At 37.4% G+C, this 72,089-nt stretch overlaps 2 protein-coding genes and 1 pseudogene across 2 annotated transcripts; all 3 read left to right on the top strand.

Moving 5' to 3' along the window:
- The first annotated feature begins 22,121 nt into the window (after positions 1-22,121).
- LOC148790706 (BTB/POZ domain and ankyrin repeat-containing protein NPR1 pseudogene) lies at positions 22,122-26,098 on the top strand (annotated as a pseudogene).
- A 4,135-nt stretch (positions 26,099-30,233) lies between these two features.
- On the top strand, positions 30,234-33,875 carry LOC148790705 (beta-fructofuranosidase, soluble isoenzyme I-like). The gene is made up of 7 exons (XM_088890414.1): positions 30,234-30,708; positions 30,873-30,881; positions 31,510-32,366; positions 32,479-32,640; positions 32,722-32,960; positions 33,160-33,247; positions 33,501-33,875. The coding sequence occupies exons 1-7, from the start codon at positions 30,294-30,296 to the stop codon at positions 33,759-33,761; spliced, it is 2,031 nt and encodes a 676-aa protein (XP_088746540.1). The 5' UTR covers positions 30,234-30,293; the 3' UTR covers positions 33,762-33,875.
- A 31,136-nt stretch (positions 33,876-65,011) lies between these two features.
- LOC104598713 (beta-fructofuranosidase, soluble isoenzyme I-like) lies at positions 65,012-66,364 on the top strand. The gene is made up of 3 exons (XM_010260892.2): positions 65,012-65,868; positions 65,981-66,142; positions 66,224-66,364. Exons 1-3 carry the CDS (start codon positions 65,017-65,019, stop codon positions 66,332-66,334), a joined length of 1,125 nt encoding a protein of 374 aa, XP_010259194.2. The 5' UTR covers positions 65,012-65,016; the 3' UTR covers positions 66,335-66,364.
- The last annotated feature ends 5,725 nt before the right edge of the window (positions 66,365-72,089 follow it).

Raw genomic sequence — 72,089 nt, 5'->3', positions numbered from 1 at the left:
TCTCTTCTTCCTATTTTCGCCACCTTTTCTCTCTCCTAGAGAAATCGGTGTTATTCGCTAGGTGCTAGCGAACGCCCGGTGCTTGCATAGCCAGCTCCGGTTCTCATTGCGTCCACGCTGCGTCAGGTGGTATCAGAGCAGGGAATTCGCCCAGTCATGTCCAACCCAGACGGTAGCAGTTGCAACCCACCCCGTGACGAAGATCAGGGGTTCCCAGCTGTTTGGAGAGCAATCGAAGAGCAGCGTACAGCCACATGTAACATCAAACGGCAGTTGGCAGAGGTGACTGAACAACTGCAAACCTTGTTACGGGAGGTTGTCCCACGATTCCGGGAAAATCCACAGCAGATCGCAGGAGACGACCACGACAGACCACCCGTCGCTACTGCATCCCAACGTCCAGTTCTTGACGACGACAGTGATGATGATTTCGAAATTGGTGGTGCTCCAATTCTTCCCGGCAACGACAGAAACGGTAGAAATTGGCACAATCAAGGTAATTTCAACCCCCGTAGGAATAATGATGAATTTAAACTCAAGGTAGATATTCCTACTTTTAGTGGAGATCTTGGTATAGAGGGACTTCTGGATTGGATCACAGAAGTCGATAGGTTCTTTGATTACATGGAAATACCAGAGGAACGACGGGTAAAATTAGTAGCTTTCCGATTAAAGGGAGGCGCATCTGTTTGGTGGGAACGGATGAGAGAGACCCGGATGAGAGAAGGAAGGGGTCCTGCTCGAACCTGGAGGTGCATGAAACAATTAATCAGAGGTAGATTTTTACCTCCTGACTATGAACAATATATGTTTGAATCTTATCAGAGGTGTGCGCAGGGTTCTCGTAGTGTTAATGAATATACATCTGAATTTTTGAGATTAGCTGAAAGAAATCAATTATCTGAAAGTGATAACCAGCAGGCAGCCCGTTATCTAAGCGGTTTAAGACCGTCTATCAGAGATAAAATTGGGGTACAGATGGTTCTTAGTGTGCAGGAAGCAAGGAACCTAGCCTTGAAAGCAGAATTAATGTTCCAGGACAAGGTACGCAGTGATAATTATCGCCGGTACAGCGGGAGCGACAACAGGCCGGCAACTGTCGATAGGAACAAATCAGTTCCGGCAGCACAACCTTCTCACCCGGCAAGTACAAGTAACGTCGGTAAGCCTACTACAGGAGGACATACTCGAGGTAATCCTTCCAACCCTCCTAAACCCAGTAACCCTTATGCAAGGCCTGCTCCTATTAAATGTTTTAAATGTAATGAGGTTGGACATAGATCCAGTGACTGTCCCAGGAGGAAGGCAGTTAATATGGTAGAAAGGGAGGAGGAAGAAGATATTGAGGAGGAAGTATATTGTGGACCTGATGGGGAGGATGAAGAGGGTCCATATGAACATGAGGAGTATACTTGTGTGGTAAGAAAATTAATGTTGTCCCAGAAAAATAAGGATACTTCTCAAAGGCACAGATTATTCCGTACCAGATGTACTATCGAGGGAAAATTATTTAATTTAATCATTGACAGTGGTAGTCAGGAAAATATTATTTGCAGGGATGCCATCCAACAATTACAGCTGATTCCTGAAAAACATCCCAACCCATACACAATTGGGTGGATCAAGGAAGGAGGCAGCGTACGAGTGGAAGAACGCTCCAAGGTACCTTTTTCAATTAGTAAGTACCATGATGAAGCATATTGTGATATTGTAGATATGGATGCTTGCCATATTTTGTTAGGGAGGCCTTGGCAATTTGATACAGATGCAAGGCACATGGGTAGGATGAAGACCTACCAACTTGAAAAAGAGGGTATACGTTACACTTTGTTACCCATGGCTGATAGACCTGTTCATGGGCTGGGTCGGGCCGGGCTTTCACTTGTCACTAATGAAAATATACTAGACCCGAGCCCGAGCCCGGCCCGACCAACGGGCCTATAACTTGGGCCCGAGCCCGGCCCTGGTAAAAAGCCCGAAGCCCGAGCCCGAAGCCCGACCAAATTGAAAAAAAAAACAATTTTCCCTATTCAAATTAGAATTAAAATTTCAGATAAGTATTTTTTTTCTATTTAAATGAACAATGGGCCTACAAGATGGTATTTTTCCCTTTCTTTTATATTTTAAAACACAATTTTACATTCTTAAATAAAAAAAATTATTCAAATGGACATAATCACATAAATAATTTTAAGTTTAATATTAGGTTGGGTCGGGCCGGGCTATTTTGACAAAACCCGAGCCCGGCTCGAATTTATTGCGGGCCGGGCTTTTTGGCCGGAATTTAAGCCCGCGGGCCTATAAAAATGTCCAAGCCCGCCCGGGGGTCGGGCCGGGCCGAGCCGGCCCGTCGGGCCACCCGGCCCATGAACAGGTCTAATGGCTGAAGAGAATATTCCTAAGGCCCCAAAAGCCAATGAGAGAAATTTTCTTACTATTACCCATCATCATGCTGAATTTATGAAAGAATATAAGGATACCCACGAGGTACATTTGTTAAAGGGAAAAAATATGAATGAAACACTGGAGGAAAATAAAATTCCAGTGGAAGTGCAGGGACTACTTGATGAGCTCCATGATGCAGTTTCAGATGAGTTACCACATGAACTCCCACCCATGCGAGATATACAACATCACATTGATTTTGTTCTTGGTACTAGAATCATAATTCCCCTTGTAAATTCTTCAAAGGTTAAGGTTTGTGGTCGACGTGTAGCTACGCCAGAAGACCTTAGTTTGATGCAAGAAATCGTACTGTGTGTAAGCTTTCACATTCACAGTTCCATTTTCATTGAGGGTGATAAGTCTTCATGGAAGTTAGAAGTTCCTTCATACTTCGATTCTACTCTTTGTCCTCTTCCAGCTCTTTTCAAATTACTGAAAATTAAGCCATATCATAAGGTAGAAGTTATCCCGAAAGATCTTGACAAGCGAAAATGTTCCTTAAGCCTAGAGGGTGATTCAGATGAAACTGCAACACTCTTGCCTCTTTTGAAACGAAGAAAGGGGGGCCAACATCCTGAGCAAAGTAGCGATAAACAAGTTATCTCAAAGTCAGCTCTAAATAAGCTTGTCGGTACTGCAGATACATACAATCTAGAGGAAATGGATCCCCCAAAAACACTCATGTGTGGTCTAAAGCCGTATCAGAACCAAGCCCTTTATTGGATGACAGAATCGGGGAAGGGAATTGATGTTGAGCAAGCGGCCAAAACACTTCATCCATGTTGGTCTGCCGACCGTATATGTGATAAGAGAGCGTCTGCAATTTATGTTAACAATTTCTCAGGGGAAGCTACTACACAATTTCCTAGTGCTTTAATACTTGCTGACCTTCATCGCTACCAACCAGAGACGACCCTCGCATATCCTAGCCACGACTCGGGGTCGAGTCTTTTCCAAGTGGGGGAGAATGATGGAGGCCCATCTCATCAGGGAGGCCCATCTCATCATATGGGCGACAACTCATGGGAAGAATTCAAGATAAGCCAAAGAACTCAAAGAATCCAAGATAATTCAGGAATTCAAGATACATCAAGAATTCAAGAATCCAAGATAATACAAGAATTCAAGATTATCCCAAGATAATTCAAGAATTCAAGAATTATCAAAATTCAAGAATTCAAGATCCATCAAGAATTCAAGAATTCTAGATAATCCAAGATTCATGCATGGATAAGATCAAGGGAGATCGGACGGGGGAGATCAAGTCAAGAAGAGTTCGATCCTATCTACAAGTTTGAAAGGTTTAGATCAAATCTAATTTCTTTTCCTAGTTCTTTTATAATTTCTCAATGTATTATAAATATTGCTATTTCCCAGAATTATTAATCAATTCATACTTCGGATTTCAGAATTTCTTCAAGTTCTCTTCTTCCTATTTTCGCCACCTTTTCTCTCTCCTAGAGAAATCGGTGTTATTCGCTAGGTGCTAGCGAACGCCCGGTGCTTGCATAGCCAGTTCTGGTTCTCATTGCGTCCACGCTGCGTCAGGGCATTTGTAAACAAGTGAATTTTTAAGCCAAATAAATAGGTTTAATTTACATGACAGCCTATGAATTAATATGGGCCCCCATGGGCCCAAGGCCCAAGTTTACATAAATATGTCTTTGTGGCCTAAAGATCTAAATGTATTATGTCCAATCTAGCCCATCTCTTATTGTAATAGGGTGGTCCTATTGGCAAGACCACTAACTCCTACATAATAGTGCATGCATGGGAGTAAACCCTAACCCAACACCCCACTCACATGAGATTAGTTAGCTAAGTGGGCTTGCAATCACATTGCAAGAATCTCTCAGACACCAACACTGAAGATTGCAAGCAACCACATGCTCCTGCAACCTCCAGCAACTATAAGATCAGGAGAGAAGAAAGAAGGGAAAAAATTTTTCGTTCTCTACAACACACTTGGATTCAAGCTCTCCCAAGAAGATCAAGCCACCACAAAATGGTCATTCTTACAAAAGCATCATTCACAACCGATCAAGCACGAAGCCCGAAATGAAGAAATCTACATCAAATCTCTCAAAGCACCAAAATCAAGGAAATCTACATCAACACTTCAAGAACTATGAGATACACGCCAACGTCTTCGTCTTCACCAAATCCGACCGTCAATCAGAGGATGCTCACGTCATCGAGCAGAAATCAAAGAGAGTTCATTCCCTTGTTTGTTTCTTTATTACAAATTTATTTTTGTAATTTATCTTCATATTTTGTTTTAATCAAATACACAAAGTTTGTGTCGAAAGTCATTAACGCGATTTTGGTTGTCGTCATGTCTTGGTACTTTGTTGGAGACTTGAATCTAGTTGCGAACCCAAGGTGGAATTGGATTAACCTGGTTGACCTGGTTCAGGCCTGTGTTCTATAGAGGCACCTGCTGAAGGGGTACCTGTTGAAGGGGTATCTGTTGACTGTGTCAAGGTACTTGCTGGAGGGGTACTTATTGATGTCGTTGCCCCCTGTTACAAAGGTGAATTTGTTATCCCAGGATTTGAGTTGCTCGCTCATCCCTTGCACACACTGTACCAAATCGTAGAACTGGCGCGCATCAACCGCTGCAGGAGCTACTACGGGCTCGACCGCAGGGGGAGGCGCGTTCACATTCTCCAGTGTTTTGGCTGGGTGCAAGGGAACACCAATCTGGCCAATGGTGATAGTAGGGATTTGGCCATTGATGTTGGTAGGTAGATTGCTTGAGGATGCCATTACTGAACTTTGAAAGGAAGTAAAAAGAGCAGTTAGCTTTTTGTTGCATTTCCCACAATTGGCGCCAATTGATGTTGCGCAATCTGGATGTTGCCTCGTGTCAGATGACTCAGACTCTAATGTGGAGGTTCGCTAAGTTGAGCTGAGCTAAAGCTTGCCAAGCAAATGCTGATGTGTTCGAGCTGAAACGTACTGTAGACGACTAAGAGAGATGAGTGTGAGGACTGCAAGGCTTGTGAGGACTGCAAGTTTAATCAAGCTTATATTCTCTCTCTCTCTCTCTCTCATTGCAAAATCTGAATCTAATTACGTAAACATCTCATATTGGGCTGTAAAGTTTCACGTATTATTGATGGGCCTACTCAGTTGGACTCTTCTTTTTGTAATGTTTTATCTTCTTAGTGTATATTTTTTTGTTCATTTGTAAAAAAATGTAAGATTTAAAGAGAGTGAATTGAATGGAATAAAATTTGTAGTTCAAACTACATTTCAAACCTCATAATTAAATAGTGATTAAATTCAAAAATAGGTATTTTCGTCAAAAGAAAGTATTACAATCTTATTCATATTTTTAATAATAGTGTAAATATGGAGTTATAGATGTATTAAATTTTTTCTATATATATATATATTTTCTATTTCTATGTGTGTAAAAATAATATTGTTATGTATGCTTGTTTCTATTTAATATGATATACGATATAATACATGTACTCAAATGTTTTTTTTTGTAAAATTTATGTATTTTTATTTTTGTGTTTTTTATATTTTGTTAAGTTTTATTGTTTAATTATAACATTAAAGGTTGATAGATCTGACCCAACAATTGAACTATTAATCTTCGCTAAACAGGAAAATAATTTCATTTTCATCATCAATAAAAATAATTATTTTTTACTACACTTTTTATTTAATTTTATTAATTAAAAATATCACAATTGTATACCTTTTTTCTACACTTTTTAATTATATATATTTATTTCTATTTAAAAATTTTATTATATAACTATAATTTCATGGGTTGCCAATTTGATTTGGATAGTTGAATTGCTTAGTCATCACTTGGATAAAGAATGGTTTTGCTATTGGGTAAGTTTTAAAATATATGGGTTTATATTGTTACAAGTATTGGACATAGATCTAATTAGTGAAAAAATAACTTAAATATGAGATTTAATAAGAAGAATGGGATGTATGCATATCATATAAAATAAAAAGTAAATATACACAAAAAATTCCAACTTCATGTGGATTGCACATGGAAATTTTAAATACAATAACAATTATTATTATTATTATTGTTGTTGTTGTTGTTGTTGTTGTTGTTGTTGTTGTTAAATTTTAACCATGAGTTTATTTGAAAAGTTGGATCATTGACCCACCATCTATATAGGAAAATAACTTTGCTTTAAATCAATTTTAAATTATATATTTCATCTACATTATATAAATATTTTTTACTTATTACACTAAATTTTTGTTTGATATAATTAATATATAACATTAGAGATGTATATATATATTTTTTATTTTTGTATTCTTTTGATTATTTGTTCTTTTTTTTTACTTTTTGAAGTTTTATTATTTAACTATGATATCATTTGTTAATCCATTTGACCAAAACCAATAACCTAGCACCCAAACAAGATAATAGTTTTTTTTTTCTCAAGAAAAGAAAGGAAAATTGTTTGATTTTTAAGCTGACATTAAGTTTTGTATTACATTTACATCATTGATAAAATTAATTCTTATGTATAATACTTATTTTTGTTCAATATAATGAATGTATAATATTATAGATGTACCCAATATTTTATTTTTTATAAATATATAACACTAGATATGTGTCCAGTATTTTATCTATTTTTTCATTTTTGTGATTATTTTTATTTTCTATTTTTAAAAATTTTATTATTTGACTAAAACATCATTTCATTTTTATGTTGATTTTATATTTGACATTCCATTTTCATCATTAATAAAATTACTTCTTATATTTCATACTTATTTTTGTTTAGTATAATGAATATACAATGTTAGAGATATGCTTAATTCTTTGGGATAAGTGGACTGCAATCCACCTCAAAAATCTGAATTGCAGCCACCTCCTAGTCTACTAGTACCCCCCCATAAACCACATCTTTACCATGAATTTGGCATCAATCCATGGGCAGGATTCAGTCCACCCCTAGAAATCCTAGCTCCATCCTAGGGGTGGACTGAACTATAAAAACCCCTTATTCTTTTTGTTTTTTTATATTTTATATTTTATTTATTTAAAATTTTTAGTATTAAATTATGACATTGTTGATTAACCCATTTAACTCCAAATGGTTTAATTTCTTACCCATCACCAGAAAGGAAGGAAAATGGTTTTGTTTTCAAATAAATTTTTAAAATATTTATTTTTATAGTAATAAAATTAATGTTGTGGATTTAATTAGTGGAATTTAATGATGAGAAAAACATATCTTCAATATAGGACTTAATGAGAGAATATAACTTGGATATGAAATTTAATGAGAGAGAATAAGAAAATAGTTTTATTTCAAATTGGTTTTAAATTTTATATTCCATTTCCATCATTAATAAAAATATTTCTTATTTATCATACTTATTATTATTTATCAAATGTTTGATGTTAAAATTGTTCCAAAATTTTCTTTAATTTTTATATTTTTTGCATTTTATCTATTTTTGAATTTTTATTATTTAATTGTGGCAACATGAATTGGCCCACTTGACCCAAAATGGTTTAGTTTATTACCACCACCTTGATGAAAACACTTTTTTTTCCATGTAGATTTTAAAAGGTTAAGTTTGTATGTTATTGGATTTATTAATTTATTATGTATAGATTTAATTAGTGGAATTTAGTGATGAGAATAAATAAAATATTTTAAATATATGATTTAATGAGGGTGAATGAGAGTTAATACCTTAAATGTGTGATTTAATGAGAGGGAATTGAATGCAGTGAATAATAGCATTCAAATTACATTTTCTACCCTCACAATAGAGTGATCATATCTCAGAAAAGGGGGTATTTCAATCAAAAAAATTCCAGAAATTTTAGAGGCTATTCGTACTTTTTATAGTACTAGTAAACATGTCCGTGCAATTGCATGTGACATTATCTCCAAGATAAAACTATTTACTGTTCATGGACAGTTATAAGTGGGCAGTTTCTTAACTGTTATAAATGGACAATTTTTGAACAATTATAAGTTGACAGTTTCTTAACTGTTATAAGTGGGCAGTTTTTGGAGTGAGAGTAAATGACACATATGCCCTTTTTTATGCCCGTTGTATGTTGCTTAGATAAGGGGTAAACATGTCTAATGAAAAGTCCAAAAAATTGAGTTATTCTCTCTTTTATTAGGAGTGTATATATATATATACACACAGAGAGAGAGAGAGAGAGAGAGAGAGAGAGAGAGAAAGAGAGAGAGAGAGTTTAGTTCACAAATCACAGCTGAGCTTGAACATATGAGCTTTTGAATCAAGCTGAATTTGAATTCAAGTCTCTAAGTTGAATTGGCCTCGAACTTGAGCTCAAGCCTCATGTTCTTTTAGCAGATTGAGCTTGAATATCCAAATATTTGACTCAGTTCGACTTAAATCCACTCCTAAACTCATTCCATTCAAATTGACTTGGTGATTCAGCCCATTTCCAACCCATTAAGTGAATAGACAGTCTGTGCGGATTATAAATAGATAGATTGGTTGGGTTCAACGTGTTGGACATAAAATAGCCACTCCTAATGACAATTATGTCATATGATGGTAGATTGGTAGTGAGCGCCATGGATGACTTTTCTAACATAAGGATAAATGGTTAATTTATGATTTAAACGTCTGCATTGCATCACTCCTAATGGGGTGTATATTTAAAGTTAATTTAATTATAATAGATCTCCTATTCAATATCCAATGGATAGGTAAAACATATATTTAGGCTCCGTTCGCTTTTCGGTAAGTTACTTACCCAGGTAAATACAGTTACGTGGGTAAGTGCATTTATCCATGTTCTTTTATTTCTCATGTAAATAAGGCAATGACCATTTTAGCCATAAAAATCCATTATTAAAAAGGGCATTTTTGTCCCATTCAAGTGTTGGTAACTTCCCCCTAGGTGGGAAAGTTATTTACCCACCTAAGAGGTGGGTATCACTTACCCGGGTAAGCGATACCTAGGAAAATAAACTTTCTCTGCTCCTCACATAAATTTGAAAAAAGAACATGGGGTTCTTGGTCAATGAGAACCGAAATCCCATTGACCAACTTTCCCCCCTCTCAAAATCCGACAAAAGAACACCCCCTTAAGTTCAATTTTGTTTGTATATCCGGATATCCCAATTTGATGGGTTGGGATCTCTTGTCAACAAAAAACATTCCAATACCCTACCAATATGATCTAACATGGCATATCTCACCATGAGACTAGGATCCACTATAAAAGTGGGACCTGTCATGTATGAGATGTGCGGTGTCAGATTGTTTTGGAAATTATTTTGTTGGCGGGTGATTCAGACTCTAATTTGATTGGATATTTGGAATATTAGTAACTGCTCATTTGGCAGGGCTTTTACTCATCAGCATGCATTGGAAACATTTCTTGTATTTATCATTGGGAGATGCTCTCAATATTTGGTTGGGATGTGCTGTAGGTCACTTCTGTGGGGCACAAATGTGAGCTTCAGCTTTTGGTGCTATGTGAATTGAAACAGCCGGAAAACTGTTAAACGATGTTTGGTAAGAAAACTGAAAAGCCCAAAACAGTTTTAGATGAGCTGAAAAATTGACATTTCGGTGAAGCTATATTGGGAAGCTTCTCTAAAGCGGTTCAGTCAATGCAGCTCATTCAGTGTAAGTCCTCTCAAATGGATTTTAAATCTGTACAAAATTAACATTATTTTTATAAAGTCAAACATAAAGGCCCCGTTCATTTGCAGTTAAATATGCATGGGCAACTTTTTCCCATTGACCAACTTTCCCATGTTCTTTTTGCATTAAGCAGTGGGCCTCACGGTAAAGTTACCCTTACTTTTTTGGGTAATACTTACCCATCTAAGATGGATAAATAACTTTCCCACCTAAGAGAAACTTTAACAAAACATGATGGGACCATTTTGCCCATTTTAATAATTACTTTTTGTGAGTAAAAATGTCATTATACTATTTAGCTGAGAATCCTGAAAATCAAAACAACGTGAATAACTTACCCATGTACTGTTTCCCAGTAAATATTTACTTGGGTAAATGCACTTACCTAGGTAAGCTGCACTATTACAAATGAACAAGGCTAGAGTGGAAAGTATATAAATAGAAAAGGTTTATTTAAATACCAAATCTCACTTAATTTTAGAAAATTTTAAAAAATGGTTTTTCATATGTATAGGTATATTAATAAATGTATATGTGCATTGGACTGTGGCAATTTCAGATAGTAATAATAATAATAATATGAAATATGTGTGGAGATTTTTTATAAAATTTTTGTATTTTTTTATATTTATCTAATTTTAATTTTTTATTATTTAATTACTACATCATGAGCTAACCCATTTGACATAACAAAGAAAACAGTTTTATTTTTGTGTCAATTTTAAATTTTTTACTCTATTTCTATCATAAAAAAACTATTGTTTATGACATTTATAATATGATAAATGCATAGTATTAGGGATGCCTTCTTTTTTTTTTCTATAAACCTTGTGTGTGTTTTTTTTTTCTATAATTTTTTATGTTTCTATGTATTTTTATATTTTTATTGTTTAATTATGACATCATGGGTTAGCCTAGACCATTAAATTTCTGATCCATTTTCCAAATGGAAATAGAGACGAGTTTCATGTTGGGGGCCCAAAGCACAAAACTTTTTAATTAAAAGTTTTTAGGAAAATAGGTTTACTTAAAAATAAAGGAATTTTTTAAAATATAAATGACATTATGTATGTATATAATATATTACACATGGGTTCAACTATGATACTAGAAAGATATGATGTCCAAAAACTTCTAACTAACTGGTATTATGAACGTGGTAGCCGATCAAGTGTTATTTATCAAAATTCATGAGTGGGTTTTGATTGGTCAAAACTCTTTGATACCATATATATATAATGGGGTGGGGAATTCACTCCCCATCCCAACCATGGTCCAGGTCGGATATCACTATTAATCCCATCCCCACCAAAGCAATCTCCATCTCTAACCCGTTAGGGTTGGGGAGACTGAGTACCCAATGGGGATTGGGGGGGGGGGGGAATTGTCATCCTTAAATTGGTTGTATTTGAGACAAGGGATTGAATTCCACCTTCATTTGGGGGTTGGAGAGGGCTACCCTTGTTATATAGCTCATTACCAAAAGTTAAAAAGAAAATGAATAGAGTGGATTTGGTCCTCTAACTTCTGTGTTAAGTAGCTAATGGTCTTTCACAACCATGCATTGGGAATATTTCCATACTTACATCTAATATATATATATATATTTAAAGGAAGGCTTTCAGTCTACAACCCCCCCATTCAAACATGTGGCTTTTTCAAATTTAGACACATGGCATTTTCTAAGAAGTTGTTAAAACCTACAGGTCACTACTATCATTCAGACAAGTGCCATTCTCATTTTCTAGAAAGCTAAACACGTGGCAATTTCTGAGAAATTTCTACTAAAGCCCACAACCCACTACCAGGCTGCAACTCCCCACCATTCAAAAACATGGCATTCTCATTTTTCTGGAAAGCTAGACATGTGGCATTTTCTAAGAAGTTGATGCTAAAGCCCAAAACCCACTACCACCATTTTCAATCCATTCCTAAAAAAATGCAGAAAATGCAAAAGTGATTATCCACAACCACTTAACCCTCTACTTATCATAACAAAAGAAAACTATCCATATTCTATTAATTATTGAAAAACTATTTTTTGGAATAAATATTTCTTGAAATTTTATTAATTGTTAAAATATTAATAAATATAAATTTAATAGTATTGATTCCATAATGTAAATTTAACATTATTGATTCCCCGTACTTAATACGGGATCATTCACTAGTGTTTTTATTAATGGGAAGATGTTCTCAATGCACGACTGAAAAAGACTATAAGGATGGTTCTGTCATGAGGATGGGCACAAAGCTTCTATGGATCTTATCCGGATCTAGATTGTATGAGTTTATGTGAAAGCCATTGGCATCCCGATACCTTAATATATGAAATTTTGCATATTATACTTGCATACTCGAAATTTTAATATTTCTTGAAATTTTAATAATTGTTAAAATATTAATAAATATAAATTTAATAGTATTGATTCCATAATGTAAATTTAACATTATTGATTCCATAATGTAAATTTAACATTATTGATTCCCCGTACTTAATACGGGATCATTCACTAGTGTTTTTATTAATGAGAAGATGTTCTCAATGCACGACTGAAAAAGACTATAAGGATGGTTCTATCACGAGGATGGGCACAAAGCTTCTATGGATCTTATCCGGATCTAGATTGTATGAGTTTATGTGAAAACAACTTAAATAGATGTCTATATATTTTTGTATATTATACTTGTTCTACGTACTTATTAGAAATCTAATCACAGTTGAAGGCAACTTAAATAGATGTCTATATATTTTTTACATGCCTTAAGATCTGGTTAATTTTAAAAGCGGGTTACTTTTGCATGACGTCCGACCCAAATGGATTCATTTTGTAGGATCACATAGGGATTCTGTTTGCTGGATGTTGGATATGGATCCGAATCTCATAATGTCTAAAACTCTTGGAATCTGGATTTTGGTTTGACTCATTTGCTCGAGATTCGACGAGTTGCATGCCCTTTTTTTTTGGAAAATTCTGATTAGTACTTTGTACTTTGAGTCTAGTGCCACTTTGGTTCCTGAACTTTAAAATGTGATGATTCAGTATCTGAACTTTCAAAACATGACAATTCGGTACCTACTGTTAATTAGCTGTTAATCAATCATTAAGTGACATTTGAAAAAGACACAAATATCTTTCGAGTGTCACCTAATTTTCTTTACCAACCATCCACACATTGACAAAAAATTAACAATCTGAAATCCTTGCCTTTTCTATTCAATAAAGTTGGGATCACCAGAATGCTCACTTAAACATGACCCCACCTTTCTTGAACGGAAAAGGAAAAGATTTGGGACTGTTATTTTTGTCAACGTTTAGATGGTTGATAAAGAAAATTAAATAACACTTGAAGGGCATTTGTGTCTTTTTAAATGCCACTTAACGATTAGTTAACAACTAGTTAACGGTAGATACTGGATTGTCACGTTTTAAAAGTTTGGGTACTGAATTGTTGCATTTTAAAATTCTGGGATCAAAGTGACACTAGGCCCAAAGTACAAGGTACTAATCGAGAATTTTCCCTTTTTTTGATAAGCCAAAAAGAGGGGCTACACAAAATGGGGGCAACACGTCCCCAAATATCAGCACAAGACTGGGAAGAAATGGAAAAGATACAGCATTGGAATGAGCAAAATTCGAAAGCCAATCAGTTACATGATTACCTTCCCGATAGCTGTGGTACTAAGCAACCTCACCATCAATCCTTTCGATCAAAGACCTGCACCTTCGATGATCATTCTTAGTCTCCATGGAGAGCCCACACGGTTCTTCAAATTGTCAATAACCAACATAAAATCCTCTTCAATGATGATGAATTTGCCATTAAAGTTGAGGGCAAGACTGTGGGCTTTCCAAACAGCCCAAGCTTCATGCCCTAAACATGGACATGGGCCTCATCAAAGATGACACAAGTGGAACCTACATATGGATGTGTATATATAATATAATAAATATAATATAATATAAAGATATCTCATTTTCAAGCTTTCAGGTCAAACTTGAGCTTATCAAATATTTAAAAGAACCGAGCTCAAACCAGGAAGTAGAGTTCAACTTGAACTCGAACTCAAACCTAATACTATTTTAGTCAAATTGAGTCAAAATAAAGAAAATTTGGCTAGACTTAATTTACACCCATATTTTGGAAAGCCTTCAATACATACACATTTCTAAGGAAGGAAACGTGAGATATTGGGAAATTTCTCCACACCCTTTCCCATTCCCATTTCTCTTGGAGACGTATAATCTTCTAAACTAGTTCTTAGAATCTTGGTTTTTGTCTTTCAAAACTAGAGAGAGCCTCTTCAAATATGCAATTTCCATTGGAATTCTAATGATCAACATGTGGAACCCTAAGACTATAAATCTTAAGCTTTATACAGTTGATGATGATGCTAGAAGGTGATCTACACGAGATTGGATTTGCTCCTCACACAGGGCGCCTCACAATGATCTCACAAGCACATCCCACTGTGCATTGGGAACATCTTCCGCACTTATGTGTTATTATTTACGGGAGATGTTTCCAATGCATGGTGGGATGTGCCTATGAGGTCGTTGTGAGGCACCCTATGTGAGGAGCAGATCCCAATTTTTTTTGGTAGAAACTAGTAAGAGAATATATATTAAAACAAGTAGCAACATAACAAAACAACACAAGTTAAGGTCTAATTAAGTCTTGGTTGGCCATATCTTGGACCCACCCAGGTGGTCATGGACAAACAATGCAGGCTCTTTTAGACATTTTCTAGCTAGCATATTGCAACAATATTACACGATCTATTTACATGATTAAAAGAAATAGATAAGTCTTCAGTAAGTAATTTGATATTCATGCACAAAAAGTTTTCATCCAAAGCCATATCAAAGTTTCTTAACTTCAACGCCTGCACCGGAGTTTGGCAATCAGATTCCATTGATATATCTTCTTCCTTATACATACTCAAAACTTCTAAATTGTTGAGGATCACCATCGCTTCAGCTTGAATGGGAGATGAAGCTGTTGATTTGACAAAAACTGCTGCTATCATTGTTCCATCAACATTCCTTAGTACTGCACCAAAACCTGAATTCCCAGGACACAAAAAGCTCCCATCTACATTCATCTTAAGTTTCCCTGCTTTTGGTGCTTCCCAAAAAGTAATACGCTGATTTCTAAGGCTTGAATGTTTAAGAAAAGAATCTCGCAATTTTGCTTGGGAAATCATCACTCTCTCTCTACATCCTGTAAGATACAACTAGGGCGACTCTAGGTAATGAATCTGTATTTTAAAAAATTTTGCAATTCCTAGCCTTCCAGATATTCCGTAATAATAGAAAAGAATATGAAAGTAGTTCATCCTTTCTGTCTTTTGTCTTTTAAGCGCAAATCCAACCAAGCCGAGAGCCACTGATTGAAAGAAGTGATAGGTCCTCCCCTAAATCCCAAATAATTCATATGCGATTTGAACCAGGTTGCTTTGGCATGCTCACATTCAAATAAGTAGTGTATAATGGATTCAGTTTGTTGTAGATAGATTGGGCAATTGCTATCATTAGAACGCTTTCTTTTGTAGAGGTTTTCTTTCACAGCTAATGCATTTTGTGAACGTTTTCAAATGAAATTTCTTATTTTTGGATCAATTTTAGCTTTCCAGATTTCAGCCCACTGTTTCTTCCCCATACTTCCTACATTGTCAGATTTTGCATCCCCAATTGATGGTTTGCTACAGTTTGAGACTAAAGCATAGTACCCAGTTTTAACAGTGTATATCCCCTTTGGGTGATAGGTCCATTTAAGCTTGTCTTCCTAGTTTTCCCTAGCTAGGTTTACACTCAGAATGTTTTTAGCAATAGCCTCTCCAAAATTCTCTTCAACCAGTCTAGTTTTCCAACTTCTACTATTCTCATCCATCAGGTCTTTAACTGGGTTACTTGGTCTAGGGCCCATAATTCTAAAGGGTTCTATCTGATCTAACCATGGGTCATCCCAATTTCTAACTTTTGTTCTAGAATTTACTGCCCAACAAGCTCCTTTCTGAAGGACCTCTCTTGCTGCTACCATACTCTGCCAACCCCAAGAACCCTTGGTAGGCAGTTTATCAGTCAGGAAGTTTCTTCTTTATAGATATTTAGCCTTAATAATCTTTACCCAAAGGTTATTCTCATCATTGCATATCCTCCAAGCTTGCTTTGCTAGCAGCGCCAGGTTGAACCCTAACCCTCATGCACACTTATTTTTACTGAGAACTTCCCGGCATACCCAATGAGTTTTCTTATGTTCCTTTGATCCCCCCTCACCAAAATCTAGCTTGGATTCTTTTTAGCTCATTACACACCTCCTTCAGAAGAAGAAAGCAGGACATGGTATAATTTGGGATGGCACTGGCCCCTACTTTTTGCAATATTTCTTTTCCAGCTTGAGATAGTAGAGATTCATGCCACTTAGAAAGTAATCTTCCAACCCTTTCAATTGGAAAATTGAAGAGGGCTTTCTTTGATTTTCCAATTTTTGTGGGGAGTCCTAAGTAAATAGAGGGAGATTATACTTTTTCATTTTTAGAAATATTGCCAATAACCTTTGGAGTTTATGATGTAAATTTCTACTGAAAAAACCTCAAATTTTGAGAAATGTACCTGTTGTCCAGAGGCCTCCTCATAAGATTTGAGAGCATCCAACATACTTTGCCCATCCCCCATTTTTGCTTTAGAAAATATGTAACTGTCATCTGCAAAAAACAAATGAGAGACAATTGGACAATTTCTGATAATTGAAATGCCATTTATTTTCTTTTGGGAAGCTAGCTTTGTGAGCTTTGAAGACAGACTTTCATCTAGGGTTTCCATTTACCAAGACTCTGTAAGAAACTGTAGTTACACATTTCATGACCCAACTTACCCACTTTGCTTCAAACCCCATCTTTATCATAGTTTTCTCCAAAAAGCTCCACTCCACCCTATCATAGGCTTTGCTCATATCAAGTTTAAGAACCATCCAAGGAGTTATTCCTTTGGTGTTTTTCATAAAATGTATAACTTCATGAGTTACTAGAATATTGTCCTGTATGTATTTGCCTGGAGTGAAAGCACTTTGGTTTTCACTTATCAAACTTCCTAATAATGGTTTGATCCTATTAGCTAAAATCTTTGCTATGATTTTATAAATAGAAGTAGAAAGGCTAATAGGTTCTTTATAAATATGCTCACCTCCTCACATTTCCAAAAGGTGATCTTTCAAAGCCCTACATTTTGCTACCAACTCCAGTTGACTGGATCCCTTTCTGCTTATCCCCCAAGTTTTCTCTAGCAGCCTTTGAAAATCTTCATGATCTGTCTACATTTCCTTAAATCTAAAAAATTTCCTCCTTTTATGGTTCCCAGAAACAATTTCTAGTAATATTGGGAAGTGATCTAAGCCTAGGGTAACCATTGTTTTAACCCTGAAATTTGCAAACTAGTTTTGCCATTGAGAGTTACAGACCACCCTATCAAGTCTGGCCCTAATGAACCTATTCCCTTCCCTTTTATTTGACCAAGTGAAAGCTGGGCCCTCACTTTGAACTTCCTGTAAACACCACAATCCTCTACGAAACTCCAAAATTTCAGAAGTTGGGATTCATTGTAGATTCTTCCTCCTTCCTTTTCAGAATTGTGTAAAATGAAGTTGAGGTCCCCAATACAAGCCCAAGGGATTGTTACAAACTTAGCTAAGTTACTCCACTTGTTCAAGAAAATATTTCTTTGGCATCTTTTTGGCTCTCCATAAATGAAGGAGCAGTGCCAGAACAATCCCCCTGATTGGTAAATTTAACATGTATAATGTCTTTGTTAGCAAAAAGAACTTTACACCTTCCACCTCCTTTTTCCAGAAGGCCTACAGAATCTACCCCCTAGCCGTTCTAGTCCTTAACCCACTTAACATATATATTTTTTTTTTGCATTTTAAAAAGGTAGCTTTAGTTTCCATTAAAAAACTAACATCTGCTCCTGTGTTAATGCAGGTCTCTCTTAGAGCACAAATTGTCAGGGTAGATTCCAGCTTAAAATTCCTATTTTTTATCTGGGGTCTGTTGTGGGACAGAACCCCTAACCCACTTATTTTCCTTATTGACCATCACCGAAATCAAACCTGCTTCTATAATGTGGTGAGTTTCTACCTTTGGACTAAAGACAAGGGAATCAAAACTTACTACAAACAATCTATTTTTGAACCCCCTAGCTCTACCCCTACAGTTAAAATCAACTTATCCTTCATTTTTATTCCTTTTTTCCTAATGGCAGAATTTCTCACCCTGAGAGGAGCAGGCTTGATCCGCCGAGCATTAACTTTTGTTAATTTCAAATCATTAAATTGTAATTGGTTCCTATTAATTTCCTTTCTGTTATCAAAATTAGAGACAAGATTTTTCACACTTCTACTCCTTAGTCTGCCCCCTACTCTTTTGAGCTTGCCTTTAACTAAGATCAAATGAGAAGTAAGCAAAAAATAAGTCCTTGCCCAATTCGAATGTGCTATGATGTTAGTGCTATTTACTGAAGAATTCACAAAATGAGAGCAGAGCCTTACCTCTTCAAAGTGTTGATCACTATGCCCCATTCTCCTCATGACACAGCTCATGGCATCCAATTCCATATCCGCTGGAGCCACCTCCTTATCATCCTCCTCCTCTTCATTTAGTCCTTGATCCTCTACATTATCCACTAGCAAATCATCAATATCACAATCTTCTTCCTCCTCCCAGTCTTTAGATGCTTGTTGATTCTCCCAGTCCACTCCTGGTCTACACCAATCCCCTTTTCTTGCTAATTTCAGCTTCTTCGCCACTCGGTCTAGTTTAAAGTCCGAATCCGAATTTGTATCTTCAAGCTCCCTAATCACCACACCTCCGCTCCTCTTTTTCTCGAGTGTCTAAATAAAATTTCATTTTCGGAGAACCTCATTAAAGCTTTGCCTTTTCCTTTTTTTTTCTTTCTCCCAAACTGGTTCTATCCAGCTCATCAGTGCCACGTCTTTCATTTACCAGTATAGTATTTTCCATGTCATCTTCCACTCCCTGTTTGTAGTGGACACGCAGCCATTCACTCTGTGACTGATGCGCCCCCATCTACAGTAGACCGCCTTTCGAGCTCCCCCCTCTGCCAGCCAACCCATCATCTTCATTGTCAACTTCCTTCTCAGTCACCAGCTGCTGTCATGACTTCTCCGGTGAGGTGATCACCGTGAATATCCCCTCCGCCGGGAAGAGGTTTCGGCTTCCTAGCTTAGCACTGGTGTCCTCCTGGAACAGGCTCTTGCGACAAGAACCGCTCAAGTTTGGTCTCTCACTGCGATTTTTGACATGTTTGAGTGAAACCTCCCCTGCCACAGTGATTCCCAAGCTTGTTCGATTCCTTTCAGGCTCCATTACTGGGTTCCTTTCCGTTTCTCCTGCATGCAAGACTCTAGTCGGCAAATTGGCATTACTCTGCTCCGCCTTCTTACCTGCTTGGTTAATAAACTTGAACTCCTTTCTATCCGGCGACGCTCTGAGAGAAGGGCCATAACTTACTAAACCCCCTTCAGTACTCAAGTTATGCACAGCTAGTCTACCTGCAAGCTCCTTCATCATTTGCATGTTGGAAACCTTTTGACAAACTTGTTCCTCATGGCCAATAATCCCACACCTGTCCCACATTGGCTCCACCTCCTCCAGAATATCCTCATCTGAGATTTCTTCTTCGTCTACCTCCTTCAATGGTTCGCCGGCTACTAAAACCATTTTCGCGCTCCAACCCCAGCATCTTTTATCAACTGGTGCCTTCAAAATGCGCACTATAATACACATCTCCTTAAAACCCACCTGATCTAATGGGATGTTCGGGCTCCACTTTCTCAGCAGCAGTGGATAACCATCTACGAGCCAAGGTTCCTACTTTAGAAATTTCTTCATTTCCTTCTCTTTTTTGAAACTTATCCACAATAAATCGCCTTCCAACCATTTCACCTCATAGTTGCCATTCGCCCAGAAGTTTCTGATCTTCTGAATGATACCATAGGCATTCATCCTTCTGTCTGCAATAGCTTTGCCGTAAAGCGCCTTCTACATTTGTTTCGAAGCGCTTTCAAACTCCTTTCCATGCTACTTTCTTCCTTATTGAGAAATTCCTGTCTCTCCCTTTGCATGCAAGTCTCTCTGCTGAGTTAACAGAAGTTTTCCCCGCCAGACAGACCTAAGAAAGCTCTACTGGCATTTTCCGATGTATAATTGAACGTCTCCTATGAATAGTAACATACAAATACGGGAGATGTTTCTTGCATCAATACATTGGAGTATATGTTTTCCGCCCTAAAGCCGTGCTTGGTTGCAATGATCCCAATTCAATCTATACACCTTTTTTTCTTTGAAACATAAAAAACTCCTAGTTAATCACCATAGGTTTTGATCTATTAGGAGATGGTTAACAGAATTATTTGAAGCCAAGTTTGCTTATTTACAAAGAGCCCCCTGTACTATAGGGTCAGTGATAAAAAACCCCTGTACTTCAATTTGTAACAAAGACCCCCTGAATTTTAGCCGTTAGACAAAGACACCCCTCCGTTAACGTTCCGTCAGTTAACTCCAAAAAGATTCTCATTCAACTGTCTAAAATTTTCTAAATGCCCAAACTCACCCTTTTCTAATTTATTTTACCCCTTTTTTTAATTTATGAAATCATCACACTTTGCAATGTTCATTGTCTTCTCCATGTAACTTAACTACTGAAATTGTTTCTCCACTGTTCATTGTCTTCTCCACTGAAGTTCATTGTCTTCTCCATAGAACCAACAAAAAATTCAAATCTTTTTATTCTCATAGAAACCCTGAATTGTCTTGATGGCAGGCTTATTGATTGCCCCGAGTAGAGCTTTAATCCTCTTCAACTTCTGCAACTCACCCCTCGATCGGAAAGTCTGATTTGCCTGAAGCCATCCATTCACTTCAGATGAAATCGATATTGAGACAGCGGAACCAACAGAAAAGCAGTAACAAGAAAACCAATAAACATGAAAATGATTAGGAAGATCCTACAATAGCTAGTTGCCATGTTACAGAAATTTCTGTGGCTTGTTTCTTCTCTACATGTGTTTGTATTTGTATAAGTTGGCATCCGAGAAACCCAGCTTGCTATCACACCATTTCCAAGGCTTTTAAAACTCCAAACTCTATCTTTATTTCTGTCACACACACTCTCTCTCTCTCTCAAAGTGATATCCCTCAGGGCTTAGAGCTTCTCTCTCTTTCTTTCTCTTTCTTTCTGTTGTCTCTCTCCCAAAGTAATCTCCCTCAGAGCTTAGAACTTCAATTAGGTTGGATTGGTGTTCTGACACAAGTTTCGAACTAGAGTCTGAGACAGGACTCAGGAGAGACCGAGATTGAGAGTTTGAGCCTACCACTCTGTTTTCGCTCTACAGGTGTGCCGTAGATGCTACTCCCGCTGTACTGGTGCGCCAGAAAATAAGTAGAAGGCAAAATTGCTAAGGGTTAAGGTTGAGATTGTGTGAGACAAACTGGTAGGTCCCTTATCTTCTTGTTCTTCATTTTTTGTTCTTCTTCTTCATGATAATCTATTCGGTAGAGCTCTACTAGACTAAATACTCTATAGTAGATTTAAACAGAGCCCTACTAGATTAGAACAAAGCCCTATTCGTCACCTTTTTGTTGTTCTTCTTCATTATTATCAATGATGTTATGTTCGATAATTATATTTTTCTATTCACATTAAAATAAAAACCTTGTTAGATTAATATGGCTTCCATTCAATGAACGCCCTTACGCATATCGTAATGAACATGTACCTATTGCAGATTGTTACGAGCCTTAATCTTCCAGCGGGATGAAAAGCTTAGTCCCCTTACTACTGCTGACGCGTACGAGACTGGCATGGGTATTTACGTAAAAGCCATGGGCACTCCTGGAGACCATTAGAGTTGATGAGAGAGAATGGAGAATCATTGCCGTTATGATCACTAATTGTAATCATTGCAAGTCATTTCCTTATAATGGCTATGAGCCTATATAAATAAGATAAACCAATAAGGAAGGGTATTCGACATTTAATCAAATTCATTTTCTTCAATGATCTTGCGATCCTGAGCCCTCTTTGAGCGGCACTCCGGCGTTATTGCTCGAGGAAGTTACATATCAATTTTCATCTCTGAAAAGGGTACGTAACAAATGGTATCAGGGCCGATTGATTTTATGGATTCAAGAAGAGCAAATTTCGAAGCTCGTCTTAGCTGTATCGAGAAGAACCATTTCTCAAATCTTAGCTCAAATGGCAGAAATTGAAGACAAGCTCAAACAGATTCTAACTCTGGTGGATGAAGCAACAGCGGCGAAGACTCCATTGGAAGGGTTGTTGAAGGGTGTTGTTACTTCAAACCCACCACCAAATCTTGCAGCATCTTTTGAATCAGCGGTGACGATGTCGAAGGATAGTGTAAGGGCCCTCACCCCTTACACTAATAAGAACCAAGAACTTTCCAACCCTCATCCTCCGGTCATCGTTCCCCTGCTAGATGACAAAAAAGTACCCACCCTTCCACCCATCGTCAACTTCACCCCTTCTCTATTCTCTACATCCCACCCTTCTTCCTTATTTCCATCTATTTGTCATCCGGCTACGTTGCCAGTAATGGAGCTCTGCACTTTCAGGCCACTCTCGAGTCTAGGTCTCAATCCTCTCCTTCAATTTTGGCAACCAGAACCAATACGGACATCCTCTCCTCTGTTCCTAATGTCAAAACCCAAGTTTCCATTGGGCAAAACCCTAGCACTACGTTCCATCTCTTCATCTTCTTCCCACCATGCCCTAAGTTCGACCCTGGACCCAACACAAACCATTCACACACTATCTCTTCAAAAACTTCGGTGGCAATTCAAAACCTCAACCCAAACCGAGAGTCTATCCCATTCGCCGTATTTGCAAAATCATGTGAAATAAGGGTTTTTTGCCATCCCGTCTGGCCCTATTTGCATCCATTGTTTCAGCTCACACTTGGAGTGGGACTCCTCTACATGTGGTCAGTGGAGAAATCTACTGTCTCATCAAGAAGGAGAAGCATTTCCTTGAAGATCAATTAAAGGGAGATTATATAGTAGGGACTATGGCAATTTCGTCAGAGCCATCATTTTCCTTGAGTTTTACCTCGTCTTCCCATCTATCAAATGGTTCAAGCAGCTATAACTTATGTGCTTCAACCAATCCTGAACCAGGAGTCAATCTTGATATCATTAGTTTGGACATGCTCAGCTCTAACATGGGACAGCTCCGGATTGATTATGGATTTGTCTACAACATTGATGCAGAGGTTATAGATTGAGGGAAACACCATGGGTGTACACCGATGCATTTTGGCCGCCAAGAGTAGATTCTTCCACGAGCCTTTCACAAAAACAAAAGGTTCCTCTCAGAAAGAGGGTAAACCACAATAACACGTCTGATTTGGTGCCTTTTGGTAAGCGTCTTCTTCTCATCTTTGTGGAAAAGGCTTTTGTGGAAGTTGTAATCCCAATTCTTTTGGTGGCTTTTCCATATTGCCAATCAAATCGTCTCATTGATCATTGTGTCCAAAGAGTAGCACGATCAGACCTTGATAGCATCTCTATGGAAAAGCTCCCTAATGAAGTCAAAATGGATATTAAATCTTTCCATCTCAAATCTCAGCTAGATAAGGCTTCTGCTATGGATGTGGACCCAGTATGTGAAAGAACATCAGAGGAATCCACAATGCTTTAGATTCTGATGATGTCAAACTGGTGAAATGTCTTCTAAATGAATTAGGGATCACCTTGGATGATGCCAATGTTCTTCACTATGTTGCTGCCTCCTGTGACCCCAAGGTTGTGGCAGAGGTACTTGATCTGGGGCTGGCTGATGTCAACTTTAGGGGTGCCAGAGCTTACACGGTGCTACATGTCTCTGCAATGCGTAAGGAGCCATCCATTATAGTTTGGTTTCTAAATAAAGGAGTTTTTGCATTGGAATTGACATCTGATGACCAGAGTGCAGTTAGAACCAGTTGGAGGCTGACTAGGCCAAAGGATTATAATGCAGAGACAATACAAGGATGGGAAACAAACAAAGATAGGATATGCATTGACATTCTGGAGAGAGAAAGAGATGAGGAAGGAAGATGTTCACAGTGCCAATGTTGAACATGACGGCGTTTTGGATGAAGCAGCTTTTGGCAAGGCACAGTATGCTAAGATTGTCACTCAGGTGAGGATTGATGTCTTTATAGAAGATTTGTCTCCAACAGACAACAAACAAGTGCTACAGGAAAACATAACCATAAAGTATGGAACTAGGAAGACTTTGGGAAGAGAAGAAATGGAGTCCAACAGTTATGAAAGCATCGAGGAAAATGAGATCAAATATATGTTCCTCCGCATTATGGAGTCTATGAAACATTTTGCCCCATTAAGAAACATTGATGAGGAGAGAGAGTGGGTAACATTTACAAGCAATTTCCCTGATGATACAAAAGCTTTCTATGGTTGTCTTAAAGCATTAAATGAAAGTTTGATACAGAAATCCATCTTTTTGGATTATGAAGTGAAAGTGAAATTGATAGATGATGAATTTCCTATTCTTAAAGGAATGTGATGGAGCGCAATCTGGCCGGTCCTAGCTGTCGACGATCTTGCCTCTGGCTGGAGCGGAAGGTGCCTGAAAACGGGGAAGAAAGCGAGTATCTTTGGGGAGGAACCCAGTGAGAGTGCTCCGAAGCTCAAGTTAGTATCTTCTCAAAGGCAAAATAATAAACCGGATAGTGCAAAGTTCACATACCTCCCTCTTGGGGGGAAGTGAGCCTTTTATAACCACTTCGCGCACTCACTCCCAAGCTCCTGTCAGGTCGGGTATCATTACCTCTGCACTTCTGCCAGTTTGGGTGCCATCACCTCTGTTGGGGCAGACAACCGCCACTGCTCTCTTTGTCGGAGCCGTCTCTGTGACTGGAGGTGGTGGTGGCAGGTGGCCGTTGAAGTGCGGCTGTCAAGCGTCAGGTCCTAATTCAGTCAGGTGCGCCGCCTCAGGATACAGACTCCTTTGGTGTCAGGTACAGTTGTTCAGTTCGGCAGCCTGGAGCCGAAGTGCTGGAGTGGTGTGCGAGGTGAAGTCTTGAGTTCGGGTAGAGGTGTGGCTCGAACTGCCCTGGGGTGGGCCAGTTCGTAAGGCTCGGGGTCAAAGGGGGAGTTTGGGCTCCTTTTGGGGAGCTCGGACTGCTGGTTCCTCTTCTCGGAGTTTGAGCCTCGAGCGTACTGTCGTGCCGAGCTGTTGCTTCTGCCACGTATTGGATGGTCAAAAGGTCGGGCCAAATCTTCCTTCATCAATATGGTTGCTATATCCATTTTCGTTGGAGCATGCACCAAAATGAATGTTATCGTCATGGTTGGTAGTTCCCTGAGGAAGGAGGGGGAGCTTTCAATTCGACCATTTATTGCCTCTTTCAATGCAATTAATGGAACCAATTGGGGGATAAGTTCAGAATTATGTTTTAAAACAAGGTTTTGTTTGTGCAAGTGTCCATGTTCAATCCTTTCCAATCAGCTTGTAGGGGAAAAATGGTCCGATTGAAGAGGATTGTTTGATGAGAACTCTAGAGTGCAGTAGCTCACTGATGATTACATGGTTACTCGGTAAAACAATAGAGGAAGTTGAAATGTTTGAACGAAGGAGCATCTCTTGCTGTGGATTTCAGTATGCCTACTCTTAAGTTAGCTGTCATATATGCATTTAGACAGCTATTTGCAGTAGGAAATGCCACTAGGAAGAGGTGAGGAGACATTTGTCATCAGTTTCTTAACATCATCCTTGAGGACAAGGCTGTAGTTAAGGGGGTGATAAGAGAGAATGGAGAATCATTGCCATTATGATCACTAATTGTAATTATTGCAAATCATTTCCTTGTAATGGCCATGAGAGATAAACCAACAAGGACGGGTATTCGACATTTAATGAAATTCATCTCTTCAGTGATCTTGTTATCCTGAGCCCTCTTTGAGTGGCGCTCCTGCGTTATTTCTCGAGGGAGTTGCATTATCAATTTTCATCTCTGAAAAAGTGAAAAGGGTACGTAACACAGATTAATTTGCAAGTGTCTTTTAGAAGAAATGACCTTCAGGCAGGACTTGATTAAAAAAGACCCAAATTGGTGGGGTATTAAGAGCCACTTCTATTCAGGTACCTGTTAGGTTAATGCTCGATCTTGCGATGCAATTGTGCAAACTACCCATCCTCTCCCACCGTCACCAGCCTTTGATTGAGAATTTGAGGTTCAGGCCTGGCTCTCAGGCACACTACAAGCACGCCACGCCATGACGCCTGGTCATGGTGTTTCTAGTTTCTACCAGAAAATAAAAAGTGAGAGCAGTGGCGCACAACTCTTTTTCAGACAATGATATATTTTTGGGTTAGTTGGGTTTTAACAGAAAATGGGCAAGAAAAAGAAAATAAAAAAAGAATTTAGTGGGGTATATTGATAATTTAATAACTTCCATTATCTGACTTAACGGCAAAAGGAGAATTTATCACAATGTAAAAAGTTCGAGGAGGTATAGGGTGGCCCTTTGTAATTTACCATTTTTTTTGTTCATGTTGACAGAAATTGGGGTCGTTAGATTCTTGGAAGCATCGTTTAGATTCTTGAGATCGACTCCAATATATAAAAGTAGGGGTGGTCATGAGCCAAGCCTTTTATAAGCTATTCAAGCTTGGTTCGACTCGGTTTAAAATGAGCTTCAAGTTGAATTCGAGCCTGATATATAGGCTCGTTTGTTAATCGAGTTGAACTCAAGCCCAATGAAGCTCCACTCTCGAGCCTATTATTAAATAAATAATTTTTATTATATATATATATATACATACATAATTATGTATAGTAGTAAATAATTTTTATAATTCTTATTTTTTGTCGGAAAAATAAAAAATAATTTTATATATATATTTTTTTTCAAAAAAAACACCTTGCTTATAGTTAAGCTCCAACTTATGAGCTATGAACCAAACCGAGCTTGATCTCAAGTCTCTAGCTCGAATCGAACTCGAATAACCAAGTATTTGGTTTGGCTCGGCTTAAATCCACCCCTATATAAAAGACATGCATGTGGTGGTGTCAATGGTTTCACTTCTAAAAGATATACTAGAAATTACAGAGGTGCCATTTTAAAACTTGTAGTGCTAATTTTGAGGTCAGTTAGAGGTATTGCAGAAAAAATGTTTGTTCACATCATTTTTGGGTCATTGATGGTGGAAATTAAGAGAACAAAGATAGACATGATCAAAATCAAAGATTGATGTTGCCAATAAGGATTATTTTTTTTTTTCTTTTTTTTGGGTAAATTGCTTATTAAAGATGGTGGAAATTACCTTGGAACCAGTCTTACTTTAATACCTAAACTTCAAAGTTTGCCACTATAATATCTGAATTCTTGAAAATTGTCAGTTTAGTCCAAAAATATTAACCTTAGATGGCTTGTGAAAGTATATAAATACCCTTTGAGTTTTGAATAGGCAAGAGAAAGATAATTTTGAAGTGACCAAAATAGCCATGTTTATAAAAAAAAAATGTCATTAAAGATGCTATTGCCAAAGAAGAGGGATTTAGATAGCCATCGTTGTAATCGTTTTCTTATTCAATTATTGAATCCATAATAAGGGGTGATGTTAGAATTCTTGCCACCCATGGGGAAGACAATCAATGTACAATTGTCTAAAAAATATTAAAAAGAGTAGTTTTGACATTTTTGAAAAATTTACTCGCACATGTCATCTTATGATACAGATAATATAGTTTAAATATTGCAATACTGTGTTTTGAATTTTGGGTACTAAAGTGAGACTGACCCTAAAGTATAGGATACTCGGGTGCTTTTCCGTGAATTCAGGTACTGAAGTGCTTGTGCTTTTGTAAGGTAAAATCAAGTATCATACAATTAGATTTTGGTTCTGTGTTTTATGCTCTATTTTGAGTGTTATTTTCCACATGCATGGTATCCTGAATAATCTTAAATGGTGACATAAATGGGGGACAGAGCTACTTAACATATGCTGATTTCTTCAAACAGAATTCACTATCAGATTTGGTCTTTAAAAGGAACTATTGTTTCTCTTCAATATGATTTCTTCTTTGAACAAATCAATTTGTCTTTTTCTCATGAGATCTGCTCCTCCGTATTTACGTATTGTTCTAATACAAGGTGGGATGTGCTGTGAAATCGATATGAGATGCATTTTGTGTGGAATTAACCCCGACGGCTTTTTCATTAAACCAACAATTGGAGTGTATATAAATTTTAGGGAGAATGACGGTTCAACCTAGCATCAGAATTCATAAGCCCAAAGTACAGTTGGGGTAGACGCCAGCTCGGAATTAATACTAATTCACAGGTGGGCATTGATGCATAAGATAGGGGTATTTGACATTTTGAAATATTATTTTGACACCTTTTCTTTTGCCGTTTTATTGATCAAACGATTTGAATAATTATGAACCTGTTTTCATATTCGTCTAAAGAAGATGATGGAAAACAAGTTGCGCGTGACCTTTTTTCTTGATCCATATATTTCAATGTTACTTTGTTTAACACAGTATGCATATTAATTCAATTTATTCGAAATAGTACCAAACAGAAAAGAATAATATAAGTTATTAAAATTTAATAATTTTAGAAATCTCTAACAACTCAGTACTGATAGAGAAATTAATACAATGATTGGAAAATAAAAAACTTCAATAAATAAATAATTTTAAATTTTCAAAATTATTTTATTAATTTAGTTGATGTTGTATTATCACTAATTAGATAACTTAAATGATGGAATTAAAATTTCAAAGTTTTAAAAAATATAGCGGGACCGGATCAGAATTCACATCTGCGTTCCACAGGCACATCTGAGCGTGCATTGGGAACATCATTGGGAGATGTTCCCAATGTACGGTTTGGATGTACTGTAGGGTGCCCGTGGGGTGTGCTCTGTGGGGGCACCGATGTGATCTCACCGGCTCTGTGGGGTGTCATTGAATCCCCCATTTGAATCTATAGCTGCCAGTGGGTCAGGTTTGGTTTAAGGCACTATGTACCAGTTATCTCCGGATCATTAATCAAGACCGGATCCAAAATTGAACCAATTATTAATTGTGATAATAATTGGGTTTGATTTTATTAGACCCAATTATATTTGACACGGATAATTACCAATTATAATAGTAATAATTTAGAACTTCATAGATAATATAACCTTCATAAAATTGAAGATAAAATATTAAACTGTTTATATGTTGGTTGATAGAATATGTGTTTTAACCTTGAATAAATTAGTTATAAAAGTAAAATTGTAAAAATTAAGAAAAAATATTATTTTCTTAATGCATCAAATGCATGCAAACATCAAGATCGACCTCCTTTTGATCAAGTTCCGCATAACAAAGTCTGCACCGTACAGGCCCTGTTAGTATATAATTCATAAAGTGAATTAAAAATGGCCTTGATATTATATTTAATGAATAAAATTAATTGAAAATAACCAAATTTATTAATAGATATAATATTATGAAGTTTGAGTATAAGATGGTAGGAGTGCATTCATATTTGATTTTGATCCAAGGAAAAATCTAATGTCCAAAAGACATGATATGATAGGAAGGGCTTATACGAGTTAATGGTACCTAAATACCTAATTATAAACGGATGAGATCAACCTTAGTGGCATGGCATCTAATTCGAATTAATTGGAATTCAGATTTCAGACAATTGGATAGCGTTTGAATCCCTATAAGCTATAACAACCACGTTTTCCGTTCCCCATATGGACAAGCCACGCAACTCTTTTGTATTTTACTCGCTCAAAAATCAAAAGCCAGAAAAGAAAAAGTCAGAAAAAACCCGATTACTCAAACGTGCCCCGAGCACCGGAACATATACTCTGTGTCTCTCTCGGTTCCAATCAAGCACGAAAATTAACCAACCACATAACACCTCGCCCATAGACCCAGTCCCAGTAAAAGGTGGATGCATCAAACGACGAATGAGGATCTGCAGACCACCTCCTTATCTGACACATTCTCTAATTCATCGACCTAGCTTCTCTCTCTAACATATATAAATATATGCACAATAGGTAGGTTCTGGTAGGAATATCACCATCAGCATCAGCATCACCGTTACTGTCACGACGTCCACCATCACCATGTATACCGATCCCTTCCGGATCTGTCCCGACCTCGAACGTGCTGTCTCATACCCTTACAACCCTCTGCACAATGAAGTTGAACAAGAGGGAACTCCGGTGCCTGGCCGGAGACCGATAAAAGTGATATCATCTATATTGTTGAGTGGAATCTTTGTTTTAGCTTTGGTAATGGTGTTTCTCTGTGTTCAAAGATCACAAGAGCCATTAACAGATGTAATGGAAAGGAATCATCATCACTCACTTCCATCTTCTACACCTGTGGGGGTATCACGTGGGGTATTGGAAGGGGTGTCGGAGAAGACTTTCCGTCTCTATTCTAACAAAGGAGGAGTCACGTATCCATGGACCCAACCCATGTTGTCTTGGCAGAGAACGGCTTACCATTTTCAACCCGAAAAGAACTGGATGAATGGTGGGTTCCCAACTTCCCATCTTTCTCTCTCTGTCTCTCTCAATTACCCAATATTTTCTTCTTTTTTGTTTACTGTTTCTCATCTCATACTGACATGAATTTTGCCGTTCCGTTCTCACTGTTCTGATCCAATCGCGGCGGAATCTTCTTATGTTTTGCTCCAGATCCTAATGGTAAATCCTCTGAACAGCACAGATCTCTACTTTCTGGAATTGCATATTATTTATTTGAATCCCTTTATGGCTTTATTACATATAGGTCACCTGGGTTTTGGTCAATACTTGGATTTAGCTATTAACTTACACTTACAGTTTTAGTGTTTGAAAATTGTTTACATGACAATTTTAAACTTTTTAAAACTCCACTTTACCCGTTTATGGCACCTTTTTTTATTATTATATGCACAAAGTCACCCTCAATTTAGGCTTTGGCTGAAGGAAATTTATTCTGAGGGTATTGTTGACTATTGTCCATACAATTATGGGAGGTGCCACAAACATCAAATTACAAATTGGACAGTTGAAAAGTTTTAAATATCATTCAGCCACTTATAACAACTTGTTAATAATTGAGGCCTTGAGGGGTATAATAGCCAACTTAATCCGAAACAATAAGGTACCGTGGCCCTAGTTCCATACTTCTATTTGCCCCCAACAATTCCAATTGGACGGAGTTGATCAGCCATCTAAACGTCCCAGGCTCCAACAGTATGTTTAGATATATATATGTAAAACTAAAAAAATGGGCCAATGTATTGGAATAGAAATGTGTTGTCTGACCCGAGGAAATGTTACGTTGCAGCGCCAATGTATTACAATGGATGGTACCACCTATTCTACCAATACAACCCTGAGAGTGCAGTGTGGGGCAACATAACGTGGGGCCATGCCATCTCAAAGGACCTCATCAACTGGGAGAATCTTCCTTTTGCCATGGTCCCTGATGAATGGTACGATATCAACGGTGTCTGGACCGGTTCGGCCACGCTGCTCCCCGATGGTTCTATCGTCGTCCTTTATACCGGCTTCACCAAAGACAAGGTTCAGGTCCAGAACCTGGCCTACCCGGCCGACCCCTCAGATCCTCGTCTCATCCACTGGGTTAAGTATCCCGGCAATCCGATCCTGGTTCCACCGCCCCATATTCGCGACTTGGACTTCCGAGATCCCACCACCGCCTGGTTCGGTCCCGACGGCCATTGGCGCGTTGCTATCGGCTCCAAGATCAACGATACCGGCATTTCTCTAGTGTATCATACCACCAACTTCACCACCTACGAGCTTTTGGATGGACTGCTCCATGCCGTTCCCGAAACCGGAATGTGGGAATGCGTGGACTTCTATCCTGTCTCAACCACGGAAAAGAAAGGCCTGAACACGTCGGACAATTGGCCTGGAGTGAAGCATGTGCTCAAGGCCAGCCTCGACAACACTAAGATAGATTACTACGCGCTCGGAACTTACTACGTAGAGAATGATACATGGATCCCAGACAATGAAATGGCGGATGTGGGATTTGGGTTGCGCTATGATTATGGTAAGTATTATGCTTCCAAGACATTCTACGATCAAAACAAGCAGAGAAGAGTGTTGTGGGGTTGGATTGGTGAGAGCGACAGCGAGGACGACGACATAAAGAAGGGCTGGGCATCAGTTCAGGTACTGTAATTCTTTTTATTTCAGTGTAGCTAGCTATTAGAATTGAACTAGCTAGACCAATGGATTTATGAAAAAATTTTACATGTACATGATGACTTTGACGTTCGTACAGAGCATTCCAAGGGTGGTGCTGTTTGACCAGAAGACTAGGAGCAATCTACTTCAATGGCCAGTGGAGGAGGTGGAGAACTTGAGATCGAATCTTAAGGAATTTAACAAAGTGGTAGTCGGACCTGGAACAGTCGTGCCACTCGACGTCGGCACAGCGACACAGGTCTGTTTAGCTTAATTAATTACTTAATTTATTGCATTGACTTCAGTTGATAAGCTTCTTGTCCTGTGGCAATGGTAACAGTTGGACATAAGTGCCGAGTTTGAGATAGACGGTAAGGCATTAAAAGGGGCCACCAGAGATGACATTGTTGGTTACAACTGCGTCGTGGGTGGTGGAGCTGCCGGAAGAGGCACCTTGGGACCCTTCGGCATCTTGGTTCTGGCAGAGGACAGCCTAGCCGAGCAAACACCTGTATACTTCTACATTTCCAAGGACAGTGGTGGTGAATATAGGACCTTCTTCTGTGCCGACCAATCAAGGCATGCTCCTTTAATTTTCTTGTTCCTTTCCGTTTCTGAAAGCTGTTTAAGTATTACAGAAAATCCTAACTCAGCCATCCCCTCATCCTTTCTACCTCTAGCTAGGCTGTTGTTTTTTATATTCAATTACTTTGATATAAATAAATAAAAATACATGAACTGAGTTAGGAAAAAAAAAAAAAATGCTGCTGCGGTGCAGGTCTTCTCTGGCCCCTCATGTTGGTAAATTTGTCTCCGGCAGCTTGGTTCCTGTACTTGAAGGCGAAAAGTTAACCATGAGGATACTAGTAAGTTGATTAATTGTTTTGTTGCAGAAGCTAGAACAACATTGAATCTGCTACCATCCAGCATCACTCTATTTATTTAAAATTAATTGCTAGATTTGTAATCAAACTATCTGAACCCAGAACCTTCCCTGGTTGAAGCCTGAAAAGGTTGATGGTTCTGTCGCTGTTTGTTTTAGCTTGTTGCATTGTATACTGATCACCTGACCTCACATTCTCATCAATTGTGGGTGTGGGTGGATGGTTACTCACGCAGGTTGATCATTCGATAGTGGAAAGCTTTGGCCAAGGTGGGAGGACTGTCATCACATCAAGGATATACCCAACAAAAGCAATATACGAGTCAGCTCGGGTTTTCTTGTTCAACAATGCTACAGAGGCCAACGTCACTGCGTCACTCAAGATTTGGCAGATGAACTCTGCTGCTTTCATAAATTCCCCCCCACCCCTTGTATCCATTTTCATTATTTCATTCTTTTATATTTTGCAGTTGGGCCAATTTCCGTTTTTGTTCTAGCTAGGCAGGATGGTCCTTGCTAATATCTATTGAATTTTCAATCCCTTCGGAATAATTTGTAGAAAATTTTGTTTCAAGCAATGAGAGAAATTAATTAATGCTTTTCGGTTTTCATTTGTAGTCTTTTGTTTAGCCATGCCGTACTTGAATGTGAATATTTGAATTGCACGAGTCCGGGGATCACCTGCCAACAAAACACATTCTAACCCTCTACCAACGTGACCACACATCTTTCATTTTTATGGTGCCTCCAGTCTCATACTTCATAATGAGATGTTCAGTGTTAGATCAAATTAGTAGAGGGTTGAAAGTGTTTTATTGGCAGAATATCTCAACTCGCTTTGCACTTGTCAATTTTGGACAGCGATGAATGATGAATGATGATAATTGGTTGTCTCCTACCACGTGGGTTACGGGTGTCAATTGGACTGATCTGTTTCAATCCAATCCAATCCAATCCAATGTGAGTCCATTATAAATGAATCAGGTCCAATCCAATGAATATTTTGGACCAATCTAGACGGTCTAATTTAATGTCTGAACTGTCTAATTTATTGTCAAATCTGTTTTGATTTAGATCGGTTTCAACCCAAATCAAGTTCATTGACATCTATATTCTTATCTTATATCAATGGATCAGATATTGGCTTAATCCAACTCAATTCAATATAAATTTATTACATAAGGGCCAAGTCCAATCCAATCTAAGAAATACTTTGGACTGGATTGGTCCAATCCAATATGTCTTGTTGGTCCATCCAATCTGTCCAAATTGATTTTGGACTAGACGGGGTCCAATCTAAAACCTGTCCATTGGCACCCTTACACGTGGGAGGACATGTATTCTACCATTATCAATTTACATACTAACTTTAGAGTTTAGCTTTTAGGGTTTAGAGTCTAGGATTTAAGGGTTTAAAACTTAGGACTTAGGGTTAATTTAGGGGCATAGAGTTTAAGGTTTAAGGGTTTAGAATTGATTTTAAGGTTTAAGAATTTGAGGTTTAGATCTAAAAGTCAGGAGGTGGTAGGGTGCATGTCCAACGTGATGAGAGTCAAGTATTGCCCTCATTTTTATAAGGGAAATTGTCTAAAACTCAGCACGAGTTTTCAACATTTCTCTTAAATTCACCACAACTTTTCAAAATGTCTAAAAGTCACAATGTCAGTAAGTTTTTATTTTCCAAAACTCACCTTCCGTTAGTGCACCGGTAATGCTTCTTAACAGAGGTGTCCTTGTCAGCATAAATAACAATTTTCATGACCAAATTACCCTTGAATGGTGTGTTAGAGAAAAAATGGTCTTTTTCAGTTTTCAATTCTTTTGTTTTTTTTTTTTTGCATTTTTAGTGTTTTGTTATAATTTCCAATGTTTTTTTTTTATAATTTCTGTTTTTTTACATTTTTCTATTTTCTACAATCTATAAATTTTCCTGTATTTTTGTTTTTTATTTATAATTTTTGGTGCTTTTTCTACAATTTTTATTTTCTGATTTTGTTTTTCAATTTCTATAATTTTTATAATTTGAAAATAATTTTTTATTTTTTTGCAATTTCTATAATTTTTTATATTTTTTGTAATTTCTATGTTTTTATGCATTTTATAATTGAAAATATTTTTTTCAACTTTTTCCTTTTTTCATGTCTAAATATTAAAATGGTAATATATTAACACCCATTAATTTATTTTGTATATATTTTATATTTTTCTATGAAGGTTAAAATGGTAATATTTAACACCCGTTAGTCAGTTTAACGTCAAGTTAGTGACATGGTGAGTTTTAGATATTTTGAAAAGTTGTGGTGACTGGTGAGCTTAAGAGAAATGCTGAAAACTCATTGTGAGTTTTAGACAATTTCCCTTTTTATAAATGAGTATACTTTTAACCTCTGTATGCTCACTATACAAGATTTGTTATTTATGAAGGTTCCATATATAATCTACCTAGGATGCTGAAAAAGACGTGAGCTAAGAGCCTAAGACAACATGGTTGATATAGGCAACAATTTATATTTATATACCGAAAAAAGAAGAAAATAAAGACAATATAGTTAGTGTAGATGTAGAGTAAGACTAGCCTTTCTAAGTTATTGATGATTTCAATTTTATAAAGCATTGAAACAACATATGAATCCAATAGATAAAAACTTCATCATTGTTCATGATTTTTTTGTCTACTATATTCTTTAGGGAAAATTTATGATGCGGTATGAAAAGAGTTTTGACCAATAAAAAATCCACCCATGAATTTTGATAAACACCTTATTTACTACAACGACTATGATTCCAATTTATTGGTAAATTGCTTTTGGGATATCATAGTCGGACCCTATTCTTTATTAATGTTAGGGTTGGAAGAATGTTTATCAGGTTTCAAGTTGTGGATGATCCATGTCAAACCCTGAGATCTTGCCACGTATTGAAATATTTCTAAATATAGCCTTTACTGATTATATATAGTTAAAAGGACTTTTTTTTTTTTGCCTTTTTTCAAACCTCCAAACATTACTCCACGTGTAAGGACATTTATCTTGAAATCTAATATATATATTAAAGTAATGATTTCAGGCCAAATCCCCCTACAGTTAGACATGTGGCCCATCTACAGATACCTATCATTGTCATTCCAAAGATTTAAACAAAATTGACATGTGTCAAATTCTGATTAGTGGTAGTTCAAGAATAGAGTCCATTAGACATGTGTCAAATTCTAATTAGTGGTAGTTCAGGAAAAGAGCCCACTAACATGCAGAGTGAAGCCCACCACCATGCAGAGTTGTGAGAAGTGGGAAGCTCCCACTTTCAATCATTTCCGAAAACAGAGGAAACTGTGATATTAATTAATGTTAACTACTAAACTAATTAATTAATTACAGCTATTGATTACTAAAAATAATTACTGTTAACTACTTCTAATTAATTAATCACATCTATTAATTACTAATAATAATTATTGTTAATTACTAATTAATTAATATTAACTACTTCTAATTAATTAATTCCAGCTATTAATTACAAATAATAATTAATCATTGATAAAAATTTCTTATAATAATTACTGCTATTACTTAATTGCTGATAATAATTAATTAGTGATAGTATTTCTCATTATTAATTCAGAAAATAATTTCTTATAATAGTTACTTCCAATACTTAATTAATGATAATTTATTACTGATAATATTGCTCATTATTAATTCGAAATGATAATTAAAAAATATTTTCATAATGGTAATTAATAATTCAGAAATAATCATTTTATATTTATATTAACTCATATTAATTATTTTGAAAATAAATATTTAATGTTAATTATTTATATTAAAATTAATATCAGAAATTATAATTCATACATTTATATGTAATTATATTATTATAATTAATTATAATTAATAATATAATTATATTATTATTATCAATAATTATAAATAATTATTGCTAATATTAATGATGATAATTATTAATTTGGAATGTTAATTAATTAATGATAATTAAAAAGCATTTTAATAATGTTAGTTATTAATTGGGAATTTTATATTAATATTAATTCATATTAAATATTTTATAAATATATAATTGGTGTTACTTATTTACATTATTATTATTACAAGTAATTATAATTAATACTATTAATTCTCCAACAAATACCTCATTTAGTGAAAGTTTAATTATAAAACTTTCAATTATTCAATATTGTTAAACTTAAAGAATTATAAAAGCAAATATTATTTTATGAATTAACTAAAAATCATAATTGATGAGGGCGGATTTGACCCTCCAATGATCTTGTGACACCTGGCACCTTAGAACAACTATGTGACACCCGGGACCACTTTGGCAACAACTTGTCTTTGCTAAGTTGATGGTGTCCAACCAAGCGCGGCTTGGCGTAGGCGCGACCTGGCACAGGCGCGAACTGGTGCCCTGGCCCTGGCACGACCTGGCCTTAGCACGAGCTGGTTGCCTGGCCCTGGCGCGAACTGGTGGCCTGGCCCTAGCATGACCTGGTGGCCTGGCCCAGGCGTGACCTGGTGGCCTGGCACATGCGCCAACCTGACAACCCCGAGGAGATCACCACCATACCCCGCATTTTACAAGATTGTGACTTGTAACGGCTATATTAGCTCACCCACTCCCCAAGTCAGGTGGAAATGGGCAACCTTATCAGTTGGTGGCTTTATCCCCACCTAACACGAAAGCAGGTCCCATCACGGCGAGAATCCAGGAACTGCTCCACCTAACTCACGAGGACTCTAGTATATAAAGGTCTCCCCCCTCCAGGGGGGAGGGGAGATGAGAGGGGTAATCTTTGCTCTCCAACTCTCTTGCAATCTAAGGTTATTTTCAGCTCTCAACCAAGTGCTAACTTAGGCATCGGAGCGACCTTGCCAGGTTAGCCACCCTGGGTCCTCTGACATTTGGTTCTTTGCAGGCCTCTAAAAGAGCAACAAAGCTCATCAAGGTAGCTCACCACCAGGGAGCTCGGCATCAAGGTAGTCCACCACCAGGCAGCTCCGCACTAGGTAGCTCACCACCAGGCAGCTCGGCACTGGGCAGTTCGCCACTAGGCATATCGCCACCAGGTAGCTCGCCACCAGGGAGCTCCTCTTCAGCCTCTTGAGTCACATGCCACTTGGGAGCAGACCAAATGACGAGGTACTTAGCAAAAAAAAATTGATACGTGACCAGAAACGGTTACATCATTTGGCGCTGCCTATGGGAATGCTACAAAAAGCTAAGTTCTCGTCCAACAAAAAAGCTAAGTCCTCTTCTCCCAAAACGCTAAGTTCTCATCCTACAAAAAGCTAAGTCCTCTTCTCCCAAAAAGCTAAGTCCTCACTTTTTAGAAACTGAAGCTCTCGCTTTACAGTTCCCCTTTTTTTTATGAACTCAAAGACTATGCAGGGAACTAACAGACTAAGTAGCTCTAAGGCGCCCACCTGGTGCGGCCTGGCAGTTTGGGAGCCTGGCACATGCGCCAACCTGGCGGCTTGGCCCAGGCATGAACTGACGAACTAATAAAAGACTTCTTTACTGCTTAAGACCCAGTTGCCTCTTTGGCATGGGCAAAATCTAGAAGTGGACTACGAGTCGCTCCCAAAGCCTAAGGGCTACAATACTGCTTAAGACCCAGTCGCTTCTTTGGCATTGGCAAAGTCTAGGAGTGGACTACGAGTCACTCCCAAAGCCTAAGGGCTACAATACTACTTAAGACCCAGTTACCTCTTCGGCATGGGCAAAGTCTAGGAGTGGACTACGAGTTGCTCCCAAACCCTAAGAGCTACAATACTACACAAGACCCAGCTGCCTCGTCGGCATGGGCGAAGCCAAGGAGAGTGGGCTGCAAGTCACTCCTAGACCCTAAGGGCTAAAATATTGAACTGGCAGAGACTTCGGCACCTTACGGGCAGCTCGCTTCCAAGCAGCTCCCAAAGCCTAAGAAACTGAATCAACGGTTACGAGCTCGTCGAATTACGAGCCAAAAGGAGAAATCTACTCCCTTCGCTGAGTTACTTTCAGCTCGGGAGTGGGGGGCAAATGATGAGGGTGGATTTGGCCCTCCAATGATCTTGTGACACCTAGCACCTCAGAACAACTAGGTGACACCCGGGACCACTTTGGCAACAACTTGCCTTTGCTAAGTTGATGGTGTCCAACCAGGCGCGGCCTGGCGCAGGTGCGACATGGCACAGGCACGACCTAGTGTCCTGGCCCTGGCGCGACCTGGCCTTGGCACGAGCTGGCAGCCTGGCCCTGGCACAAGCTGGCGGCCTGGCACATGCGCGACCTAGCGGCCTGGCATAGGCGCCAACCTGACAACCCCGAGGAGCTCACCATCGTACCCCGCATTTTACGGGATTATGACTTGTAACAGCTATATTAGCTCACCCACTCCCCGAGCAGGCGGAAATGGGCAACCTTACTAGTTGGTGGCTTTATCCCCACCTAACACGAAAGCAGGTCCCATCACGGCGAGAATCTAGGAACTGCTCCACCTAACCCACGAGGACTCTAGTATATAAAGGCCTCCCCCCTCCAGGGGGGAGGGGAGATGAGAGGGGTAATTTCTACTCTCCAACTCTCTTGCAATCTAAGGTTATTTTACCAAGTGCTAACTTAGGCATCGAAGCGACCTCACCAGGTTAGCCACCCCGGGTCCTCTGACATTTGGTTCCTTGCAGGCCTCTAAAAGAGCAACGAAGCTCATCAAGGTTGCTCACCACCAGGGAGCTCGACATCAAGGTAGCCCACCACCAGGTAGCTCCGCACCAGGTAGCTCACCACCAGGTAGCTCGGCACCAGGCAATTCGCCACCAGGCAGATCGCCACCAGGGAGCTCCACCTCAGCCTCTTGAGTCACATGCCACTTGGGAGCAGACCAAATGACGAGGTACTTAGCAAAAAAAAAAATTGAAAAGTGACCAAAAACCGTTACATCAATAATTATAACAAGTTAATTGCTTAATAAAAATAAAATAATAATAATAGTAATAATAATAATAATAATAATAATAGTAGTAGTAGTAGTAGTAGTAGTAGTAGTAGTAGTAGTAGTAGTAATAATAATAATAATAATAATAATAATAATAATAATAATAATAATAATAATAATAATAATAATAATAATAATAATGATGATGATGATGATAATAATATACTTATTATTATTACTGATTTCATAATTATTAATCTGTTAATAATACTAATTATTATTAAAAAATGTTAATAGAAGAACTTAATTACTTCAAATTATTTGCTGAAATTACCCGTTTTAATTCGGACAGATAATTAATTAGTAGTTTTTAATTTCTTAAAATTATTATTTACTGAATAATTTTAATTACTCTTTGATTTAACGACCTTATTTTTGAATAATTGGTTTTTATGTTCAATAATATTTTTTGCATAAAACCAAACAATTTTTCATTTGCAATGCTAACCATTTCATTTTTCTCATATTCAGTTTTCGAGAAGAGAAAAAATAAATTAATGATATTTACCTATTTTTATCAAATTATGTATTTATCAAGTTGTTGTCAATGATGATGATGATGATGATGATGATGATGATGATGATGATGAGTCGGTGCTAATAATAATTAATGACTTCTAATTAATTAGGTTTCAGCTACTAATTACTACTAATAATAATAACTCGCTGATAATAATTAATTATTGATAATAATTACTGCTAATACTTAATTACTGATATTAACTAATTACTGATAATTTTTCTCATTACTAATTCGGAATGGTAATTAATAATTCAGAAATAATCATTTTATATTTATATTAACTCTTATTAATTATTTTGAAAATAAATATTTAATGTTAATTATTTATATTAGAATTATTATCAGAAATTATAATGCACATATTTATATGAAATAATTAATTATATTATTTTTATCAATAATTATAATTATTTTTTGCTAATAATAATGATTTTTTGATAAAAATTAATTACTGATTATAATTACTTACTGATAATTACTTCCTTAATTATAACAATGATAATTATTACTTCGGAGTGTTAATTAATTAATGATAATTAATAAATATTTTAATAATGTTAACTATTAATTGGGATATAATCATCTTATATTTATATTAATTCATATTAATTATTTTATAAATATATAATTAGTGTTACTTATTTACATTATTATTATTATTATTATTATTATTGATTTTATTTTTATTATTATTATAAGTAATTATAATTAATGCTGTTATTATTCTCCAAAAAATATTTCATTAAGTGAAAGTTAAATTATAAAATTTCAATTATTCATTATTGTTAAACTAAAAGAATTATAAAAGCAATTCCTATTTCAGGAATTAACTAAAAATCGTAATTATAACAAATTAATTACTTCATAATAAAAATAAATAATAATAAGAATGATTAAATTAAAGTAATAAACGGTTCAAGTTGAATTTAATGACCCATATAATTTTACGGGTTTGACATATAAATGTCAATTTATGTGGACTCATAGACTGTATGAATTTCTTAAAAATGGCAGTTTATAAATAGTAATAAAAATGGTGATAAAAATCATTAATGTTTATTAACTTCCCAACTTCCCCATACTTAGTACGGGGTCATTCACTGGTATATATATTAAAGGAATGATTTCAGGCCAAATCCCCCTACAGTCAGACATGTGGCCCATCTACATTCAGACACCTATCACTCCAAAGATTTATACAAAATGGACACGTGTCAAATACTAATTAATGGTGGTTCAATAATAGAGCTCACTAGACATGTGTCAACTTCTGATTAGTGGTAGTTCAAGAAAAGAGCCGACTAACATGTAGAGTTGTGAGAAGTGGGAAGCTCCTACTTTCAATCATTTCCTAAAACAATGGAAACTGTGCTATTAATTATTGTTAACAACTAAACTAATTAATTAATTCCAACTATTGATTACTAATAATAATTACTATTAACTACTTCAAATTAATTAATTACAACTATTAATTACTAATAACAATTATTGTTAATTATTAATTAATTACTGTTAACTACTTCTAATTAATAAATTCCAGTTATTAATTACTAATAATAATTACTCACTGATAATAATTAATTACTGAAAATAATTTTTTATAATAATTATTACTATTACTTAATTGCTGATAATAATTAACTAGAGATAATATTGCTCATTATTAATTCAGAAAATAATTTCTTATAATAATTATTGCTAATACTTAATTATTGATAATTTATTACTGACAATATTGCTCATTATTAATTCAAAATGATAATTAATAAATATTTTCATAATGGTAATTAATGATTCAGAAATAATCACTTTATATTTATATTAACTCATATTAATTATTTTGAAAATAATTATTTAATGTTAATTAATTAGTTTATAATTATTATAAGAAATTATAATTCATACATTTATATGAAATAATTAATTATACTATTATAAGTAATTATAATTAATTATTACTAATACTAATGATGATAATTTTTACTTCAGAATGTTAATTATTAATTGGGATATAATCATTTTATATAAATATTAATTCATATTAAATATTTTATAAATATATAATTAGTGTTACTTATTTACATTATTATTACAAGTAATTATAATTAATACTATTATTATTCTCCAATAAATACTTCATTTAGTGAAAGTTAAATTATAAAACTTTCAATTATTCAACTTTGTTAAACTTAAAGAATTATAAAAGAATATTATTTTATGAATTAACTAAAAATCGTAATCGTAACAAATTAATTACTTAATAAAAATAAAAATAAAATAATAATAATAGTAGTAATAATAATAATACTTTAATATTACTGATTTCAAAATCAATTCAAACATAATAAGAATATATTAATAGTTAATAATAATAATATACTTATTATTATTATTATTGATTTCATAACTATTAATATATTATTAATCTATTAATAATACTGATTATTATTAACAAAACGTTAATAAAAAAATTAATTACTTATAATTATTTGCTGAAATAACTCGTTTTAATTTAGACAGATAATTAATTATTATTTTTTAATTTCTTAAAATTATTATTTACTGAATAATTTTAATTACTCTTTGATTTAATGACCTTATTTTTGAATAATTGGTTTTTTATATTCAATAATTTTTTTGCAAAAATCCTTATAATGTTTCATTTGCAATGCTAATCATTTTATTTTTCTCTTATTCAGTTTTCCAAAAGATAAAAAAATAAATTAATTATACTTACCTATTTTTATCAAGTTGTTGTCATTGATGATGACGATGATGATGAGTCAACTTTTTGAAAGAGAGGGGTACTAATAATAATTAATGACTTCTAATTAATTAATTTCAGCTATTATTTACTAATAATAATAACTCACTGATAATAATTTCTTATAATAATTACTACTAATACTTAATTATTGATATTAACTAATTGTTGATAATATTTCTCATTATTAATTCGGAATTATACTTAATAATGATTTTCATAATGGTAATTAATAATTCGAATATAATCATTTTATATTTATAATAACTCATATTAATTATTTTGAAAATAAACATTTAATGTTAATTATTTATATTAGAATTATTATCAGAAATTATAATTCATACATTTATATGAAATAATTAATTATATTATTATTATCAAAAATTATAATTAATACTTATATTAATTAATATAAGTATATTATTATTATCAACAATTATAATTAATTATTACTAATAATAATTCTGATAAAAATTTGTTACTGATTATAATTACTTACTAACAATTAATTCTTTTATTATAAAAATGATAATTATTACTTCAGAATGTTAATTAATTAATGATAATTAATAAGTATTTGAATAATGTTAATTATTAATTAGGATATAATCATTTTATATTTATATTAATTCATATTAATTATTTTATAAATATATAATTAGTGTTACTTATTTATATTATTATTATTATTAGTAATTGTAATTAATACTATTATTATTCTCCAATAAATATTTCATTTAGTGATAGTTAAATTATAAACTTTCAATTATTCATTATTGTTAAACTAAAAGAATTATAAATGCTTACTATTTCAGGAATTAACTAAAAATCATAATTATAACAAATTAATTACTTCATAATAAAAATAATTTGATATTACTTATTTCAAAATCAATACACACATAATAAGAATATAAAATTAGTAAATGATAGGAATAATAATATACTTATTATTATTACTGATTCCATAATTAATAATATATTGATGAAGGGTGATTTGGCACGACCTAGCAAGAAGGGGACACGTGGGCGCGATTTGATCAAGGGATGACAACTTAGCCTGGCAAGCCTAGTTCGCAACATTTGGAGCTCAGGTATCCAGCCACCTCGGCCCAAAACCCACCTCGGTGTAGAGGCACCTTGGCATCCAATCCAGTTCGAGACTAAAGAGTCGAAGTACCACCTCGGAGCTAATGACTCGAATCACTACGTAACCGACTCCAGAGGCCTCTCCAATAGATTCCAAGTTTCTCGAGATCACGATGAGCTAACAGCTCCCAACTTTTCCAAGATCACGATGAGAACATGTTTCGGCTCCGCCAGAGTCGGAGGTGAAACGATAAGCCTTATCTACATACCTCTCCTTCAAAAGCGGAACGAACCTTATCTCCACACCCTAGAGATCCCGGAGCTCTTTCGTGAGACCCACGACTACTCTAGTATATAAAGGCAGAAACCTCAAGGAAAAGGTACGTGTGATTACTCTACTCTCTAGCACTCAAGCTCTCAAGCATTCAACTTGCATTTACAACATACTTACTGACTTAAGCATCGGAGCGACCTCGTTGGGTTAGCTTCCCCGGGTTCTCTGATAGATTGTTTTGCAGACCAATCCAGCTCACCGTCTACCTGGAGTCTAGATCGTCCTCCAGCTAGGAGTAGTCAGATCGCGCACCATCATATATTATTAATCTATATTACTCAATAAAGACTTGGAATAAAAAAATATTCAAATTACCACTAAATGAATGAACTAAAAATCTATGAGTATTCTAATTGACTTGAATTTGACACATCAACATGCCCAAAATTATAATTTCAACCTACATTTTCTATTTCTATCTCCCAATTCCCATAATTCAAACATACCATTAGGTTATGTACGTGTTTCCCTACCTTTTTTCTTAAAGATAAATTCTACCTAGTCTACGTGCACTATGGAGAGCTTAGACTCAAAATCCATAACCATGATTGGCCAAAAGAAGTGTTGCCACCTAACTTGGAGGTGACTTCCATACTCAGGATGGTCCCATTATTCTCCCTTCTTTCATGTTTCCTTTGTTTGATGGGTTTTGGAGTCTTGATTATATTATCAGTTGGTTGTAGCCATACATGATGATGACTTGATTGTAGTCATATATTTTTCATCTCTTACTCCAGAGGATGGATGCATCTGCTAATGTTGTTTGGCATGGATTGTTTTTCTTAGCAGCTCTTTGAATGATTTTCTTCCCTCTTTGCCTCTTTGAATGGATATCATTTAAATGCTTTTTATCCATTCATATATCCCTAATTAAGCAGTATTGGTGATATTATTGTAAACATCCATTTAATTTTACTATTTTATAAATAGATTAATGATTTCAAAGTTATTGATACTTTTTTTGGGGTGAATTGCTCAACAGGAGATTGATTTTTTATTGTTAAATAGTAAATTTCAAATTAAATGATATTGTAGTTGCCCCTTGCTTAGTATGAGGTCATTGTCTAGATAAAACATGGTAAGTCTCTTAAATCAAATAAAGAGCCTACCCTAAATGTTTATTATAAATAATTAAAAAAATAAAATAATTCAAATTAAATCAAATAATTACTTGCTAAAAATTATTGGATTAAGTAAATAATAATAACAATCAATTATTTATAGAAGTAATTAATAATAATAACAATCATCAAGTACTTAATAAATAAATAATAATAAACGAAATAACAATCATTAGTTATCATTAATGCTTATTCAAAGCATTCTCCATAATAAATACCAAATACAGTAATTAAACCTTAAATATAATCAATGTTTATTAACAGTCATTAAAATTGTTAAGCCAAATCATTAATGTTTATTCTTAAATGCAAAATGTGAATTAACAAATCTATTATATAAAAATTATACTCGATTGGAAAAAAAATATTTTAAGTAAATATTTAAATAATTACAAATTTAGTTATTATTATTACTATATGACAAAAAATTTAAATTAAATACTAAAATAAATTAATAGTAATAAGAATAAGAATGGTTAAATTAATGTAATAAACGGTTCAAGTTGAATTTAATGACCCGTATAATTTTATGGGTTTGACATATAAGGGTCAATTTATGTGGACCCATAGATTGTATGAATGTCTTAAAAATGGCAATTTATAAATAGTAATTCACTAGTTTTATTAAATGAATTTACGTACAAGGGAGGATGAACAAACTAGGCCAAGATTTCCTACAAACTTTTCCTATCCACTCTCTACCCGTCATGAATTGGAGCCACACATCTCTTAATTCATAATAGAGATTTGTGGCTCCCAATTCACGGTGGGTAGAGAGTGGGTAGGAAGTCTTGAGTCGAACAAACCCTCATTCGCTCAAACGCTCAATAGTTGGAGTGTAGCTCCTATCACAACCATCACGTGAAGCTCCCACCCGCTGAACATGTCATCAAAAGGTAAAGAGATCGTCGGTGCTTCGAACACCACGCATGCAGCGGGTGATTTTGAATCCTACTTCTTGCATGCAGTAAATGTGGAGGATAATAGCCAACTACCTAGCTTTGAACCACTCGAGGAAGTGCAACAAGTCATAAACTTAACTCTAATAAGACTCTGTTTGGTTTGCGGGATGAGTTGGGTGGAATGAGAAATGATGGGATGAGAAAGTGTGAAGTTTTCATTTTCCATCATTTGGTTTATGAGAAAATTATTGAGAGAAAATATGACATAAATCAGAGTTGAAAATAAAACTATTTAGCTCCAAAAAATCAATTGTCCCTCTAAAAAGTTTCAAACTCATTGAATCCATAATTTTTCACATAACAACGGACTATTGCTATCCATGAAATGGCATTTGTGAGATGACACTTTAACCCACTTTGTCCTATAGTATCATGATTCATAAATTCTTTTTCTTCCTGTAGTGATTTCAAGTGCCCATAGGCTCCAAATTAGATGATAGGGATCACGACTGGTGACATGGGCTTGGATGAAACTGTTCCAAGCGAAGGTATTCGACAGGGAATTTGGTCGAACTACGGTGGGTGATTGCAATTTTTCAGGTTTAGAGGAGATTTAAAGCTGGGCTTCAACAGTACTGGCTTGCCAAAGTTGGGATTCGTTTATTGGTTTCTGGGCTTTGAACATTGTATCTGTTACAGTTGAAGGGCATCTATTTCTTCTATAGTTGAATAAATTCTGAAAATAATTAATTATCAGAATGAGTTGAGTGCATTTGGAAATAATTTATAAAAATCACAATTTTAATGGAAGGAACGATAGTGGTGTTTGGAAACATTTGGTGGAAATCATTGTATCCATGCAGTAGACAGGGGAGATAACATAGAGTAAGAGATGGAGAGTTGAAGAGAAGAAAAGAGCTCTGTTTTTTCAAGAAAAAATAGGTTATATCTTGATCGAAGTAAAATGGTAGAAGGAAATCAAACGCTGAAGAGAGAGAGAGAGAGAGAGAGAGCATTGGCATTGGTTGTCGGAAACCATGGAAGTCGGGCACACTGTGATTGCAGCATAGGAAGTGGAGACAATCATCTATCTGAAAATGTCACCGGAAGCTTGGATGTTGCTATTGGGCATAGGAGGTGGAGAAGACAGACAACAAATTCTTTTAACAAGCAAGCCAGACAACAAATCCCAGTTTTTGAGAAAGTACGTGTCCCTATTTTCCCATCCCATTTTCGTGTGTCTTAAAAAACAAACAAGGGAAAGTGGAATATTTTAGGAATATTCCATCTTTCCCACCTCTTTCTGGCAAATCAAACGGAGCCTAAAGGGTCGCGTTTTTCCAAGACAGCAACTTAATGAAGATTCATTATCGACCCATGTTAGACTACAGAGGAAAACCTCAGGTCTTGTAACGGTTCAATTTTTGGAAGGAGGCACAGTCTAGAATTCTCATTTACCACTCACGAAGATAGAGTTATTACACTAGAGGGTGGGCCCTGGTTCTACCGGTCGAGTTGGATACTCCTAGAGGAATGGAAAGATTCTCTCACAGGTATGGTTGGTAAGGTTTGAACACAAAGAATCTATATGCAAATCCACATACTTCCTAGAGGAACAGTAGAAGGAAGAGTTAACTTCCTTGCCAGTGTCACAGGCCAGGTCCTGCCAAACTAGGAGAAAATACAAACTGGCCACTTGGTACGAGGCTTGTACGTAAAAAAGAAGATTCTCATTGACTTAAAGAAAGCCACTGTGCACTGGAAGATTCATTCTTTACCATGGGAAGCTAGATTTTGTTATGAACAACTCCCGCGTATTTGCATCAACTGTGGGCTAGTAGGGCACATCTGGAAACTCTACGACATGGTGATATTTAAGTTTGTCGTTGTAATTTAGATGAGAAAGATGGAGCAATAATGCATGAAATTGTAAAGAGCTGAAACTTTACAACATGGTTGTCTCGGTTTTTGTGGCATAATGGGGGAGCATTTGTCTTCATGTTAATTCACAGATCCCTTTTACAGCTGTGCTAACCATCTTCGGCTGTAGATGAAAAAAAAATCAGATTTAAATTTATCAACTATAGCCAGGGAATTGATTCAGGAAAAATTATCACTACAAGAAAATCGGTCTAAGCCGGCCTGAAGACCGCTGGCTTTGGTCTTCAGTCCGCCCCCTAAACCTCTGCCGGCTTAGGTCAAGATTGCCGGTTTAGACAGAAAAGACCGCCTCCTTTAAGGACTGGTCCGATGCGGTTCAATCATCCCTAAGCCAGCGGTATGTCATAACCACCGGCTTAGAGTTAATAAAGGTGGCAGTTAGGACCGTCGGCTTAGAGCTCCTTGGACCGCCGCCTTAGGTCCCTTAGGTGGCGGTCAAGACTGCCGTCTTAGAGCTCTTTGGACTGCCGCTTTAGGTCCGTCGATATGTTGCTTCCGTTTTAGGTGACGGTCAGGACTGCCGTCTTAGGTCCGTCGATATGTTGTTTCCGTTTTTAGGTGGCGGTTAGGACCGCCGTCTTAGAGTTCTTTTATGTCTAAGGTGGCGGTTGTATGACAGCCGGCTTTGATTGTTTTTTTTTTTAATTATTTATATCAATTTGATTTCAACATTTTTTTAGCACCTGTTAAATACAAATCTCATGATAGATAATGCATACAAATCAATTTAAATAGAAAAACTTTTATTTAAATTATTAATTTTTATAATATCCAAAACAAATTGCTTAAATACAATATCCGATTAACAAAATAAAGTACAAAAATCAATATAAATGCAACAGCAGCAGCACCTTTTATCATATTCTCCCTCCTCCTCGGCAAACTCTTCAATCAGCATACGCTGTCTCTCAGTCAAAAATTCCTGCATGGTGTTTGTGCCTTAGAAACTCCTTTCTCAAACTTGAGAAAAAGAAAAACCGAGCAGGAAACTCTTAAGATCAACAAGAATGACAACTTACGTTGGAATGCTGACAATGAAATGCACATATTGATCCCCATACGAGGCAGAGCTCCTTGTTCTAATCCCTAAAGAAAGAAATATCATGTGAGATAACTAATTAAATTTGAAAAGAAACACCAAGAAAAACTATTGCAGATGAGATAAGTGTCACGTTGTGGATAAATTTGATGCTCTGTAAAACTATGGTAGAATGGAGTGATAACCCTCAACCCCATGGTTCGAAAATTTTTAGGCTTAAAGACAAGGATAACAAATGCAAATATTACATCTACCAGCTTATAGAAGCAACTTAATTTTTTTGGGAAAATTTATGGTTTGCTTCCCCTCAAAAAATTTTATTGTTTTTCTGAATGTATTGTCCCTAACCCTCACCTGTGCTATAGTACCCCCTTGTATTGTGATGGATTCCCCCACTTGTCACTATTCCCAGCTGAACAAAACCTATAAAAATTTGAGGAGAAATTACTAAAACCCCCTAATTTTTAATTTGGAGGCAGCCCCAAGTCTTGGAATTTACAGTTCTCACCTTTTTTCTTTAGTACAACCATCTGACCAGGTTGGGTGCCTGGGCGAACCAGAAACCAAAGTAAAGTTAATCATGCCAGGATATTCTTTGGTTTACATAGTAGTGAAGTATAAACAGGAACTGCAATTGCATAGTAATGAAGCATCTCTTCCCACCCCTCATTACTATAAAAGATTCTAAATTTCAAATTCCACAATTGTTTTTGTTCGGAAGAGATGCTAATGCCTTTGCTGATATGCTTGCTAAACAAGGGGTGCGAAGGAATAGCTTATTTTGGGCTGTGTTGTAAGTTTACTTTCTGTTGGGGAGGGCTATGAGGGTTTATCCCTTCCCTTTCTTTGTACTAAAGTTATTCCTTTTTACTAAAATTGATTCTGTTATTGATAAAAAAACATGCCTAAGCTTGTTCTTGATGTTATGTTTTTATGTGGAATCTGTGGGCAAGAAAGAACTGAACCTGAAAACTTTATGGTTTATATGTAGAACATTAAGTCACTCAACTATGATGCACACTAGCTAGGTGTAAGATATCATCAATTCTAGTATATCAAGATAGAGTGATAGATATTCAAAGATATCTTATTATGTAATTAGTTACTAAGGGAAGATATGGTAAGGATATGCCCAGCAGAAGAGAAAACTAATGAAGGTTTCATTTGCCCCTTCTTTCTCTGGTACATGGTTTATAATGAATAACGATTGGTGTTATTATATTGACTTTAAAACATAAATGAATCAAAGGGAAGAACCATAGAAATTTATCAGGGAAAGCAGCAAACCTTACATGTTTTTTTTGGCCAAAAATAATTGATAGCTAAAAAAGGCTTTAACAACTTTATAACCAAGCAAAGAATTAGACTTTTCAAATCAATGAAGCATTATTATGTCTACAAAAAATCATCTATCTTTGCAACTTCACAAGTACAGACAGACATATGAACTTTTCTTATCACAATGGATTAATAGAGTCCTCGAAGCTACTAGATGAAAGCATACTATCAGCGGGTTCTCTGTTGACAACAGGTTTGCAACATGTGCTTCAGAAGCATCTAGACCCTCCACATCAACAGGACCATCTTCTGAAAGGTCTCCTACACCAAACCCTGATGTAAATTGCACAAGCACCATTAGAATATGTTTTGTGGTGCTCCAATTGCATATTTTTACTTTGAAGCATTTCAAAAAGAAATGCATGAGTCATCAAAGGACAACAAAGCTTGCAGAAAATCAAAACAAGATAATGATTTCAAACCTATCCAACGTTAATCTATCTTACATGCAGTGCAAGGAAAGCCACCAAAGATTGCTACAGGTCGAGTAGGAGCTGTTGGTCATATCCATTAATCTGTATCATAGAAATTCAAAAAACATAAATGATAAATATATCAAATAAAACAGGAAGCAATTCTTCAATCATTGGAGATGATGGTAACCATTGATATACAATGTAATCTATACAAACAGAGGAAAAAATGTTTCTAATCCTTACATTTGGAAGAGGAAGGGTTTCCAGGAGCTGGGACCAGCTGCACAAAAACAATGGAAAAATGAGAAAATCTCTTATATCTCTGTTAAAGAGAAAATATCTGCTCAGAAGGAAAAAAAATAACATATTCTATGATTATGAAATAAGAGAAGCAGATTTTTGGGTGGTTTTATTTCGTGTTTTTAAGAGGGTGGGGCTGGTTTCGAGTTGAAGTTTGTTTCTTTCTTCTCTCAGGTGACTGCTAGTCATCTTCCTTTGTATTTTCTTTTTTTATTTTAATAAAAATTTATTTTTATTATAAAAAAATAAAGTAGATAACTTCAAGACACCAGCTACAGTTGTGTCAATCTATTTAATCTTGGGAACACACTCAAAATGGAGTATCTTCCTAATGGCAGAAAACTACAAAGTTTATAATATGAGTGCTTAAGTATTGAACAAACAAAACAGCTTCCATTTTAACTTGAGTCAAGATTTATTGTTAGCCATCATAATTTGGGATAGGGAAAAGAGTACTGTAAGCTAGCATAAATATATCTTTGGAAGCAAGTCACACTTACATATGAGGCCAAACTAGTCTGTTTGTTCAGTTGGCTGGGTGACTCTTGTGGTGAGCTAGAGGTCCCCTACTCAAGCGTTTCAGCATATTCACTTTCCACATACAAAGCAGCTTTCCAAGCAAAGCTTAGAGAAAAAGAGAGAAAGATAAGCACAAAAAATTATGTTTTGTTTTAGTTCATGGCACCGGTTTTCTCTCCCATTGAATCACTCAGAATGAGAATCTTAATGAAAAGGATGTATGGCTGAAGAAAGCTAAGTTTAAAATTAAGTTACTCTTGCAAGAGAACAGGGCAAGGGATTCGACATTCTCTGACTCATCTTCTCCTATTTTTTGCAACAAAAAGGTTGCCAACTCCTCAAACACAAGGTATATACTCAAGATAAAGGGATAAAGATAATATCTTGCCAATGTTACTAATAGAGGAGAGAGTAAACACAAACAAGTAATTATTCCCAGTCCCTGTCTCACACGTTGTTCAAGTAGCAGCTTTTCTAGTGAAACATAGTAATAATACCTTGAGCCATGTAGCCAAACTATAGTACGTAGCCTGGTGCTTCCCTTTGGGTCTAACCACATGGGTCCTCCCAAACTCGAATGTCTTTCTAGTAGTTGTAGCTCTACTACCTGATATTTTGCATCACCAAAGTTAACCACATAAACAACAAAACAACAACCGTACGTACGTAGAAGAAATATAGAGCAAAAATTTTATCATTAACCCATTATTGTTATAAAAAGCAATATAGAAAACCTAGCTAGATTAAGAAAAGACCCAAAGCAGCCAAGGGACAAATATCCATTACTTAGGTTAGGGGATGGAACTCTATTATTAAGAGTAAACTACGCTTTATGCAAAGCCAGATAAGACTTAAAGACAATAACGAATGAGGGAAGAAGAGACTAACCAGAACATATTGAAGGGCTAGTAAAGCTCATCTTAACAGCTCGGAGAACTGCACTAAAAACAAACCCAACCCGCCTATTTCTGAAACAACTGACAAGAGCTCCTCCGGCAATGCAATGAAGAAACACCCAAATTAATAATCTCTATTTATACGCAACTGGGTGGCCCACTACAAGATATTTAACATCTAGCGGCAGTTTGATAGGGGGCTAAAAGATGGCTGCCGCCTGCCGCTAAAAATAATAGTCTATCGCGGCAGTCAATTAAATCTGCCACTATAAACTAAAGCGACAGCCGCTGTACTAAAGGAACCACCAAAATGAATTAGTTTCCATTTACCTCATCCTCCTCTACCTTTTTTTTTTTTTTTATTTATTCTTCCCGCCCCTCTCTATATTGTTTATCACTCTATCCCTCTCTCTGCCTCTCATCTTCTCCTCAGTCCTCCCACTGACATCTCATCACTATACAAATCACTGTCTAAATCTTTGTGCCAATTTAATTTCAATCTGCGAAATGCTAGGGTTTCTATATTCAATATTATGAGAAAGAGGAGCACATAGAGGAGAAGTGGCAATGAGGGTCTTGTTGGAAGATTCTTTGTGTTTCTACAATGGAGGAGGACAGTTTGAAAGGATCAAAGGAGCATTTTCTACAATAAAGGTCTGACCTTGCTAGAGTGTATAATGCGACTGGGTTTCTATTGTTGACGACTCGCATTCACCTTTCACCGGTGTCGGCAGCCGAGGGAGTTGAGATCTGGTTGTAGGACCGTGTTGCTGGGAAGCTCGTTCCTCAAAGGTGTGTGGCTCGGCTTGATCCCTAATTTGGCTCTTTCGGTTGTTCATCTTTTACAATTTATGGTCTTTTATTGTATATTGTTTGGTTTTTGTGAGATTTTACTCGAACTTCTCGAAAGAGTGGTTCTGAATTAGGTTGTTTTGAAAATCCATAAGTTGCCTTTAAGTGATTGATTTGGTTGTAACTAGGAGTGTCGATATTTGGGAGGACATTTTATTTTCTGTTATAATTGTGGAGATGCTACATCAACAATTAACCATTTCGTGTCGAGAATACAGAGGAGATGTGATCTAATATGGTAATGGCAATTATGATATTTCAGAGAAAAAATGAAGCGTTCATTTTTTATATTCCCCTATCCATATAATTCATTTAACCGTAAGATAGGATCCAGTTACTTCATTGAAACTTAAATAGAAAGTAGCAACTCTCCTTTTCGACGATTGACTTGGTTTTCATTTGTTTTCCATAGTTAGGCCTTGGTACTATCAGCTAGAGGTTCCTTTAAAATAGGTCTCCTCTGGCCAACGTTTGAGCCAACTACAAAATTAAGTGCACCATTGAGGCTATTATATTTCAAAATTTCCTACCTTAATTTATTCTGTAAATTGTCACACTGGTAGTTGAGGTAATGGTGATTCATGAATTCTTTGATGAAACTTGGGATAGTGTTTTATCAAAGGTACTAAAGCTAGATGTAGTCATGTAGAACATTTGGAACATGGTTAATTTGCAATTTGGTCACTTCAAATCCTAGAATGCATGGCTTTGGGGACTTTACCAGTGTTCCCACTGGAACTTTTTGTTGCAGGCTTATCTGTAGTTTTGAATGATTAGAAATGGAGGCTAAGTTGAGGGCTTGTGTATGAGATGAGGGTCTCATTGGCGATATGCTGGTAATGATTTGACATGACTGCACCCATTGTTGTGACACCTAAATCAGACTAATTAATTAGTCAAGTGTTAATGGCTGGTTGTGCCAATGAGAAGTTACAAGCACTTACACTGCTTAACCATGCATGTGCAACCATAGAAGATGGAAGATGATGTTCTTTGCATTATAACAGATTAATAAAAGGAACAAAAAGTATTTACTTACCCGAATCTTCTACCACCAACGGAGTAGAGGGTCTAAGGCCATTCATTGATTGGTTTCGCATTGGTTAGTTCAAAAGCTATCACCAAAGGTTCACTACTATGGAAGATAAATTACAAGAGAAAAGAGAAGTGATCCAGTGAGTCTTCAAAAGTCCACCATAGCCGAAGTTATCAGCGGAAGGTATCGGAAGGGTGTCACTAATCCCACCAGCAGAACATGAGCAAGAAACAAACAAATAAATAAATCAATTTCTAAGAAAAGCTCGAAGATGGGATGGACAACATCAGAGGATAATGGTGCATCATTGCAATGTCAACGGCCATCTGAATCTTTCCTGAATTATTATGATAACCTAAACATGTGAAATGGAAAACAGGAGATAGAAAAGAGAAAAGCGTACCCGGCCTGACTATTATGATGGTTCAACAGCTTCAATCCTTCAAGTCTTCAGCCAAGTGTAGATTTCCCATCACAGGGGCTCAACAACTTCAGTCCTTCAATCCTTCAAGTCTTCAGTCCTTCTCCGTGATCCTACGGCTCAAAGTTCGACAGCTAAAACCTAAAAGAGAGGAATCACGGCTCTGATGTATATTTACAGAAGATAAAGTATTTGTGTCATGTTGGGAGTCCAAGTTCTTTCATGACTCCCCAATTGACGAGCTGAGTAACCTTCGAGACGTTCAGTGCGAGTAGGATGCTTCCAGTAGCATCCTCCTAAATTGAAAACTGAAAAGTGGGAGATGGTCTATCAATGTACGTCTCTCATGTATTAGTTACATAACAGGGTAATGTGCATGAAGAGGCGTCTTGTTGATAAACTCAACCAAAGATGTGTGAAGTGTCAACTCTATCAAGGAATTGTAAGTCCCTTCAATATGTGCTTAGGGGAAGTGAATACAAACTGTGTCACTCGGACAATCAGAGCCATAATTGTAAGGGATGAAAGCGTTAAATACTACATGAGACGACCTCTTCTTCATGTAGAACAAGCAGAACATAATCATCCTGGGTTTGCAACATCGAGTCTTATAGTCATCACAGTGTATATCCCCTTCATTGTTCTTGAATACAATGGGACAATGTGCAATGTCTACTTTTGTTGGACCACAAGTCAAAGTCTACATTGAGCATTTGTTCAAGGAAAGAAACTTGTCGAGAAATCATTACTACACAATCGTTGGGAGGCCATTGCAGGTGATCAAATGATCAAGTTACTATTCTACACTGGAATCAACATCATGGAGGACATCGATACTGTAAGAATGCAAGGTCGCAACTCGCAAGTCCCAATACAAGGTTGTAAGGGATTCAAACAATGCTTGTGAGTTATATGAAAATCATCCTAAATGCCAAAGTCGAGCAATCATTCAATATGGAAATCAACACCATTGAGGATATCGACGTCGTATAGAGCTCCGTCACTTCATCCTCGAGGGGGCATGATGGAGGCCCATCTCATCAGGGAGGCCCATCTCATCATATGGGCGACAACTCATGGGAAGAATTCAAGATAAGCCAAAGAACTCAAAGAATCCAAGATAATTCAGGAATTCAAGATACATCATGAATTCAAGAATCCAAGATAATTCAAGAATTCAAGATTATCCCAAGATAATTCAAGAATTCAAGAATTATCAAAATTCAAGAATTCAAGATCCATCAAGAGTTCAAGAATTCTAGATAATCCAAGATTCATGCATGGATAAGATCAAGGGAGATCGGACGGGGGAGATCAAGTCAAGAAGAGTTCGATCATATCTACAAGTTTGAAATGTTTAGATCAAATCTAAATTCTTTTCCTAATTCTTTTATAATTTCTCAATGTATTATAAATATTGCTATTTCCCAGAATTATTAATCAATTCATACTTCGGATTTCAGAATTTCTTCAAGTTCTCTTCTTCCTATTTTCGCCACCTTTTCTCTCTCCTAGAGAAATCGGTGTTATTCGCTAGGTGCTAGCGAACGCCCGGTGCTTGCATAGCCAGCTCCGGTTCTCATTGCGTCCACGCTGCGTCAGGTGGTATCAGAGCAGGGAATTCGCCCAGTCATGTCCAACCCAGACGGTAGCAGTTGCAACCCACCCCGTGACGAAGATCAGGGGTTCCCAGCTGTTTGGAGAGCAATCGAAGAGCAGCGTACAGCCACATGTAACATCAAACGGCAGTTGGCAGAGGTGACTGAACAACTGCAAACCTTGTTACGGGAGGTTGTCCCACGATTCCGGGAAAATCCACAGCAGATCGCAGGAGACGACCACGACAGACCACCCGTCGCTACTGCATCCCAACGTCCAGTTCTTGACGACGACAGTGATGATGATTTCGAAATTGGTGGTGCTCCAATTCTTCCCGACAACGACAGAAACGGTAGAAATTGGCACAATCAAGGTAATTTCAACCCCCGTAGGAATAATGATGAATTTAAACTCAAGGTAGATATTCCTACTTTTAGTGGAGATCTTGGTATAGAGGGACTTCTGGATTGGATCACAGAAGTCGATAGGTTCTTTGATTACATGGAAATACCAGAGGAACGACGGGTAAAATTAGTAGCTTTCCGATTAAAGGGAGGCGCATCTGTTTGGTGGGAACGGATGAGAGAGACCCGGATGAGAGAAGGAAGGGGTCCTGCTCGAACCTGGAGGTGCATGAAACAATTAATCAGAGGTAGATTTTTACCTCCTGACTATGAACAATATATGTTTGAATCTTATCAGAGGTGTGCGCAGGGTTCTCGTAGTGTTAATGAATATACATCTGAATTTTTGAGATTAGCTGAAAGAAATCAATTATCTGAAAGTGATAACCAGCAGGCAGCCCGTTATCTAAGCGGTTTAAGACCGTCTATCAGAGATAAAATTGGGGTACAGATGGTTCTTAGTGTGCAGGAAGCAAGGAACCTAGCCTTGAAAGCAGAATTAATGTTCCAGGACAAGGTACGCAGTGATAATTATCGCCGGTACAGCGGGAGCGACAACAGGCCGGCAACTGTCGATAGGAACAAATCAGTTCCGGCAGCACAACCTTCTCACCCGGCAAGTACAAGTAACGTCGGTAAGCCTACTACAGGAGGACATACTCGAGGTAATCCTTCCAACCCTCCTAAACCCAGTAACCCTTATGCAAGGCCTGCTCCTATTAAATGTTTTAAATGTAATGAGGTTGGACATAGATCCAGTGACTGTCCCAGGAGGAAGGCAGTTAATATGGTAGAAAGGGAGGAGGAAGAAGATATTGAGGAGGAAGTATATTGTGGACCTGATGGGGAGGATGAAGAGGGTCCATATGAACATGAGGAGTATACTTGTGTGGTAAGAAAATTAATGTTGTCCCAGAAAAATAAGGATACTTCTCAAAGGCACAGATTATTCCGTACCAGATGTACTATCGAGGGAAAATTATTTAATTTAATCATTGACAGTGGTAGTCAGGAAAATATTATTTGCAGGGATGCCATCCAACAATTACAGCTGATTCCTGAAAAACATCCCAACCCATACACAATTGGGTGGATCAAGGAAGGAGGCAGCGTACGAGTGGAAGAACGCTCCAAGGTACCTTTTCAATTAGTAAGTACCATGATGAAGCATATTGTGATATTGTAGATATGGATGCTTGCCATATTTTGTTAGGGAGACCTTGGCAATTTGATACAGATGCAAGGCACATGGGTAGGATGAAGACCTACCAACTTGAAAAAGAGGGTATACGTTACACTTTGTTACCCATGGCTGATAGACCTGTTCATGGGCTGGGTCGGGCCGGGCTTTCACTTGTCACTAATGAAAATATACTAGACCCGAGCCCGAGCCCGGCCCGACCAACGGGCCTATAACTTGGGCCCGAGCCCGGCCCTGGTAAAAAGCCCGAAGCCCGAGCCCGAAGCCCGACCAAATTGAAAAAAAAAACAATTTTCCCTATTCAAATTAGAATTAAAATTTCAGATAAGTATTTTTTTTCTATTTAAATGAACAATGGGCCTACAAGATGGTATTTTTCCCTTTCTTTTATATTTTAAAACACAATTTTACATTCTTAAATAAAAAAATTTATTCAAATGGACATAATCACATAAATAATTTTAAGTTTAATATTAGGTTGGGTCGGGCCGGGCTATTTTGACAAAACCCGAGCCCGGCTCGAATTTATTGCGGGCCGGGCTTTTTGGCCGGAATTTAAGCCCGCGGGCCTATAAAAATGTCCAAGCCCGCCCGGGGGTCGGGCCGGGCCGAGCCGGCCCGTCGGGCCACCCGGCCCATGAACAGGTCTAATGGCTGAAGAGAATATTCCTAAGGCCCCAAAAGCCAATGAGAGAAATTTTCTTACTATTACCCATCATCATGCTGAATTTATGAAAGAATATAAGGATACCCACGAGGTACATTTGTTAAAGGGAAAAAATATGAATGAAACACTGGAGGAAAATAAAATTCCAGTGGAAGTGCAGGGACTACTTGATGAGCTCCATGATGCAGTTTCAGATGAGTTACCACATGAACTCCCACCCATGCGAGATATACAACATCACATTGATTTTGTTCTTGGTACTAGAATCATAATTCCCCTTGTAAATTCTTCAAAGGTTAAGGTTTGTGGTCGACGTGTAGCTACGCCAGAAGACCTTAGTTTGATGCAAGAAATCGTACTGTGTGTAAGCTTTCACATTCACAGTTCCATTTTCATTGAGGGTGATAAGTCTTCATGGAAGTTAGAAGTTCCTTCATACTTCGATTCTACTCTTTGTCCTCTTCCAGCTCTTTTCAAATTACTGAAAATTAAGCCATATCATAAGGTAGAAGTTATCCCGAAAGATCTTGACAAGCGAAAATGTTCCTTAAGCCTAGAGGGTGATTCAGATGAAACTGCAACACTCTTGCCTCTTTTGAAACGAAGAAAGGGGAGCCAACATCCTGAGCAAAGTAGCGATAAACAAGTTATCTCAAAGTCAGCTCTAAATAAGCTTGTCGGTACTGCAGATACATACAATCTAGAGGAAATGGATCCCCCAAAAACACTCATGTGTGGTCTAAAGCCGTATCAGAACCAAGCCCTTTATTGGATGACAGAATCGGGGAAGGGAATTGATGTTGAGCAAGCGGCCAAAACACTTCATCCATGTTGGTCTGCCGACCGTATATGTGATAAGAGAGCGTCTGCAATTTATGTTAACAATTTCTCAGGGGAAGCTACTACACAATTTCCTAGTGCTTTAATACTTGCTGACCTTCATCGCTACCAACCAGAGACGACCCTCGCATATCCTAGCCACGACTCGGGGTCGAGTCTTTTCCAAGTGGGGGAGAATGATGGAGGCCCATCTCATCAGGGAGGCCCATCTCATCATATGGGCGACAACTCATGGGAAGAATTCAAGATAAGCCAAAGAACTCAAAGAATCCAAGATAATTCAGGAATTCAAGATACATCAAGAATTCAAGAATCCAAGATAATACAAGAATTCAAGATTATCCCAAGATAATTCAAGAATTCAAGAATTATCAAAATTCAAGAATTCAAGATCCATCAAGAATTCAAGAATTCTAGATAATCCAAGATTCATGCATGGATAAGATCAAGGGAGATCGGACGGGGGAGATCAAGTCAAGAAGAGTTCGATCCTATCTACAAGTTTGAAAGGTTTAGATCAAATCTAATTTCTTTTCCTAGTTCTTTTATAATTTCTCAATGTATTATAAATATTGCTATTTCCCAGAATTATTAATCAATTCATACTTCGGATTTCAGAATTTCTTCAAGTTCTCTTCTTCCTATTTTCGCCACCTTTTCTCTCTCCTAGAGAAATCGGTGTTATTCGCTAGGTGCTAGCGAACGCCCGGTGCTTGCATAGCCAGTTCTGGTTCTCATTGCGTCCACGCTGCGTCAGGGCATTTGTAAACAAGTGAATTTTTAAGCCAAATAAATAGGTTTAATTTACATGACAGCCTATGAATTAATATGGGCCCCCATGGGCCCAAGGCCCAAGTTTACATAAATATGTCTTTGTGGCCTAAAGATCTAAATGTATTATGTCCAATCTAGCCCATCTCTTATTGTAATAGGGTGGTCCTATTGGCAAGACCACTAACTCCTACATAATAGTGCATGCATGGGAGTAAACCCTAACCCAACACCCCACTCACATGAGATTAGTTAGCTAAGTGGGCTTGCAATCACATTGCAAGAATCTCTCAGACACCAACACTGAAGATTGCAAGCAACCACATGCTCCTGCAACCTCCAGCAACTATAAGATCAGGAGAGAAGAAAGAAGGGAAAAAATTTTTCGTTCTCTACAACACACTTGGATTCAAGCTCTCCCAAGAAGATCAAGCCACCACAAAATGGTCATTCTTACAAAAGCATCATTCACAACCGATCAAGCACGAAGCCCGAAATGAAGAAATCTACATCAAATCTCTCAAAGCACCAAAATCAAGGAAATCTACATCAACACTTCAAGAACTATGAGATACACGCCAACGTCTTCGTCTTCACCAAATCCGACCGTCAATCAGAGGATGCTCACGTCATCGAGCAGAAATCAAAGAGAGTTCATTCCCTTGTTTGTTTCTTTATTACAAATTTATTTTTGTAATTTATCTTCATATTTTGTTTTAATCAAATACACAAAGTTTGTGTCGAAAGTCATTAACGCGATTTTGGTTGTCGTCATGTCTTGGTACTTTGTTGGAGACTTGAATCTAGTTGCGAACCCAAGGTGGAATTGGATTAACCTGGTTGACCTGGTTCAGGCCTGTGTTCTATAGAGGCACCTGCTGAAGGGGTACCTGTTGAAGGGGTATCTGTTGACTGTGTCAAGGTACTTGCTGGAGGGGTACTTATTGATGTCGTTGCCCCCTGTTACAAAGGTGAATTTGTTATCCCAGGATTTGAGTTGCTCGCTCATCCCTTGCACACACTGTACCAAATCGTAGAACTGGCGCGCATCAACCGCTGCAGGAGCTACTACGGGCTCGACCGCAGGGGGAGGCGCGTTCACATTCTCCAGTGTTTTGGCTGGGTGCAAGGGAACACCAATCTGGCCAATGGTGATAGTAGGGATTTGGCCATTGATGTTGGTAGGTAGATTGCTTGAGGATGCCATTACTGAACTTTGAAAGGAAGTAAAAAGAGCAGTTAGCTTTTTGTTGCATTTCCCACAATTGGCGCCAATTGATGTTGCGCAATCTGGATGTTGCCTCGTGTCAGATGACTCAGACTCTAATGTGGAGGTTCGCTAAGTTGAGCTGAGCTAAAGCTTGCCAAGCAAATGCTGATGTGTTCGAGCTGAAACGTACTGTAGACGACTAAGAGAGATGAGTGTGACCAGGTATCTTTTACTTGAGGAGGGCACTCCAATGCTTAAGTCAGTAAGTGAATGAAGATTTCTCAGAGTGTGAAGGAGCTTGTGAGTATTAGTGCATGTACCTTACCAGGTGGATTTGGACACCTTTTATAGTCATTAGGAGCTCGAGGCCTCCTGGCAACGACCCCGAGCTTCTGGAAGAGCTACTTTCGCAATATTGGGCGTATTAATGTGTCAATTGCGAGTTCTATGCGGCGGTTATAGTTCGCTCGAGTAGAATCTGGCGTGCGGTACGGTGAGCTGTTCTAACGGTTGCGGTACCGGCGCCCTTGGTAGACAAGTGCTGGGAACAGTTAGTGAGCTCACCCTTGCGAGTCCACTTAGCTCGCCTCAGCTCGACCAACTCCTTGGACAGGTCACCATTAATCTTACGGGCTCTCTGCCAGCTCGCCCTTGCCAAGGTGGAGTTCGAGTTGAGCGAGGTGCTCCAAGCTAACCTACCAAGTTGGTATGCTGACTCAATGCTGAGATGTCAATAGGGGCCACATGTCGCCACTTGTTTGGGAGGACCAAATTATCCCTCATCACTTTTTACAATAAATTATAGCGTGTACTTGACACTTTGGCCCCTCAAAACTTTGTTTTGTGACAAAGTTCAGCACTTTGCCTCAAAACTTTGTCAATTTACCCCTTGATCAAAGATCCCATGGGCTATCAGCATCAATGACAAAAATCATGTAACATATCCATTATAAAAAACAGTATTTGAAGATCAACCGTTGCTTGTTCAGGGCATTGAATATGAAGTGCTGGTACAATAACACTTCTATAAGGCTATGTTTGGTTTGAACTTTGAAGGAAAAGGTAGAGAAAAAAAAGGGAAAGATAGGAAAACCAATACAAGGGTTGTAAAGGTTTACCTACGTTTCCCTTCCTTACATAGCCAAAAATAGATCCAGTCCCAGTAAAAGGTGGATGCATCAAACGACGAATGAGGATCTGCAGACCACCTCCTTATCTGACACATTCTCTAATTCATCGACCTAGCTTCTCTCTCTAACATATATAAATATATGCACAATAGGTAGGTTCTGGTAGGAATATCACCATCAGCATCAGCATCACCGTTACTGTCACGACGTCCACCATCACCATGTATACCGATCCCTTCCGGATCTGTCCCGACCTCGAACGTGCTGTCTCATACCCTTACAACCCTCTGCACAATGAAGTTGAACAAGAGGGAACTCCGGTGCCTGGCCGGAGACCGATAAAAGTGATATCATCTATATTGTTGAGTGGAATCTTTGTTTTAGCTTTGGTAATGGTGTTTCTCTGTGTTCAAAGATCACAAGAGCCATTAACAGATGTAATGGAAAGGAATCATCATCACTCACTTCCATCTTCTACACCTGTGGGGGTATCACGTGGGGTATTGGAAGGGGTGTCGGAGAAGACTTTCCGTCTCTATTCTAACAAAGGAGGAGTCACGTATCCATGGACCCAACCCATGTTGTCTTGGCAGAGAACGGCTTACCATTTTCAACCCGAAAAGAACTGGATGAATGGTGGGTTCCCAACTTCCCATCTTTCTCTCTCTGTCTCTCTCAATTACCCAATATTTTCTTCTTTTTTGTTTACTGTTTCTCATCTCATACTGACATGAATTTTGCCGTTCCGTTCTCACTGTTCTGATCCAATCGCGGCGGAATCTTCTTATGTTTTGCTCCAGATCCTAATGGTAAATCCTCTGAACAGCACAGATCTCTACTTTCTGGAATTGCATATTATTTATTTGAATCCCTTTATGGCTTTATTACATATAGGTCACCTGGGTTTTGGTCAATACTTGGATTTAGCTATTAACTTACACTTACAGTTTTAGTGTTTGAAAATTGTTTACATGACAATTTTAAACTTTTTAAAACTCCACTTTACCCGTTTATGGCACCTTTTTTTATTATTATATGCACAAAGTCACCCTCAATTTAGGCTTTGGCTGAAGGAAATTTATTCTGAGGGTATTGTTGACTATTGTCCATACAATTATGGGAGGTGCCACAAACATCAAATTACAAATTGGACAGTTGAAAAGTTTTAAATATCATTCAGCCACTTATAACAACTTGTTAATAATTGAGGCCTTGAGGGGTATAATAGCCAACTTAATCCGAAACAATAAGGTACCGTGGCCCTAGTTCCATACTTCTATTTGCCCCCAACAATTCCAATTGGACGGAGTTGATCAGCCATCTAAACGTCCCAGGCTCCAACAGTATGTTTAGATATATATATGTAAAACTAAAAAAATGGGCCAATGTATTGGAATAGAAATGTGTTGTCTGACCCGAGGAAATGTTACGTTGCAGCGCCAATGTATTACAATGGATGGTACCACCTATTCTACCAATACAACCCTGAGAGTGCAGTGTGGGGCAACATAACGTGGGGCCATGCCATCTCAAAGGACCTCATCAACTGGGAGAATCTTCCTTTTGCCATGGTCCCTGATGAATGGTACGATATCAACGGTGTCTGGACCGGTTCGGCCACGCTGCTCCCCGATGGTTCTATCGTCGTCCTTTATACCGGCTTCACCAAAGACAAGGTTCAGGTCCAGAACCTGGCCTACCCGGCCGACCCCTCAGATCCTCGTCTCATCCACTGGGTTAAGTATCCCGGCAATCCGATCCTGGTTCCACCGCCCCATATTCGCGACTTGGACTTCCGAGATCCCACCACCGCCTGGTTCGGTCCCGACGGCCATTGGCGCGTTGCTATCGGCTCCAAGATCAACGATACCGGCATTTCTCTAGTGTATCATACCACCAACTTCACCACCTACGAGCTTTTGGATGGACTGCTCCATGCCGTTCCCGAAACCGGAATGTGGGAATGCGTGGACTTCTATCCTGTCTCAACCACGGAAAAGAAAGGCCTGAACACGTCGGACAATTGGCCTGGAGTGAAGCATGTGCTCAAGGCCAGCCTCGACAACACTAAGATAGATTACTACGCGCTCGGAACTTACTACGTAGAGAATGATACATGGATCCCAGACAATGAAATGGCGGATGTGGGATTTGGGTTGCGCTATGATTATGGTAAGTATTATGCTTCCAAGACATTCTACGATCAAAACAAGCAGAGAAGAGTGTTGTGGGGTTGGATTGGTGAGAGCGACAGCGAGGACGACGACATAAAGAAGGGCTGGGCATCAGTTCAGGTACTGTAATTCTTTTTATTTCAGTGTAGCTAGCTATTAGAATTGAACTAGCTAGACCAATGGATTTATGAAAAAATTTTACATGTACATGATGACTTTGACGTTCGTACAGAGCATTCCAAGGGTGGTGCTGTTTGACCAGAAGACTAGGAGCAATCTACTTCAATGGCCAGTGGAGGAGGTGGAGAACTTGAGATCGAATCTTAAGGAATTTAACAAAGTGGTAGTCGGACCTGGAACAGTCGTGCCACTCGACGTCGGCACAGCGACACAGGTCTGTTTAGCTTAATTAATTACTTAATTTATTGCATTGACTTCAGTTGATAAGCTTCTTGTCCTGTGGCAATGGTAACAGTTGGACATAAGTGCCGAGTTTGAGATAGACGGTAAGGCATTAAAAGGGGCCACCAGAGATGACATTGTTGGTTACAACTGCGTCGTGGGTGGTGGGGCGAACTACTTGTGATTATCGATCTTCGGAATTAAAACAATAAAAGTAGAAGTGTAATACCTGGGAAAACATTTAGTGATGAAAATAGATTTGATGGCTTTGCAAACACCGTCTGCAACTATGTCTCAGAAATGAGTGAAGAAAAAAACACCACCGAATCCATCCATACCTAGAGTTGAATCCACATTCATTGAGAAAACAATGTGCTTGATTTCCTCAGAATTTGGAACTCGTGTCAAACTATTGTTATCCTCTTCTGTGATTAAATGAGGTATATATAGACTAAAGCAAGTAGTCATGATTCAAGACTTTCTCCTCAGAGAGAAAGTTTTCAAAATAGCTTACTGCTTGGGTTTTAATGAGATTCATGTCATCAGTCATAGTACCATTAATCTCTAGTCTCTTTAAAGCGGATTTGTTTCTCGCAATTTTAATAGAAGTGTGGATGAAGCGAGAATTTTTGTCACTTTCCCGGAGCCATTTTTCTCTAGATTTTTGTTTGAGAAAGATTTCTTCTTGAAGTAAAACATGTTCCAAAATATTCTTTACATTGAGAAGATTCTACTGGTTCTCATAGTTGTTGTTGACGAGGATCATACTCTCAGCTTCAAGAACATCATTCTCTGCATTTAACACACTTGCAAACACATCTCCAAAAAGTTTCCCGATTCCATTCTCTTAAGCATTGCTTTAGCAGCTTTAGTTTAGAAGAGAGAATAAACAGATCATTCCACTCAATGGGTTGATTCCAAGAATTTTGAACTAAGTTATAAAAATCTGGGTGTGAGATCAACACATGTTGAAAGCAAAAAGGCTTCAGACCATGAAGCATATTGTCCTTATGCAATAAGCTTCTAAGCTTTGCTGGGGTATGAAGAACATAATTAAAAGTTGCATTGCTTTTCAAATTCACACCCACATTTGCAAGGTAATATGCACACCTATTTCCTTCTCTCAATGAGTGACCAATAGAATATCTCATGTTACCAATAATTCGTTTGATCTTTATACAAGTGTAGGCAATTGACCATGGGTGAGATGTTGTCCCGTTAATGATGCCGACTAACACCTCATTGTCACTCTCTATTTCTAATTCAATGATTCCAAGTTGGAGACAAAAGTCTAACCCATCGAGAAGAGCCAAAAACTCAGCTTGGATGGAGGAAGTATAGCCATAGAAATTGTAGAAAGCAAAGCAAAAACCTCCCAAGGCATCCCTAATAATTCCACCCCTACCACTGTCACTTGGGTTCCCCCTACTAGCACCATCTATATTTAATTTATAATGATAATGGATTGGAAATTTCCATGCTAGCACCATCTAATTTTCCTTCACCTAACATCCTTGGTTGTAATATTAAGAGTTTGGAGCACAAGGTTGTTAGAGCTAGCATTGAGAGGGGGTTTTTGGATGACATTAATATCAATCAACCACTTCTTCACTCTTGAAATCAGCTCATTAGATGTTGAAGCTTTTCGTTCAAAAACTCTTTTGCATCTCTCCTTCCAAATAATCCAAAGAATGAGACATGGGGTGATAGCTATTAAACTGTCAACTTGAGAGTCAGTTTTGCACTAATGCTACCATGCTCTCGCCCGATCACCAATATGTTGTGAGGGATTAATGTGTATGTCAAATAAGCAAGAGAAGAAATTCCAAACTTTTTGAGCCATAACCCCTCTTGCAAACAAGTGATGAAAGGATTCAGCCCTATGGCTACCACAACAACAACATTTTGAAACCAAGTTCTCCCCACGCTTCATGACTTTGTCATCAGTTGGGAGAGCACCATGCATAAAACGCCACATAAACATAGAGATTCTAGTAGGCATGCCTTTTTTCCAAACAAAACTTTCCCAATCAATTATAGGATCATGACTTCTAACTAGCTTCCATTCTAAATTAAGAGAGAAGTGACCATTCATATTACAGTTCCAGATTAGCCGATCATCCTCATCTTCAGTGAAGCATTTAGCTTCCTTAATTTGATTCATGATACAAGGAAGGATATTCTGACTTGTATTAAAGCTCCATGACCCATCACAATTAAGAACCTGTTTGAGAGTAAAATCTTCAATTTCCACCACCCCTATATTATTTATTAAGGGGCCCAGACCCAACCAGTTATCATGCCAGAATGATTCTTCTCCTCTTCCCACAATCCATTGGCAGTGAGATAATTCAATTTGCTTCAGGCTTATCATTTCTTTCCAGTCTCCAATACAAGTTCTTGGCAAAGAAAGTAGTGGGAGAGGAGTGTTTTAATTAACCCTCTACTACCCACAATCCATTGCCAACAAAACACGTCCTAATTAACCCTCTACTACCAACATGATCTCACACCGCACATCTTATATATGGCAGCTCTCATTTTTATGGGTGTTAGATCAAGTTGGTAGAGGGTTGGAACATGTTTTATTGGCAGAAGATCTCAACTCGCTTTGCACTTGTCAATTTTGGACAGTGATGAATGATGAATGATGATAATTGGTTGGCTCCTATCACGTGGGTAGGGGTGTCAATTGGACAGGATTCGGTCCAATCCAATCTAATCCAATGTGAGTCCATTATAAATAGATTAGGTCCAATTCAATCCAATGAATATTTTGGACCATATTGGATGGTCCAATTCAATGTTTGGACCGTCCAACCTATTATCAAATTCGTTTTGATTTAGATTGGTTTCAACCCAATCCAGCCATGTACATTGACGCCTATATTCTTATCTTATATCTATGGATCTGATATTGGCTTAATCCAACCGAATCCTATATAAATTTATTACGGATGGACCAGGTCCAATCCAATCTAATAAATATTTTGGACTGGATTGGTCCAATCCAATATGTCTTGTTGGTGCATCCAATCTGTCCAAATTGATGTTGGATTGGATGGGATCCAATCTAAAACCTGTCCATTGACACCCTTACACGAGGGAGGACATGTGTTCTACCACTGTCAATTTACATACCAACTTTAGAGTTTAGCTTCTAGGGTTTAGAGTCTAGGATTTAGAGTTAATTTAGGGGCATAGAGTTTAAGGTTTAAGGGTTTAGAATTGATTTCAAGGTTTAAGGTTTAAGAATTTGAGGTTTAGATCTAAAAAAAGATCAGGAGGTCGTAGGGTGCATGTCAACGTGGTGGGAGTCAAGTATTGCCCTCATTTTTATAAATGAGTATACTTCTAACCTCTATATGCTCACTGTACAAGATTTGTTATTTCTGAAGGTTCCATATATAATTTAGGATGCTGAAAAAGACGTGATACCAAAGCATTGACCAAATGGATGAGAATCTGAATCATGTGCAAAATTTGCATGAACTGGTTGCAAAGAGAGACAAAGCAAAAGATTTGCTCTAATCAAACCTAATGTTGACGCTATCAATAAAATCCTGGGTAAAAGACTTAAACCTCCCTTTTAACAACTATTACCCCTTCGTCATTTTGATGGTTTTTAGAACAGGAATTGTTTTTCGAAACAAACCAACTTGTTTTTACTTATCAAAGCAAAAATGAAGTGCAAGAAGATGTTTTTATTTTTGTTTGCTGATGTGGCAATTTCAAAAACTGGTGAAAAGGAAAAACATTTGCGTTGTAGAACACCCTCTTACTAATCAAACTTTATTGGATCACCATAAGGTCTTTAGTTAGTAAAGCTTCCTGTCCTCTTTGCGTGGCATACTACGTGGATACAAGAAACATTTTAAAAGTACCAAACTCTAAAGATTGGACCTTTTAACATGTTTTGAAAATTTTTAAAATATTTAAGGGCAAAGGAGTCTTTTTATTGATTCCATTATATATATAATGGAAAAGAGAGGTTTAAGTCTTTTTACTAAAATTTCCTTGCGTGAGCTAAGAGCCTAAGACAGCACGGTTGATATAGACAACAATTTATATTTATATACAAAAAAATAAAGACAATATAGTTGGCGTAGATGTAGAGTAAGACTAGCCTTTTTAAGTTACTGATGATTTCACTTTTATAAAGCATTTGAAGCAACATTTGAACCCAATAGATAGAAACTTCACCTTTTTCATACATTGTTCATGATTTTCTTGTCTATTATATTCTTTATTAATGTGTCATTGTCTCCATGATAATAAAAAGATAGTCAAAGCAACTAACAGATTAATTGATAAACCGACCTTGACCCGATCCTATCATGTCAGGATTATATTCTTTATCACGTTTCAAGTTGTGGATAATCCATGTCAAACCTTGAGATATTGACACTTATAATAGCATTGATATATTTCTAAATTACTCATTATATATATTGCTAAAGACTTTTTTTTCTTTTTTTTTTTGCTTCTTTTCAAACCGCCAAACATTACTCCAGGTGTGAGAGCAGTTATCTTGAAATTTTATTAAGGAAGAAACAAGGGAGAATGAAACCCACCTTTACCCCTAAGGCCCTAATTCAATATACAAAAAATTCTCTCTTTCAAACTCAACTCATCCCATTACAAAGAAAAAACAAAAATAATAAACATCAACAAAATAATTAAGACAATCCAAAATTCCAAACCATATGAGGTCAGTACATTAACCAATACCAAAGATATAGAGAATATATACGCATATCATCTTCCCTAATCATATTAACTCAGAAGTCTAACAGGGAAGAGGCTTCTTTAGCTGCTTTTGATGCGCAATCCGGTCAGTTCTAGTTGTCGGTTGTTTTGCCTTTGACGGAGTTAAAGGTGCCTAAAACAAGGAAGAAGCTGGAGATTTTCGGAGAGGAATTCGGTCGAAACACTCCGAATCTCAAGTTAGTGCTCTAGAGAAGGCAAGGGGAATGAGAGACTTCCAGACCAGAAAGCACAAAAATCACATACCTCCTTCTTTAGGGGAAGGGGACCTTTTATAATCACCCCGGTACACTCACTCCCATACCTCTGCCAGATCGGGTATCATCACCTCTGCCAGATCGGGTGTCATCACCTCTGCCAGATCGGGTGTCATAGCCGCCAATGCCTTCCCTGTCAAGGCCGACTCTGCAACGACTTGAGATGGCGGTATCAGGTGGCCGTTGGAGCGCAGCTGTCATGTGTCAGACCCCTAATCAGTCAGGCACGCCGCCTCAGAATACAGACTTCTTTGGTGTCAGGTACGGTTGTTCGGCCATGCGACTTGGAGCCGAAGTGCCTGAGTGGTGTGCGAGGTGGTCTTGAGTTCGGATAGAAGTGTGGCCCAAACTGCCCCGAGGTGGGTCAACTTGGGTTTTTGCCCTTTGCGCTCCATGTAAGGCTCAGGGCCTCTAAGGGAGAGCTCGGGCTCCTCCTTGGGGAGCTCGGGTCGTGGGTTCCTTTTTGGGGGAGCTCAGGGCTCCTTTCCTTGGAGCTCGGGTCGTGGGCACGTTGCTGTGCCGAGCTGGCGCTCCTGCCAGGTCACTCTCAGTTGCTTCCACGTGTCGCGCAGCCAAGGGGTCGGGCCAAATCTCCCTCCATCAATTGCCCCCCACTCCCCGTGCCCGGGGTCCTGACTCGGCGTGGGGAGTTCACGGGATGACGGGTGGATTTTCCCTGCGACGCTTTCACCTTGGTTTGGAGCTTCCCTGGTCTGACCTGCTTGTGCTTTCGACCCGATCAGGGTCGGCTTGGTTCGACTAGGGGTCAATCCCGGGTCGCGTGCAACTCACGCACGGACGTCAAACGATTATAAATTTTCGGACGTCAAAAATTCGCGCTAAACTGATTCCACCTTGGGGGTGCACAGCCGGTTTTGTTGGGAGCCGTTGGATGGTTTTGATATTGGTCGTTGA

Source organism: Nelumbo nucifera, chromosome 6 (assembly GCF_055504915.1).
Source record: "Nelumbo nucifera cultivar China Antique chromosome 6, China Antique-T2T, whole genome shotgun sequence".
Taxonomy (NCBI): Eukaryota; Viridiplantae; Streptophyta; class Magnoliopsida; order Proteales; family Nelumbonaceae; genus Nelumbo; species Nelumbo nucifera.
The sequence above is the reverse complement of the archived record's forward strand: the minus strand, read 5'-3'. Positions and strand labels throughout refer to the sequence as shown.

What these genes read in the sequence shown, in the direction of transcription:
- LOC148790705 (XM_088890414.1), top strand. Translation starts at nt 30,294, where the DNA reads ATGTATACCGATCCCTTCCGGATCTGTCCCGACCTCGAACGTGCTGTC. An exon ending in AGGGCTGGGCATCAGTTCAG is followed by an intron (nt 32,367 to 32,478) that starts GTACTGTAATTC and finishes ACGTTCGTACAG; the next exon opens with AGCATTCCAAGGGTGGTGCT. An exon ending in ACGTCGGCACAGCGACACAG is followed by an intron (nt 32,641 to 32,721) that starts GTCTGTTTAGCT and finishes CAATGGTAACAG; the next exon opens with TTGGACATAAGTGCCGAGTT.
- LOC104598713 (XM_010260892.2), top strand. Translation starts at nt 65,017, where the DNA reads ATGTATTACAATGGATGGTACCACCTATTCTACCAATACAACCCTGAG. An exon ending in AGGGCTGGGCATCAGTTCAG is followed by an intron (nt 65,869 to 65,980) that starts GTACTGTAATTC and finishes ACGTTCGTACAG; the next exon opens with AGCATTCCAAGGGTGGTGCT. An exon ending in ACGTCGGCACAGCGACACAG is followed by an intron (nt 66,143 to 66,223) that starts GTCTGTTTAGCT and finishes CAATGGTAACAG; the next exon opens with TTGGACATAAGTGCCGAGTT.